General features: G+C 45.1%; 1 protein-coding gene across 1 annotated transcript; it reads right to left on the minus strand.

The window, feature by feature from the left end:
* Positions 1-10,269: 10,269 nt before the first annotated feature.
* Positions 10,270-41,429, minus strand: LOC137359141 (probable G-protein coupled receptor 139). Its single transcript, XM_068025216.1, has 5 exons — positions 41,325-41,429; positions 39,071-39,176; positions 38,642-38,824; positions 10,486-11,213; positions 10,270-10,449 (listed from the first exon to the last, which is right to left on the minus strand). The coding sequence occupies exons 1-5, from the start codon at positions 41,427-41,429 to the stop codon at positions 10,270-10,272; spliced, it is 1,302 nt and encodes a 433-aa protein (XP_067881317.1).
* Positions 41,430-72,089: the final 30,660 nt, after the last annotated feature.

Below are 72,089 nucleotides of genomic sequence, written 5' to 3' on the forward strand. Positions count from 1 at the left end.
CTGTTCCACATCTCTTGTCATCCAAGCTTTCTTCACCCTACCATCCCTTCCTTGCCTCATCAGGCCAAACCTATCCAGCAGTCGCAGCAAGTGCTCCCTGAACAACCTCCACATTTCTGTCCTGTATTTCCCTGAGATCATCTGTTCCCATTTTATGCTCCCAGTTCCTGCCTAATGGCATTGTAATTCCCTCTCCCCCAATTAAATATTTTCCCTTCCTATCACCTCCTGTCCCTCTCGATGACTATAGTAAAGCTCAGGGAGTTGTGATAACTATCACCGAAATGCTCTCCCACCGAGAGATCTGCCACCTGGCCTGGTTCGTTGACAAGAACCAAGTCTAACATAGCCTTCGCTCTCGTCGGCCGATCTGCATATTGAGTCAGGAAACCTTCCTGGACACACCTGACAAAAACTGGTCCATCCAAACTATTGTCACTAAGGAGGTTCCAATCAATATTAGTGACGTTGAAGTCACCCATGACAACAACCCTGTTACTTCTGCACCTTTCCAAAATCTGCCTCCCAATCTGTTCCTCCGTGTCTCTGTTGCTACTGGGGGGTCGAGAGAAAACTCCCAACAAAGTGACTGCTCCTTTCCTGTTTCTGACTTGCACCCGTAATGACTCAGTCGACAAAACCTCCTCGAATACCTTCCTTTCTGCAGCTGTGATACTATCCCTGATTAGCAATGCCACTCCCCCACCTCTTTTACCTCCCTCCCTATTCCTTTTGAAACATATAAACCCCGGAACATCCAACATCCATTCCTGCCACTGTGATATCCACGTCTCCGTAATGGCCACAACATCGTGGCTCCAAATACTGATCCATGCTCTAAGTTCTTCACCCTTATTCCTGACACTTCTTGCGTTAAAATAGACAGACTTTAACCAGTCATACTGGCTGCAACTTTGTCGTGTCAATTGTCTAACCTTCCTCACAGACTCTCTGCACTCGGTATCTGCCTGTTCAACAGCTACCCCATCCAATCATCCGTAGCTCCGGTTCCCAACCCCTGCCAAACTAGTTTAAACCCTCCCGAAGAGCTCTAGCAAACCTCCCGCCCAGGAGTGTGTTGTGCCACAGCGATCTGAGCTGGGGCCTCAACCTTTTACAGTTTATATAAGTGACTTAAATGAAGGGACCGAGGGTAGGGTTGCTAAATTTGTTGACGGCACAAAACAGGTAGGAAAGTAACTTGTGGCGCGGACATAAGAAGGCTGCAAAGGGATATAGAAGGGTTAAAAAGTAGGAAAAGTCCTGCGAAATGGAGTATATTGTGGGGAAGTGGGAAATTGCCCACTTTGCTAGGAAGAATAATAAAGAAGCATATTATCTAAATGGCGAGCGTTTGCAGAGCTCTGAGACGCAGAGGGATCTGGGCGTCCGAGTGCATGAATCCCAAAATGTTAGTATGCAGGTCCAGCATGCAATTAGGAATGCCACTAGAATGTTATTGTTCATAACGAGGGGAATTAAATACAAACGTAGGGAGGTTATACTGCACCTACAGGCCAGTGGTGAGATCAGATCTGGAGGAGTGTCTACAGTACCGGTCTCCTTATTGATGGAAGGGTGTAAATGCTTTGGAGGCAGTACAGAGAAGGTTTACTAGACTATTAACTGGAATGGGTGGGCTGTCTTATGAGGGTAGATTGGACAGGCTAGGCTTGCATCCGTTGGAATTTAGAGGAGTAAGAAGCTGCTTGATTGAAACATATAAGATCCTGAGGGGTCTTTACAGTGTGGATGTTTTCCCTTGCGGGAGAATCTGGAACTAGGGTCACTGTTTAAAAATATGGTTTCTCCTAGTTAAGTCAGATGAAGAGAATTTCATTCTCTCAGAGGTAGTGAATCTGGAATTCTCTTTCTCAAAAGGCAGTGGATAGCAGGCTCTTTGAACATTTTGAAGGCCGAGGTAGATAGATTTGTGATAAGCAAGGAGGTGGAAGGTTACCGGGGGGTGAGTGGAAATGTGGAGTGATCAGTTCAGCCATGAACATATGGAGTGGCAGTGCAGGCTCGATAGGTCAAGTGGTCTCCGCCTGCTCCGTATTCGTATGTCCGTATCTTCGCATGACACTATCCTGAGAAACTCCTGCAGTGATGTCCTTGGCCTCCAAGAACATCAACCATCTTCCTTTGCACTGAGTATGACTCCAACCAGCGGAGCTTCTCCTCTTGATTCCCATTGACTTCAGTTTTACTGGGCCTCCTTGATGCCATATTCAGTCAAATGCTGCCTTGATGCCAACGACAGTCTCTCCCACCTCATCTCTTGAGCTCAGCTGTTATGTCCATGTTTGAACCAAGGCAGTTCAGGAGTTGAGTGGCCCTGGCAGAACCCAAACTGAGCGTCATTGAGCAGGTTGTTGCTAAGCAAGTGCCACTTGATAGCACTGTCGATAACGCCTTCCATCACTTTACCGATGATTGAGAGTAGACTGATGGGGCGGACTTGGGCGGGTTTGACTTGTCCTGCATTTTGTGTACAGAGCATACCTGGGCAATTGTACGCAGTGCCGGGTGTATACGAATGTTGTAGCTACCCTGGATCAGCTTGGCTCGGGCTGTGGCAAGTTCTGGAGCACAGGTCTTCAGTAATATTGTCGGAATGTTTTCAGGGCCCATAGTCTTTGTCGTGTCCAGTGCCCTCAGTCGTTTCTTGATATCACATGGAGTGAATCGAATTGGCTGAAGTCTGGCATCTGTGATCCTGGGGGCTTCAAGAGGAGGCCGAGATGAATCAACAACTTGGCACGGCTGGCTGAAGATTGTTGCAAATACTTCAGCTGTATCTTTTGCACTCATGTGCTGGGCTTCCCATCATTGAGGACGGTGATATTTTTGGAGCCACCTCTTCTGGTCAGTTGTTTAATTGTCCACCACCATTCTTGGCTGGATGTAACAGGATTACAGTGCTTAGATCTGATCCGTTGGTTAAGGGATTGCTTAGCTCTGTCTATCGCATGCTGTGCATGCAGTTTGATATGCGTGTAGTCCTCAGTTGTACCTTCACCAGTTTGGCACTTCATTTTCAGGTATGGCTGGTGCTGCTCCTAGCATGCCCTCCTGCACTGTTCATTGAACCAGAGTTTTTTTTTTGTCCCCCGGATTGATGGGAGTGGTAGAGTAGGGTATATGCCGGTCCATGAGGTTATAGATTGTGATTGAGTAGAATTCTGCCATGCCATGGCGCCTCATGGATGCCCAGATTTGTATTGCTATATCTGTTCAAAATCTATCCAATTTACTACGGTGGTGGTGCCACATACCACGATGGTGGGTATCCTCAATGTGAGGGCGGCACTTGGTCTCCACAACGACTGTGCGGTGGTCACTCCTACCAAAACTGTCATCGACAAATGCATCTGCGGCAGGTAGATTGCAGAGAACAAGATCAAGTTTGTTTTTTCCATGTTTTTGTTCCCTCACCACCTGTCGCACACACTGTCTTGCAGCTATGCCCTTTCGGACTCGGCCAGTAGTATTGCTACCGAGCCACTCTTAGCGATGGACATTGAACTCCCCCACCCAGGGTACATTATGTGCCCCAGATACCCTTCGTGCTTCCTCCAAGTGGTATTTCACACAGAGGAGTATTGACTCATCAGTTGAAGGAAGACAATAGTTAGTATTCAGCAGGACGTTTCCTTGCCCATATTTGACCTGATTCCATGAGACTTCATGGGGTCCAGATTCGATGTTGAGCACTCCCACGACAATCCCTCCCAACTGTATACCACTGCACCACCAGATCTGCTGGTCTGTACTTCCAGTGGGACAGGACAAACCCAGGGATGGTGATGGCAGTGTCTGGGACATTGTCTATAAGGTAGGATTCCAAGGATATGACTATATCAGGCTGTTGCTTGACTCGTCTGTAGGATAGCTCTTCCAACTTTGGCACAAGCCCCTGATGTTCGTAAGGTGGACATTGCAGTGTCGGCAGGGCTGGGTTTGTCATCGTCGTTTCCAGTGTCTCGGTTGATGCTGGATAGTGTGTCTGGTTTCATTATTTTTGGATTGAATTCGTCGTGGTTAGATACAACGGAGTGGCTTGCCTGGCTATTTCAGAGGGTATGTAAGAATCAGCTACGTTGTTGTGAGTCTGGAATCACCTGTGGAGAAGACCAGGTAAGGACAGCAGACTTCCTTCCTTAAAGCATATTAGGGAACCATACGGGTTGTTGCAACAATGGGCAATGGTTTCACGGCCAGCATTAGACTAGATTTGAATTCCAGATTTATTAATTTAAATCATGTTTCATCTTCGGCTATGCTTGGATTCGAACCCACGTCCCCAGAGAAATACACTGGATCTCTAGGCTGTTAATTCCAATGACAATACAATTAAACCACCTCCTCCTCAATTGTTATAATCATTTCCAATTTCATGTTGCCTCTGCACAGAAAGGACAGCAGCATAACTCAGCATATTGATAGCAAAATAAGTAAATTATTGGCTATCAATTTCTTATGATTGGCGCATTTCTGAAAAAAAAATATGCGAGAACTTCCTCAAACAGGACCCAGCCAACTGCGTCCATGTGAGCCAAACGTTTTCAGAGGAGCACGTGTACTTCCTCGTAGTCCGACTCATATCCATTTTCTCGTGAAACAACCAAAGTACTGTATTTTTTATTTCCTTATTTCGAACTCCTTACAGCAACAATATTAAGCCTCCAATATGTAAACCACTGGCTATAAGATCAAAGCCCGACACCCCTCTTCACTGGTTTGCATGCACAAAGATCCGAAGCTCGATCAGGCAGTTGGACCCAAAGTCTCACACAAATCACAACTTGAGGTCTGTTCTGTTCCACTCGTTGCCCCATCTGGCTGCCAATTTATATGGATGTTTATAGATTGGATCATAACCCAAACACTGGTAGGACAACAAACACACTGAATCAAGTGAGTTTTATTAAGTAGTAATTCAATACTTAACAAAGGTGGAGCTGAACAATAATTTTGGGTTATTGCTTCCCGAGTTGTTGTAGTGCAGGCAATGTCTACATTGACCTTTTGTTTTTGCTTCTTCTGTGTCTCTTCAAATTGTGATCACAATGTCTTCCAACGTCCTGCTTTTATCCATCTTTTCAAGTCCCTGTCATACCATATTTGGTCATGTTTAAACATTACCTTGTCTCTTCCTTGGTTAGTTTAAGCAATCATTGGATTGGTCAGGTATGACCTCACCTCCCATATGTTGCTTCATTTCTGATCAATGTAACAATTGTTATCTCAAAACTCACTTTTGATTATTCAGTGCATTCCATTCTCCTTCACGTGCAGAATACCAGGAATAATTCCATTTGATATGATTTGAGGCAGGTTAGTGGTGGCACTTTGCAATTTAGCCACAACATAAAAGGAGACAATAAAAAAGATCATAAGGAAAAAAAACTATCAAAACCCACAGTGTGATTCTACACTGCAGGTGTCTGAGACCACTTTAATCAGTGCCAGAGGGATGGTTGAAAAATAACTTTTCGGGATGAGGGACCATAATATGATAGAATGGAACATTATTTTTGAAAGTGAGGCAGTTCAATCTGAAGCCAGGGTGTTACATTTGAATGAAGGAAACTCTAATTGTATGAGAGGTAAATTAGCTGAGGTTGATTGGGAAAATACATTGCAAGGTATGACAGTACGTAGGCAATCGGATCGACATTAAAGGAATATTACATAGTTTACAGAAACTATAAATTCCTTGTTTCAATGCACATAAAACACAAACATAAAGGCATTCAACCATGGATAACAATGGAAGTTAAAGATTGCATAAGATTAAATGAAAAAGCCTGTAAGGTTGCCAGAAAAAGTGTTAAACCTCGAGGATTGGGAGGATTTTAGAATGCAGCAATGGAGGTCAAACAAACTGACAAAGAAAGTGAGAATCGAAAATGAATGTAAGCTTGCAAACAAAAAAACTGAACAATATGAACTGTAAAAGCGTCTCTCGGTATGTAAATAGGAACTGCTTGGCTAAGACCAAGGTGGGTTAATTACAGGCAGAGTCAGGAGAATTTGCAGTGGGATTAGAGAAATGACAGGGAAGCTGAGTGATTACTTTGTGTCGGTCTTCACTGAGGAAGATGCAAGAAATCGCCAAGAATTAACGATCCATGGGATTACGGAGAATGAAGAATTGAAGGAAATTAGTATTAGCAAGCAGCTTGTAATGGATAAATTAATGGGGCTGCATGTGAATACGTCCCCAGGACCTGATATTCAATATCTAAGAGTGTTGAAAGAGGTAGCAATGAAGATAATGGATGAATTGGTAATCATCTTCCAAATTTCTGTAGATTCTGGAACGGTTACAGCAGCTGGAAGATCTCAAATGCCACCCCACTATTTAAGAAGTGAGGGAGAGAGTAAACAGTGAATTACAGAACTGTTCATCTTATATCAGTCGGAGAGAAAATGCTACAGTCTATTCTAAAGGATGTGAGAAATGAACGCTTGGATAATAATGATCCGATTGGCAAAGTCAGCATGGATGTATGAATGGGAAATCACGTTTGCTGTACCTATTCGAGTTTGAGGACGATGTTACGAACAGCATTGACAAAGGGGAGTCGGTAGATGTAGTGCACTTTGATTTTCAGAAGGATTTTCATAAATACCCTACAGGAGACTGGTTAGCAAAATTAAAGTACATGGGACAGGAGGTAATATACTAGCATGGATGACGTATTGGTTAGCAGGCAGAAAGCAGAGAGTAGGAATAAACGGGCCATTCTCACGTTGGCAGGCTGTGACTAGTTGGGTACGACTGGGATCAGTGCTTGGGCCCCAACCGTTCAGAATATATATCAATGATTCGGATGTGAGGACCAAATGTAGTATTTCCAAGGTCGCGGATGACACAAAACAAGGTGGGAATGTGTGTTGTAAGGAAGATGCAAAGCAGCTTCAAGGGGATTTAGACAGACTTAGGAAGTGGACAGGAACGTGGCAGATGGAATGTAATGTGGAAAAATGTAAGCTTATCCATTTTGTAGGAGAATTTGATGTACATAGTAATTCTTAAATGGGAAGAGATTAGAAAGTGTTGATGTAAAAAGAAACCTGGGTGTCCTTGTCAATAAGTCACTGAAAGCTAACATGCAGGTGCAGAAAGCAATTATGAAGGCGAATGGTATCTTAGCCTTTATCACAAGAGGATTTAAGTACAGTTGTAGTGATGTCTTGCTTCAATTGTATAGGACCTTGGTTGGACTCACTTGGAGTACTGTGTGCAGTTGTGGTCCCATTACACTCTAAAAGATATTGTTGCTATCGAGGGAGTGCAACGAAGAGTCACCAGACTTGTCTCTGGGATGGGAAGGACCGTCAAATGAAGAGTGATTGGGGAAACTTGGCCTGTATTCTCTCGAGTTTCGAAGAATGAAAGGTGATCTCATTGACACCTGCAACATACTTAGAGATAGAAAGGTTGGATGCAGCTCAGATGTTTCCCTTTTAGGGAGTCTAGAACCTGGGGACACTATTTCAACACAAGGGGAAAGCCACTTCAGACAGAGATGGGGAGCATTTTTTATCTCAGAGGGTTGTGAATCTTTGCAATTCTGTACCCCAGAGGGTTATGGAAGCTCAGTCATTGAGTATGTCGAAAGCAGATTTTGACAGATTTATAAATACAAACGACATAAAGAGATAAGGGGGATAATGTGGGAAAATGTATTGAAGTGGATGATCACTTTGTGATCACATTGAATGCCGGAGCAGGCTCGTTGGGCTGAATGACCTACTTTTGTTCCTATTTGCCGATGTTCTCCTCAAAGCCACACACCATCCTGCCTTGGAACAATATCGCCATTGCTTCACTGTCGCTGGGTTGAAATCCTGGAAATCCTTTCGTCACAGCACTGTTGGTGTACCTGCGCCCCAAGGACTACAATGGTTCAAGACGAAGGCTCACCAAGAGATTCTCATGGGCAATTGGGGATGGGCAGTAAATGCTGGCCGAGCCAGTGACGCCCATATCCCGCAAACAAATACAAATATGATATGCCATGTGGCCAATTTTAGTGACATGCATTGTGGCTATTTCTAATGATATTTGTTATTGCCGTTTAAATTGATGTGCGCTGCGGCAGACGAAAGTGGCATATGTGCCGCCATTCAAAGTGACATGCATTGTGGCCAGCTAAAGTGATATTCAGTGTGAATATTTCAAGTGAGAAGCGGTTGAGACCATTTTAGGTGCTATGTGTTACTGCCATTTAAAACAATCTGCACTGCGACCATTTTAAGTGACATGCACTGTGACTATTTTAAGTGATAAAATGTGATAACTTTAAGTGAGGTGCAGTGCGACCATTTTACATGATATGCAGTCTGCCCATTTTAAGTTATATGCAGTGCAGCAATTTTAAATGACAGGCACTGCGGCCGTTTAAAGTGCTATGAAGTGCAACCATTTTAAGTGACATGCACTATGCCCATTTTTAATGATATCTAGTATGGACATTTAAAGTGACATGTAGTGCAACTATTTTAAGTGCTGTGTGGTGCGACCATTTAAAATGATATTTGTTAGTGCCATTTTAAATGATGTGCACTGTGGCCCATTTAACTGATGTGTGTATGACCATTTTAAGTGACATGCAGTGCTAACATGTTAAGTGAAATATACTGTGGCCATATTTAGTGATATGCATTTTGGCCATTTAAAGGGACATGTATTGCGGTTACTCTGAGTGGTAAGTAGTGTGGCAGTTTTAAGAAATATGCACCGTGGCCATTTAGAATGATCAGCAGTGCGAGCATTTTCAGTGTTTTATTTTTATTTGTTCATGGGATCTGAGCGTCGATGACTAGGCCAGCATTTATTGCCCATCCCTAATTGCCCTTCAAATGAGTGGCCATTTCAGAGGGCACTTTAAGAGTCAACGACATTGCTGTGGTACTGGAGTTAGATGTAGGCCAGACGAGGTAAGGACGAGAGAGTTCCTTCCCTGAGGGACATTACCGAAACAGATATTTTTACAACAATCGACAATGATTTCATTGTCACACTGGACTAGCTTTTTAAAAATTCCAGGTTTATTAATCGAATTCAAATTTCACCATCTGCCGTGGTGGGATTCGAACCCACGGCCCCAGAGCATTAGCCTGGCCATCTCGGCTACCGGTCCAGTGACATTACCACGTTGTCCGTTATTGCTATGTTAAATGATGTGCACTGTGGCCTTTATACGTGATATGTCTCCGACATGCAGTGCGAACATTTTAATTGAAATGCACTGTGGTTATTTTAAGATGGGAGCAAATCACGGTGTTCATTGTAAGTGTTACCTTCCCACGGCAGAGAATGTAGGAGATGTAAATGAGTAAAGGCTGATAAAGGGTAACAAAAGGTTATCAAATGTTATTAAGGATTATAAACTGTTCCAAAGCATTATCAAGTGTTATGCACGAACAGAAAGGATTGCAATGTTTTATATTCCGTTAGCAAGTTTTATAAATACTTAAAAGTATTAGAGATGGGTTACGACGATGTGCAAAAGTTTAGAAATGATTATAAATGGCTATATAGGCGCACAAAGGACTCCAGGTATGATAAAGGGATTAGAAATTATGATGGAAAATTCTGCCTTGCAACTTCCCCGTCACCCTGGGAACAGGAACTGTCACACTGGGAACAAGCCCCGCACCCATGCCGTATCACCATGGGAACAGACTCGGTCGACACTCCTGGTCATCCTGGGAATCGGCTCCACTTCACTCCCGGGCACCAAGGAAACAGGCCCACCCCCACTCCCCCGGCACCCTGGTAACAGGCCCCGCCCCTACTCCCCCGTACCCTGGGGACAGGGTCCGCCCCCTGCCCGTCCCCATAGCAGCAGGTCCCGCTCCCATTTTCCCTGCACTCTGCTAGCAGGGTCTGTCCCTACTCCACTCGCACTCTGGGAAGAGGCTCTGATACCCCGTAACGCTGAGAGTCGGCTCTGCCCTCACTCTCTGGCACCATGGAAACAGGCCCTGCCCCCACTCCGGTGTCAAAAGCGCCATAATCGCTATCGACACAGAGCTCGGCCGCACTCATCTGTCACCCTGGGCATTGGGTCTGCTCCCTCTCCCCCATCACGATGTTGAACAGACCTCACTACCACTCTGTCGTCACAATAGCGTCAGGATCCGACCCCCGCTCTGTGACCAACGCGTCAGGCTCCTCCCGACTCTGTCAGCACAGCAGCGGGCACTTTCTCCCGGAGGAGGAAATAGTCGGTGATTCAATTCCTCTCATCAGTGAACGAATTTAATAATTGTGGTAAAGGGATATTTCAGCACATTCTTCAACTGCTCTCTGAACTGAGTTTGGGTCACGGCATAAATCGCAGTATTTGTGCAGCAACTCAGAAGTTGCAGCATGAAAGCCAATTCCTGCAGAAAAAGAGGCATCGATACAGACACAGACCGCAAAAACTGCATAGGTAGAAATAGAGATACAGACACAGACACCGTCAAATACTGCATCCGGCTCCATATCGAATACACCATTAACACAGCCCATAACAGGATGAAATTCCCCGAGATAACTAACAGTAAAATGATGGATTTCCTTCGGCTCTCCATCTCTGGGTCTCTGCAACTCTCCACACTGCTGTGAGCCCGGAGTCTCCTGCGTCCTCTGTTGCTCACTAAGATTTGTCTGACGGTGAGAGAATTGAGCAGCAGTATCATGACAAATGGGAGCCCCGGGGTTAGAATGTGGTGGAAGAACTCGATTGCTACCCACACCCGAGATATCTGAGCGCCGAATGTTACCCGACAGAACCAGGGATCGTTCCACAGCAAATACCAACCTGCTAGCATAAAATACCAGGTGATGTTCTTTAAACAGCTCAGCACAGTCACTGTTCCCAGAAACACAGCCGCCGTTTTCTCACTGCAATATTTACTTTTCCATTTCTGGCAACAAATGGCCACAAATCGATCAAAGGTGAAAGTGATGGTGAACCAGACAGAACAGTCAGTGGCTGCATAAAGCAGGACGGCATGGATATTACACACGGGAATGGACTGCAGGAACTGAAACTGTTCCTTATAAATAATGGGAATGTGTCTCAATATCAGGTCGAGGATAATGACCAGTACATACGCCGCTGACATGGCCACCAGGTACCGAGTGACACATTTGGAGAGACCGCACTTTCCCCGAGACAGGATCCCAATCGTCAGCAAGTTGACTGTGAGGAAGGGAAGTAAATAGGGAAATTATACATCAGGCTGGGAGAAAAGCTACCAGTTTGATTGAGGAATGTTTGCGATTTACAAATGTGTTCCTTTATCCAGTAATCTGTTGGAATGATTGGACCTGAAAGAACAAATGGGAAGATCTGCAATCAGGTGGAAGGCAGGACAGATTAAATGACAATTGGATGATATTGAATATTTTAAACCCGATATTGATCATAATCCTCCCCTCCCTCCGTTTACTGCCTGCTTTAAAAACTGTTCCATCGCTAATCTCTCTCAGTTCTGATGAAGGGTCATCACCCTGAAACATTAACTTTGTTTCTTTCGCCAGACCTGCTGAATTTGTCTCGCATTTTATGTTTTTATTTCAGATTTTCAGCATCTGCAGCACTTGGCTCCTGTATAGAAAATTGATAAACAACACGGAATTCAGTGATTTAAAAGCAATGATTGGAAATGAATCCGCTGAAAAATCAATAAAACAAATAATCGCAATCATCACAAGTTGACTGTAAACAATGGAAATTATGAAGAAATTATACATCAGGTTGGGATTAAAAACAACAGTTTGATGGTGTTCGGGTCATACTTGTTGCCACATTCAGTATGTATCTAATTATTGTATCAGTGACTTCTGCTGGAGAGAGTGGGGGTTGGATTTAGTGGAGCCAGCTGGTTCCTGATAGCAGACCAAAAGATCGAGGGGATTCCCGTCCTGGCATTCGGTGTCCCCACCAGCAGAAATTCAATGACATTAGGGGAATTAACTGCTTGGTTCCGTGCTCCACATCACTTTAATTATGGGGATCACGCTGCCAAAGCTGTTGAACAATTTGAGGCCAGCAGCTCAGTAGTATCGGCAAGGCCACTGGCAGCAGCATAACTGCCAGTACTGCACCAGGCCTTGGTGAAAGACAATCTCTGGACGCCTAGACCCCAGATAAATGTGGTAAACACACTAGGGACAGTCAGCTAGTTGGGGCCACTGTCCGTAATGCACCAGACCTGGAGATCCTGCACCTCAGGTAACTATGATGAGGACACTTCTTGCCAGACGAAGTAAGTGGGAGCCACTGCAAGTACTGCGCCAGGCCTAAGGCCAGAATGATTGCTGGAGTCCCAGAGTCCATGTAAGTGTGTGGGGGGATGGTCGCGAGGACCTGTTAGGTAGTGAGGGCCACTGCTGGTACAACACTAGACCTGAGCCTACGCCCACTGCTGCACAGCCTTGACACCAGGCAAGGTTTTGGTGTCATTGGGGCTGGTCAGGGAGCTGGGGCCACTTCTGGACCTATTGCACTCCTGGGACCTGGATCATCACTGGAATCCCATAACCAGAACGTGTAGGGGCTTCAGGTGGACGTGGGGGTGGGGGGCGGGGGCAACTCAGAGAATGGCGCCCACTGCTTGTACCACACCAGGCCTGGAAACAGATGAATTGCTGGAGCCCCACACCCGAGGTATGTGTGGTGGGTTTCAGAACCAGTCAAGGACGGGGCCCATTTCCAGGATTACATATGACCTGGGACCAGGACGTTCACAGGAGGTCAGATCCCAGACAGGTGTGTTGGGATAGACAGGATCAGTCCGGGAATGGCTTCACGGACGGTACTACAGCCAGCTTGGGACTAGGAGCATCAGTGGACACCCATAACTAAGGTAAGTGTGGCACTGCCGACTGGACCTGTAAGGACATGTGGGGGGGGGGGAGGGGCACTCTCAGTATAAGACCAGTCCTGGGAGCAGTAACATCGCTGGAGACTTGGACACCAGGTAAGTGAAGTTTTGCAGCTGGGGCTAGTCAGGGAGCAGGGACCACTGCTGGTACTACATCAGTCCTGGAATCGGGAGCAGCTTTGAGGTCCCAGACTCCAGGTAAGTATGGTGAGGTTGCCGGTGCCAGTCCTGTAGCTCCTGGAAGGTGGGAAAGAGTGCTTATTGAATGCATAGGCTTTTATCGGAGAAGCAGTCTTTGCTTCGGGGATCCATCCATGGGCCACAGATTACCAATAGAAGAGGTTTTCCCCAATTATGCAGGGAGGCAGCCTTGTTTTACTGGGCGGCCTGCACAAGTGGTGAGCTCCCGCCAACCGCTCGTGTAATTCCATTTAAAGGCCTCAATTGACATCTGGATGGGAAGCTTGCCTTAGCCATCGTTCTATGGGCCCCGCCACCGCTTATCCTGTCTCACAGGGACCATTAAATTCAGCCTTGGGTTTAAATTAAAGAACCATAGTAAGATTGGGAAATTGAATAAAAACACAGGGATTTGAGCTCGAATCAGAAGTTGATTGAGAAGTTAATTAAGTACGAGGATTAAATTAAACATCAGTAATAATAGGTTTATAATAAATCACCCCCCGCCCCCCCTCCCGGTAAATATTGATGAGGACAGTAACATATTTCATGAGGTCTTTTATCAACACTGTAGTGAATGTCTTTTTGTCAGACTGGAGGAAGATATACTGTGTTGATCCCCAGGGTTCGATACGAGGTCCACTGATGTTTCTGATATACATTAATGACTTAGACTTCGGGCTTCAGCCCACATTGTCGAAATTTGCAGCAGTCATGAAGCGTGAAAGTACAGTGAAGAGTGAGGAAGATAGTGATGGAATTCAGGAGGACAGAGACAGGGCGGTGGAATGGGCAGAAACAACAATAACAACATGTGCTGATATTGCACCTTTAATGCATTGAAACGCTTCAAGATGCTTCACCGGCACATTATAAAGCAAAATAAAACACGGAGTGACATTAGAGGACCGTCGGTAACATGGTCAAAGGCTTGATCAAAGAGTTTTAATGAGTGTTTTAAAGTCAGAAAGCGATGTGGAGAGGTGTGTAGAGGGCATTATGGAGCTTAGGGCCCAGGCAACTGAAAGTACGATCATCAATGGTGAAGAGATTAAAATCCAGGGTGCTCAAGAGGCCAGTATTAGATGAAAACACATATCTTAATGTGTCGTGGGGCGGAAGGAGATTACAGTGATAGAGGACTGGATATGTGTGGGAAGTGGGACTCCCAGTGCTGGTCCAGAAAGGCGATGGTAACACCAGCTCGGCCTTTTCGTGCCACACCCCCGACCCAGAGAGTTCCATTTTTTTTCTTTGTCTACGTCCCTCACATCAGTATGCAAGTCACTTTAAAGATGGGATTCCCGCCTCCAATTCTGATTGCTAGCCAATCAGCTCAGCAGTATCGGCACTGTCACTGGAAGTTTTGGCCACTGTCAGTACTGCAGAGGTCTTGGACCCAGGCCCAGCGCTGGAACCAGGACGCAAGGAGAGTGAGATATGGTCATCAGGACCAGTATGCAAGTCCTCACCTCATGGGGATCCATAAAATCCAGCCCATAGAGTAGTGAGGCCATGGAAGATTTTGAAAACAAGGATGAGGATTTTAAATTTCAGACGTGTCTTAATCGATAGCCAATGTAGGTCAGCGAGCACAGCAGTGATAGGTAAATCGGAGTGAGTGTGTTAATGGGAGTGAACACAACAGCAGCTGAATTTTAGATGAGCTGAAGTTTATAGAGATTGGAATGTGGCAGATCAGCAGGAAGGCATTGGAATGATCAAGTCTAGAGCTAACTAAGGCATGAATGAGGGATTTGGGCAGAGGAGCCGAGGCAGGGGCGACGTCAGGCCATGTTACAGCGACCTTATTTGGCCAGTATTCAGGAGAAGTTTGTTGTGGCCAGTATGTAGCAAGCCCAACAAGAAAGGGCGCAGTTTTGGACTTAATATTAAGAAATGAAGTTAGGAAAGTGGAAGGTGTGGCAGTCAGAGAGCACTTTGGTGACAGTGATCATAATTCAGTCAGTTTGACTATAATTATGGAAAAGGGCAAGGACAAAAAAGGAGTGCTAGTTCTCAAATGGGCCCAGGTCAATTTTACTAAACTGAGGAGTGACTTAGCGAAAGTGGAATGGAAACAGCTACTTGAAGGCAAATCAGTGTCACAGCAGTGGGAGGCATTAAAAGGGAAGATTCAAGGGGTTCAGGTAAACATTCCAAAAAGAAAAAGTGTGGAACGGCCAATTCTAGAACCTCCTGGATGTCAAGGAGCCTACAGGGTAAGATAATGCAGAAAAGGAAAGTGTATGTCGACAACGAGAACTCAGTACACCAGAAAGCTGAGAGGAGTATAGAAGGTGGATGGATGTGATCCAAAAGGAAATTAGAAAAGCAAAGAGAGGGCGTGAAAGAATATTGGCAAGCAAAATCAAGATGATCCCTAGGATGTTTCATTAATACATAAGGAGTCAGAAGATAAATAAGGAGAGTGCAGGGCCCATGTGAGAGCAAAAAAGTAACATATGTGTAGGGAGGGAAGATGTGGTATGGTTCTTAATGAATACCTTGCATCTATCTTCACAAAAGAGGGGGATGATGCAGATATTTTAGATAAGGAAGAGGAGTGTGAAGTATTGCATGTGATAAGCATAGAGAGGATGATGTATTAATGAGATTTGCATACTTGAAAGGTGATAAGTCACCAGAACCGGATCAAATGTACCCGAAGTTGTTAAAAAAATCGAGGGAGGAAATAGCGTAAGTTCTGTCCATCATTTTCCAGTCCTCACTGGATGCAAGTGTCGTGCCAGAGGCTTGGAGAAGTGCTAATGTTGTACTTCTGTTGAAAAAAAGAGCGATGGATAGACCAAATAATTACAAGCCAGTTAGTCTAAGCTCAGTAGTGGACAAATTGCTGGAAACATTTCTGAGAGTTTGGATAATCTGCCATTTAGAAGGGAATAGATTCATCAAGGATAATCAGCAGAGATTTGTGAAGGGAAGATCTTGTTTGACTAAACTGATTGAATTATTTTAAGAAGAAACAAGGAATATTTCTGAGCATAGTGCATTTGATGTGGTCTACATGGAATTTAGCACTGTGTTTGACAAGCTCCCACATAGCAGAAAGGTTACAGCACACAAAATCACACAGTTGTTACAGTGCTGAAGGAAGCCTTTCGGATCGTCAAGTCCACACCGGCTGCCTGAAAGAGCAACTCCTCAGTTCCATTCACCTTTTTTCTCCTCGTAACCCTGCACATTGTTACAGTTCATATAACTGTCTAATTCCCTTTTCAATGCTTCAATTGAACCTGCCTCCTTCACGTTCCCAGGCAGCGCATTCCAAACCTTAACCACTCGCTGCGTCGGGAAGAGCTTTTCCTCATGTCACTTTGAAATCTCTTACAAAGTACTTTCAATCTGTGCCCTCTCGTTCTCGATCTTTTCACGAGTGAGAACAGTTTCTCTCTATCGACTCCTTCCAGAACCCTCGTGATTCTGAATACCTCTATCAAATCACCGCTCACCCTTTGTTTCTCCAAGGAAAACAGTCCTAACTTCTCTATTCTGTCTTCTGAACTCAAATTCCTCATCCTTGGAACTATTGTCGTGAATCGTCTCTGTCCTCCCTTCAATGCCCTCACATCTTTCCTCAAGTCAGGATCCCAGAATTGGCGCAATACTCCAGCTGAGGCTAAAATAGTGTATATTACAAGTTGAAGGTAACTTCCTTGCTCTTGCACTCTATGCTCCTATTAATAAAGCCGAGTATACTGCATGCTTTATTAACCGGTCTCTCAACCTGTCCTGTCACCGTCAATGACTTATGCACATATATACCTAGGTCCCTCTGCTCCTGCACCCCCATTAGAATTGTACTTGTATTATATATTGTCTGTGCACGTACTTCCAATCAACATGAATTGCGCATTTCTCTGCATTGAACTTCATCTGCCACCTGTCTACCCATTTCACCAAGTTGTCTATATCCTTTTGAAGTTCTAAATTTTCCTCCTCACAAGGTCAAGGCCATTAATATATGTTAGGAAATGCAAGGATCTCAACACTGATCCCTGGGGAACTCCACTGCAAACCGTGCTCCAAGCCAAATAACTTCCATTTCACACTACTCTTTGTTTCCTGTCACTCTGCCAATTTCATATCCATGTTGCTACTATGCCTTTTATTCCATGAGCTAAAGGTTTGCTCACAAGTCTGGTATGTGACACTGTATCAAATGCCCTTTGAAAATCGCTGTACACCACATCAACAGCATTGCCCTCATCAACCCTCTCTGTTACCACTTCAAACAAACTGCAGCAAGATTGTGAAACACAATTTCCCTCAAGAAATCCATGCTGGTTTTCCTTAATTAACTCTCATTTATCTATGTGACTATTGATTTTGTCACGAATGATTTTGTCTAGAGGTTTCATCACCAGCGAAGTTAAACAGACTGGTCTGCAGTTGCTATGCTTATCTGTGCACCCTTTATTGAACAAGGATGTGACGTTTCCAATTTTCCAGTTCTCCAACATCATCCCCGAGTCTCAGAAAGAATGAAAAATATAGCCAGTGCCTCTACAATTTCCACCCTCACTTCCCTTAGTATCCTTGGATGCATCACATCTGGTAGTGCTGCTTTATTTACTTTAAGTGCAGACAACCTGTCTAATAGTTCTTGTTTATCAAATTTAAGCCCCTCTAGTGTCTGACCTCCCACCTTTTTCAACAATTCCAGGGTTTATATGCCTATAGTAAACTTTGTGATGCCCTTTAATGCCAGCTGGCCGTTGCTTTTCATGCTCTTTCTTTGCTTCTATTACTTGCTTTTTCACTTTCACTGTGGACCTTCTATTTTCAGACTGGTTCTCAATAGTATTTCCTGCCTGTCATCTGTCATAAGCACATGTTTTCTCCTTTATCTTACTTTCTAACTCTTTTGTCATGCAGAGATCTCTGGATTTGTTTATCCTACCTTTCCCTTCGAAGGAGCATACCTTAACTGTGACCAAACTGTCTCATTTTAAACGTATCCCATTGTTCAGGTACCAGTTTGTCTGTCAGCTTTTGATTCCACTTGATTCACCCCAGCTCCATTCATACCCCCTTGATGTTGGCCTCACCCCAATTAATTATTCTGAACCCTGAATGCTCTTTGTCCTGTTCACAATTTCGGCCTAAACCTTATGATCCAATGATCACTATACCCTAAAAATTCTCCTATTGATAATTGTTCCACTGGGTCCACCTAATTCCCAAGAACCAGGTCTGGCAGTTCTTCCTTCCTCGTTGGACTAGCAACATACCATTGCAGAAAAAAATATCCTGAACACACTCCAGAAACTCTTGCCTCTCACTGTCCTTTACAGTACTATTATTCCAGTCTATATTTGGAGAATGAATGCCCCCCATTAAAACTACCCTACAATTTTTGCACCACCCTCTAATTTCCTTGCAAGTTTGGTCCTCCAGGTTCTTACCAACAGTTAGTGGCTTATAGGCAACACCGAGCAATGGAACTGCACCTTTTATTTCATTATCTCTAGCCAAATTGATTCCGCCATCGGACCCTCTGGGACATCCTTTTTCTGCAGCACTGCAAGTTATCCTTAATCAATGCTGCCACCGCCCCCCTTTTTTTTCTCCAGCACTGCAATGGTCTCCTTCATCCAAAAGTAAAGCCCATGGGATCCAGGGAAATGCAGCAAGGTGGGTGCAAAATGGGCTCAGTAGCAGGAAAGAACGGGTAATTGTTGATGGGTGTTTTGGCGACTGGAAGGCTGTTTCCTTTTGTGTTCCGCAGGGCTCAGTACTAGTTCCCTTTTTGTGGTATATGGAAGCAATTTGGCTATAAATATAGGAGCATGTTCAAGACGTTTGTACACAACATAAGGGGGAAAAGGCCGCCTGAATGAGAGCGAGGAGGATAGCTGTAAACTGCAGAAAGAGATTGATGGTCTGGTCAAATTGGCAGAAAAGTGGTAAATGGAATTCAACCTGCGTAAGTGAGAAGTGATGCATTTGGGGAGGTCAAGCAAGGCAAAGGAATGCGCGATAATTGGGAGAATACTGAGAAGTGTAGAGGAAGTAAATGACCTTGGACTAAATGCCCACAGATCCCTGAATGTAGCAGGGCAGGTAGATAAGGTGGGCAAGAAGTGTTGTGAGAGCCCATATTTTTTTGTTAAAATTTGGAATCTATATTTTAAAATGGAAGAGTCTGAACGTTGGGTGTTTTCCTTTAAAGGAAATTCAACTGAACGTTAACCAGTAAACAAGCTTTTGCTGGAACACATGTGATTTCAGGTTAACAACACAGGGAGTTCTAACCTGAAGGGACAGATGATTACAAGGAAATGACGGACCACGACATATAGCTGTCACAGGATTGTTGCTGATCTGTTTTTGCTATCACTTTGAATTGTTCAAAGATGTCGCTTTTCTTTTTACTAAAATCGGCAGTTGGAATTTGCTTTGGACCTGATAGAAGATCGGAAGAGAAAGAAAACTCCTGTTGCATCTCTTTGAAGAATCCCTGCTATTGAAAAGCAAAAGCGGGTATGAAGTTGTACTGTTGCCTCCTGTATTTTGAAGAAACATTGACCTTTTGCAGAAACTAACCAACTTCAAAAGAACTTTGCATCAAATGTTTGAGTACTGAATCCTGCGTTGTTGCACATTTACTGTAAGACCTATGTGAAGCCTTCTGCAGTTGAATTGCTTTGAACATCTCCCCAAACAAACTTTTCAGCGACCTCGCCTGGAATGTTTCCGAGTGCCAGCCAACAATTTGACTTTGGAACACCTCGTCAAAACAAAGAACTTCCTTCCAGATTATTGCAGTCTACTTTTTTTTAAATTCCTTCTATTCCTTTGTAACAGCTGTAAACGAAAATCCCTTTTTGTGGTAAACTCTTTGTTGGATGCATATGCGTGTGCGTGAGGGCAATGGTAAAATACAGGGCTTTAATATTTCATTTCGCATATATGGTTATTGGTTAAGACTTGCTTAAGAACAAAGTTCAATTTTGTTGTTTATTAAAGATGGTATGTTTTACTCTGGTAACAATTAGAGGATCTGTTTGGTTGTTTCGGTAGGTGGGAAAAATTATTGATAGGCTGTGCCCTGTGGAGAAGTGGGAATGATTTAACAGTGCACTCCCCCCGCATTGGTCGTAACATAAGGCATACGGAATCGTTTATTTTATTAGCTGAGGTGTAGAATATAAGAGCATGGAGGTTCTGCTGGGACTGTGCAATTCATTAGTTAGCAACAACCTGAGTACCGTGTGCCATTCTGGTCACCTCATTACAGAAAGGATGTAATTACACTCGAGAACGTTTGGAGGAGATTTACGAGGAGGTTGGTGGAACTGGAAAAATGCAGCTATGGAGAAAGATTGGATAGGCTGGGGTTGTTTTCCTTGGAACACGGAAGGCCCAGGTGAGAATTTAGAGGCCTGGAGAGAGTGGATGTGAAGGTCCTATTTACATGAAGAGAGATCAGTGACTAAGGAGCATAGCTTTAAAGTGATTGCTGGAAAGAGTACAGTGTTATTGAGGAAACAGAATAACCCAGATGGTGGGGGGTGGGTGGAGGGGGGGATGGGGGTGGGGGGCGGTGTTGGAACTCATTGACTGAAAGGCAGAAACCTAAATCTGATCTAAAACGGAGTCTCGATATGCACATCTGCAGCTTAACGTTCAGCGCTGGGGACCAAATTCTGGAAGGTGGGATTAGAATGGGTGGATCGTTTTTTGACCGACACAGACACGATGGGCCACGTGAACTCTTTCTGTGCTGTTTCAGTTCAATGACTTTCTATGAATTTTCTCTGATTTTCTTGGTGGACATCGACTATTTTAGTGAAGGTTGCCAACAATCTGGTTTAGTCTCACAAAGTTGCCAGGAAGAGGGATGCAGTCGTTAGCTAGGGAATGAAGTTGGGAATGGGATCTGAAAACAATGGCATCAATCTTCTCGATATTTAATTGGAACAGTCGATGTGTGAGGTAATACATTTTAGAAGGATGTATGTGGAAAGACAACACAAGGTATATGTGACAATTGTAAAGGGAGCGTAAGAAGAGAGCGACCTGGGCGTTTGCGTGCAAATCGTTGAATGTCACAGGGAAGGTGACAAAAGCAGTTAATAAAGCATATGAGATCCTAGGATTTATAAATAGGGGCATATCAAACAAAAGTTGGAAAGTTATGCTAAATCTATATGAAACACTACGGCACACCCCAGTACATAATACATGGAACCGCAGAATTCTTATCATATCGTACCAGGGATGTGGGAATTCAGTTCCGTGGAGATATTTGAAAATCTGTGATTGTTCTCTGAAGAGCAGTGAAGGGTAAGTGGAGATGTAATATAGAAGTTCAAAGTCATGAAGAGTTTTGATAGGGTATTTAATGTGAATCTGTTTCTAATATCAGCAAGTTCAGTATTAAGAAGACACAGATTGAGGTAATTGACACAGACCCAGAGGTCTAATGAGGAGAAATGTCTTACAGAGCAAGTTGTTAAAATGTGGAATTCACTGCCTGAAAACATGGTGGAAACATAGAAAGTTAGAAGATAGGAGCAGCAGTAGGCTATTCGGCACTTCGGGCCTGCTGTGCCATTCAAAAAAGATCACGGCTGATCATTTATTCAGTACCATGTTTCCGCTTTCTCTCAACATACCTTGATCCCTTTGCCATTAAGTAATATATCGATCTGCTTCTTCAATACATTTAATGACTTGGCGTCCACTGCTTTCTGCGGTAGATAATTGGACAGATTCACCACCCTCTGAGTGAAGAAATTTCTCCTCATCTCTGTTCTAACTGGCATACCCCGTATCGTGAGCCTGTGACCCCTGGTTCTGGCTCCCCAGCAATTGGGAACATCCTCCCTGCATCTAAAATAAAAGCAAAATACTGCGGAAGCTGGAAATCTGAAATAAAAATTAGAAATTCTCCCTGCATCTAACCTGTGTAGTTCTGTTAGAATGTTATATGTTTCTATGGGATCCCTTTCATTCTTTTAAACTCGAGTGTAGTCGAACCAACCTCTCCTGATACATCGATCTTACCATCCCAGGAATCAGTCCAGTAAATCTTCTTTGCACCCCATCCATGGCAAGAACATCCTTCCTCAGATAAGGCAATCAAAACTTCTCACAATACTCCAGATGAGGTCTCACCAAGGCCTGTGATATGGTGGGATGGGGGAGAGTGTGTTAAGGGCAAAATCTACTTGGCTGGAGTTAAGAAGCATAAAAGGTGCAGTTACATTGTTCAGTGTTGTCTTTAGGCAATCAGCTAGTGGGAAGGACGTTGAGGAATAAATTTGAAAGGAAATTACTGAAAGTTGCATGAATTATATAGTAGTTATAATTGGGGACACTCATTATCCAATTATGGACTGGGATAGTAGTAATGTAAAGGGCAGAGGAGGGCAAGAGTTTCTCGAGCGTGTTCAGGAAAATCTTCGACAAAAGTATGTTGCTAGTCCAACGTGAAAGGAGGCAGTGCTAGACCTGGTTCTCGAGAATCAGCTGTTCCAAGTGGATCAAGTGTCAGTAGGAGAACATTTAGGAGACAGAGATCATTGCATCATAAGGTTGACTCTGAGAAAGGAAAAATGAGAATCCAGGGGGAGAATAATGAATTAGGGGAAAGCCAACATCAATGGCGTAAAAATGGTGCTGGGACAAAGACATTGGAGTTAAACTTTGACAGGACAAACAGTAGCTGAAGAATGGGTTACCTTCAAAGAGCAGATAGTTCGGGCACAGTCAAGGTATATTCCCTCGAAGGGGGAGCGTAGGGCAAACAGATCTAGAGCTCAATGAATGAAAAAAGAGACAGAGTTGAAAATGAAGAAGTAAAAGTGTGTTTATGACAGATGTCAGATAGATCATAAAATGGATAACCAGGCTGAATATGGAAGGTTCAGAGGGGAAGTGAAAAAGCAAATAAGAGAAACAAAGAGAGAGTACGCAAAGAGACCGGCAGCTAACTTTAAAGAAAATCCTAAAGTATTTCTGCAGTCTCCCCCAGTACGCAGTCTTCCACGAGCCATGTTGCAGCTACTGGAGAAACACCGTGTAAGAGCAGTAGGCAAGTCTTGCGAACCCACAAGACAGTCTCTAATGGAATAGACAATGGGGAATATTTCAGTTTTGTATGTATAATTGGATGTGATCTTGGATAAAGATGTTCACGGAAAGGTTTTTGTTGGTGTTTTTATTGGAGGATGGTGACCAATTGGACACTGTCACTGGGTGTCTCAGATGGATGTAGCAGTGGAGAATAGGAGATTGATGGTGAGAAAGGGAAGTTGTCCTGTGGAAACTGAACTCTTAGCAGGGACTCTCCGACAGCCTGTCTGGGTCGAAGGCATTCAGGAAACATACTCCCGGCCTCCTCCTTTTCCACCTCCTGAGGTAGCCTTGGATTCCTGGTGCCAATTCCTGTGTCCTCATGATGGTGATGATATGAATGGTGCAGCAGAACACCATGAACTTGGACACCTGCTCCAGTGTGTACTGGAGGGCTCCCCCCGAGAGGTTCAGACATCGGAGGCAATGCTTCATCATACCGATGATCTGTTCCACGATGTTCCTGGTGACTCCATTTCTCACGTTATCGACATGTTAATTGCATGAGGTTGCTTGGCTGCAGGAGGTGGGTTGGGGGTGTAGAAACATGAGTTGTGTCTGGAGGGGAGTTTTCTTTATCTACGAGGAGCCACATTCTGATTCTGCATGGAGTTAAGGCCCCAACTAGAGGACTGTGTCCAATTTTGGTAACCAGACTTTAGGAAGAATGTGAAAGTCCTTGAGAGGGTGCAGAGGAGATTTGCCAGAATCGTTCCAGGGATGGGGATTTTAGTTACAGGGTTAGTTTGAGGAAGCTGGAGTTGTTTTCCCTGGAGCAAGGAGATTGAGAGGAGGTTTGATAGAGGTGTACAAGATTATGATACGTTTAATTAAGATAGACAAGGAAAATCTGTTGCCATTAACTGCAGAAACACAAACTAGGGGGCACAGATGAAAGATTGTGGGCAAGTGATACGGGGGAATATGAGGAAGAACATTTTTACACAGTGGATGGTACTGACCTGGAACTCACGGTCCATGAGTTGGTAGAAGCCGAGACAATCAATAATTTCCAAACGAAACTGGATGGGCACCTGAAAGAAATGAACTTATCGGGGATTGCGCGGGGGAGTGAGACTCACTGGAGTGTTCCACGAAGAACTGGCATGGAGGGGTCGACTGGCCTCTCCCTGCATATAAACGACTTTATTACAACATCTGCGACATTATGTTGGACACTGCGCCTGCTCCTACCTGGAAATCACCCCTAAAAATCTGAAAAGGACAAAGGGTGGGAAGGTGATATCCGCCAAAGCAGTCCTGGGAGAGAAAGAACAGCAGGAGACACAAGGGACCCTCCTCCAGCCAAAAAGGAAGGTGCTGTGAGCAAGGGTGAGACCCAGAGACTTGTGTGCTTCCATTGTAACAAGGCATGACATTCAAAATCTGGCTGCTGGCACTTACTTAAAGGGGCAACCGGTAGCCTTAATCAGGGAACAGCTGCTCAGTGCAGGTGAGGGCCTGATGGAAAACACGGAACAGGCTGTGGGTTTGAATCCCATGAGGGTGAAACCCAGGAAGCTTTCGACAGCCAGTGCAGCAAAAGTTGATAGGATTCCTGAAGGTTATCAGGGTTTGGTATTTGAAGGGAAAGTAACCTCAAACCCTTCGAGTGGGGCAAGCAAGCTCATAGTGATTCATAGGGACACAAGGGCCACCAGACCCCTTTTAACTGAGAGTGCAGTGAACACAAAAATGGTGGTAATAAAGGGCAGTCAGTGTATGCCTGTACCTGTACACCGAGTACAGCTGGACTGCGACCTAATTACGGAAGCGGGGACAATAGGGATTGTCCCTAGTTTGCCTGTGGACGGGGTTGGCCTGCTCCTCGGTAATCAGCTGTGGAGGATGAAGGTGGCAGCCACCCCACCCCTGCCGCCAAGTAGAGAAAGAAATACCGCAGGAGGTGAGAGAGGCAGAGCAGTGGCAGGAAACGGTCTCCTGCAGAACCCCAGAAAGTGCAATGGGTCAGGCCAAGATCAAATTAGTTCCTTCAAAGCAGACTGCAGTGGCACTGCAGGCAAATGACCAGGTCTGTCAGTCTGAGACTTGCTTTGGAAAGTTAGGAGACCCAGGGAATGAATTAAATGGATTTTCCCTAGCTGAGGCTCAGTGAGCCGACCTGGTATTGCAAAAGTTAGCACAGGCTGCTCAGTTTGAAAGAGAAACAGAGAGAGTCCCTGACTGCTACATTTTGAAGAATGAGGTACCGATAAGTACATAAAAACATAAGAAATAGGAGCAGGAGCAGGTCATTCAGCCCCATCATTCAATAAGATCATGCTGATCTGTCTCAGGCCCCAACTACTCTTTCAGACCTGAGTCGCATAACTCTCGTCTCCCCGAGATTTCAAAAATCTACCTTCCTCCTCCTTAAATACATTTAGTGACCTAGCCTCCACCACTCTCTCAGCTAGACAATTCCAGTGATTCACCACCCTCTGAGAAAATATATTCCTTACCATCTCAGTATTAAATGTGTGACCGCTTAGTCTGTAACTCTGTCGCCTAGTTCGTGATTCCCCCACCAGTGGAAACATATTCTCAACATCTTCTGTCAAGCCCCCTTAGATTCTGATATGTTTCTATAAGATCACCTCTCATTCTTCTAAACTCCAATTAATAAACGTCTAACCTGTTTAGCCAGTCTTGATAGCACAACCCCTTAATCCCAGGAATCATCCGAGTGGACCTTTTCTGAACTGCCTAGTATATCCTTCCGTAACTACGGGGACCAAAGCTATACGCAGTACTCAGGTGTGGCCTCACCAACACCCTGCACAGTTGCAACAAGACTTCCATACTTTTACACTCCAATGCCCTCGCAATTAAGGCCAGAATTCCATTTGCTTCCTAATTACTTGCTGCACCTGCATACTAAACTTTTGCGTTTCCTGTGCAAGGACATCCAAATCCCTCTGTACTTGTAGCATTTTGTCGTCCTTCTCCATCTAAATGATAATCTTCATTTTTATTCTCCCTACCAAAGTGGATTACCTCACACTTTCATACATTCTTTCAACTAAGGCAAAGGAAGACATGATTAATGGGAAAATACTGAGAAGTGCAGTGGAAGTGAGGGACCTTGGGATGAATGTTCACAGGTCCCTGAAGGACAATAGGGCAGGTTGAAAAGGTGGTTGAGAAGACATATGGAATCCTTTCCATTATGAGCCGTGGTATAGAATATAGGAGCAGGGAGGTTATGCTGGAACTGTATAACTCACTGGTTAGGCCACAACTTGAGTACTGTGTGCAGTTCTGGTCACTTCATTGCAGATTGGATGTAACTGAATTAGAGATCATACAGAGGAGATTGAAGGCGATATTGCTAGGATTGTGAAAATGCAGCTTTGAGGAATTATTGGATAGGCTGGGCTGTTCTCCTTGGAACAGAGAAGGATGAGGGGAGATTGGATTGAAATGTAGAAAATTTTGAAGGTCCTGGATGGAGTGGAGGTGAAGGGTCTATTCACCTTAGCAGAGAGGTCAGTGATGAGGGGGCATACATTTAAACCAGATGGTCGAATGATTCGAGGGAAGATAAGGGAAAAAATCACCCAGAGTGTTGCGGTGGTTTGGGATTCACTGTCTGAAAGGGTAGTAGTGGCCAAAACCCTCATCTCATTTTAAAGGTGCCTTGCTGCACCTCAAGTGCTGTAACCTGCAGGACTACGGACCAAATGCTGGAAGGTGGGGTTCTGTTTTGGGTGTAGGGGAGCGGGGGGGGGGGGGGGTGGGTCATTTTGGCAGGCAAGAACACTATGGGCCATTTGGCCTATTTCTATTTAGTGAAGCTGCGCATTTGTAGTTGGAAGCTCATATCGAGATCCAATATAACACCAAGGTGTGAACAGTCTGGTTTAGTCACACAGTTGCCACAATGAGGGATGGAGTCGGCAGCTAGGGAATGAAGTTCGGAGTAGGGACTGAAATCAATGGCTTCAATCATCACACTTTTGAATTGTCACAGCAGATGTGTGAGTTAATGCATTTTCGAAGGATGTATGCGGAGAGACAACACAAGCTACATGTTGCAATTGTAAAGGGACTGCAGAAACAGAGAGACCTGGGAGTGCAAATCATTGAAGGTCACAGGACAGGTTAACAAAGTAGTTAACAAAACATATTAGATGCTGTTCTATATAAATAGAGACATAGAAAATAAAGGCTCGGAAGTTATGTTAAATCTCTGTAAAACATTCCTACACATGCCAGTAAATGATACCTGGAACAACAGAATGTTAATCATATTGTACAACTGATCTAGGAATTCAGTTATGTGGAGGGATTGGAGAAGTTGGGATTATTTTCATTACAGTAGTGAAGGGTAAGAGGATATTTAATATAGAATTCAAAATCATGAGGATTTTGAGAAATGAGGAGAATATTCTTACACAGCGAGTTGTTGGGATCTGGAATTAGCTACTTGAAGTCATGGCGGAAACATATTTAATACGATCTTTCAAAAGGGAATTTAACAAATGCTGACAACGCAACCACGAGGCGGCGCAATACTTGAACATGCGCAAATGCAGGCTCTTCAAATGGAACGTCAGTGTCTGCGACGTTCAGACAGCTGCCTGGATTAATGAGACAGCTGCCTGGATTAATGCTGGCATGGCTTAATGTATCACGCGAAATGCTATCGCGAGATCGTTCCAGCAAACTAACCTTACATTAAGTTGGTTGGAAGCCCAGTAATATGCCTGGATACTCACTGTAATCCTCAGACCCATGGAATATTTCAGTAATGGTATTAAATACAAAATGAATTACATGTTTGATTGTGAATTGACACCCCGATCATTGGAATCAGGCAGATTACAAAATGTGCTGGCAGTTCGTTATTGCGCTTCGTTTAGATGACTGACCAGGGCTATTTCACCCGAACACAGCTACTAGCTCCTGCCACACTGGTTGCTCTCCCCCATCGGCAGCTTGCTTTCTTCCCCCCAAACCTCATCGCTTGCTCCAGACCTTGCTGCTTCCCCCCTCCACCCCGACCGACTTTTCTCCGCTCCTCTGCGCAACGCTCTCTGACTTCTTACTCCCCACATCCCCCCACCAACCCCCATTCAGCCGCTAGTTAGCGGCGGCGGCGCTTTCCCCCCTGTCAGCCACGTGCTGCCCAAAGAAGCAAGTGGTGACGGGGCGATGTAGGAACGAGTGTATTGAGTACTCTGTACAAGCAACACTCTCTAAAACTGGTCTCTATGCAACTTACTCTATTTAGGATTTAGGGACATAATTCCAGAGCTTAGGGATGAGAATAATAAGTTCTGGAAATATTCAGCAGGTCTGGCAGCATCTGTGAAGAGACAAACAGACTTAACTTTTCAAGTCTGTGGCACTTCTTCAGAATTGGTAAACTTTAGAAATGTAACAGTCTTTGAGCAAATGAAAGAGGAGAAGGGTGGAGAAGAACAAGAAGGAAGGGTTGTGATGGAACAGAGAAGGGAGAAATTAAATGACAGACTGTTACATTTTTAACGTTTACCAGTTCTGATGAAGGGTCACTTACCAGGGATATTAGCAACTTTTTTCTCTGCACAGATGCTGCCAGATCTGCTGTGTATTTCCAGAACTTTCCATTCACCCTTCGGAGTCCCAACATCCACAGTCATTTGCATTTATTTTAGTATTTGATTCACTGCCACTTCTCTTCCAGGAATGCCTACCTTGAAGAAATTCTGCTCTTCTCTTCCAGAGCTTAGGGCTTCGGCAGCTGAAGGCACGGCCATCAATGGTAGGGATGCTTATGAGACCAGAATTAGATGCATGCCGACATCTCCGTGGGTTGTAGCGCTGGAGGAAATTCCAGAGATAGGGAGGGGTGAAGCAATTAGGGATTTGAAAAGAAGGCTGAGAGTTTTAAAAATGAGGTGTTGTTGACCATGAGCCAATATAGGTCAGAGGGTACAGGGGGTGACGGGGAACAGGACTTGGTGTGAGTTAGGACATGGGCAGCAGTGTTTTGGATCACCTCAAGTTTATGGCGGGTAGAATGTGGGAGAACAGCCAGGAGTGTGTTGGAATAGTCAAGTATAGAGGTAACACAGGCAAGGGGGAGTGTTTCATCAGCAGAAGAGCAGAGAGATTGAGAGATTTGGCTGATGACACGGAGGTGTAGATAAATGTGAATATTTTGCCGGAAGCTCATCGCAGGGTCAACTATTGCACCAGGTTGTGAATAGTTGTCTTTAGTCTCAGACAGTTGACAAGGAGAGGGATGGAGTCGTGAGCTAGGAAACGTTTGTTGTTGGGTCTGAAAACACTGGCTTTAGTCTTCATAATATTTAATTGGCATGGCAGATGCGTGAGGTGATACATTGTAGGAAGATTTTATTTATATTCGTCATTCATGGGATGTATGTGTCTCTGGCTGGGCCAGCATTTATTACCCATCCCCAATTGCACGAGAGAAGGTGATGGGTGAGATGCTTACCGATGAATGAGGAGTGATAATACAAGCTAAATGGCACAACCTTAAAGGTGGTGAGAAGAACAGAAAGACCTGGGTATTTGTGTGCAATCTGTGAAGATAGCTGGACAGGTTAACAAACAGTAAACCAAGAAAATAGATCCCTAGACTTTATTAATAGACACATAGGTTAGAATCGTCAGCATGTTTTGGTAAATATATAGAAAAGACAAGTTCAGCTCCACCTGGAGCATTGTGTCCAATACTGGGAACCACACTTTAGGAAGGACATGACGCCTTTGGAGAGGGGACAGAAGAGTTTTTCTGGAAATTTTCCAGGGATGATGGATTACAGTTGGAAAGCTGGGATTGTTCTCTTGTGAGCAGGGAAACTTAAAAGGAGACCTGACTGATATATCTAACATTATAGAGGTTTCAGATCAATTAAATAAAGTGAAACGGTTTCCAATGTGAGAGAGGCCGTTAATCAGAGGACAAAGATTTATGGCGATGGTAAAAAGAAGCAGAGGCGACACGAGGATTTTTTATGCAATGGTTGTTTCGGATTTTCAATGTATCGTCTGATTAGCTAAAGGATACAGATTCAATAGCGGATTCCAAAAGGGAATTAGATAAATACCTTAACGAGAAAAAAAGGAAGGATCTGGGAAAGAACCACGGTGTGGTACAAAATGGAAGCTCTTCAAAAGGGTCAGCACTGACTTGATAGACCAAATGGCTTCCTTCAGTGCAATGCTATTCTTTGATTCTATGATTGTTCCTGCCTCAACTTTCCCAATATTCCTATCCTTCCAAAATGTGTTTGATGATGTACCACAAAACAGCCGTGTTACCAAATTAGAAGCACATTGGATTAAAGGACCAATGTCAGCCGTGGCTCAGTTTGTAGCTCTCTTCCCTTTCAGTAACAAGCTTCTAGAATCAAGTATCACTGCAGGACTTTGTGAGAATAAGAAATACTGAAATGTTGTTTCTACAGCTTGTGGAAAGTTGCCAAGAAGTAATTTTTACGCAACATAATGAAATCACTGAAAAAGAGAACTGATAAGGGTATGTAAGTATAGACCTTGAGACAGTACATCACTGAAAAAGAGAACTGATAAGGGTATGTAAGTAAATACCTTGAGACAGTACATCACTGAAAAAGAGAACTGATAAGTGTATGTAAGTAAAGACCTTGAGACAGTACAGCAGTTAAAAATTGTGCTTAGGCAGATAAAAGAGAAACAGCAAGAGTTAGAACAAAGGATGTAGTGAATAAGAAACTGCCCCACTAAGATAAAGGCTGACAGCTGCAAGTTAAAACACACAATGGAGAGCCAAATAAGGTAAAACAAAAACAAGAGTTTGGGGCTAGAAAGTTAGAGTAGGGGGAGAAGTAAACAGAGGAGGAGACTGTAGCAACCATAGGATAGGTTAGTGTCATAATACGTTATAACCAATAATGTAAAATAAAGGCGTGGACAAATGGATTTGTATTGTAGAAACATGAACTGAATATGTTGATCAGTGTGCCTGCTTGTAGGACACCCGATCTTGCAAGAACGTTAAATAAACTTACTTCTTCAGAGTTTGACTTGGTGTAAATTATTATTAAGTGGGCTACGTTTCTCACAATTGGGGGCTCGTCCGGGATCTCTTCATCATTGCCGGGACCGTGGCCGACGACAGACGAGAAGACGCATCCCATTAATTTAAAAACGGTCTCGTTTCTCTCGTTGGTAGCGGACCCGAGTAATCGACTGAACACGATCCTAGGGAAGTCACTCTGAACGAGTATTTAGTGCGGCAGGTACACACGTGAAGTCAGGCAACTCCGTGCACGGACCAAGGTAAGAAAAACGACTTTTAAGTATTATCTTGGTGACTTATGGTTAACTGTAGGATAAGACCTTCTAAGTACTAAAAGTCCTTGAGGAGTGAATTTTACAGTCCTGCAGTATAAGACCCTTCAGCTAGGAGGTGAGTACTGTATGGTATAAGACCCTTCAGTTAGGAGGTGAGTACCGTAAGGTATAAGACCCTTCAGCTAGGAGATGAATACCGTAGGGTACAAGACCCTTCAGTTAGGAGGTGAATACTGTGGGGCAGTATAAGACCCTTCAGCTAGGAGGTGAGTACTGTATGGTATAAGACCCTTCAGCTAGGAGGTGACTACCGTAAGGTATAAGACCCTTCAGCTAGGAGGTGAATACCATAGGGTACAAGAAGCTTCAGTTAGGAGGTGAATACTGTCGGGTATAAGACCCTTCAGTTAGGAGGTGATTACCGTAGGGTACAAGACCCTTCAGTTAGGAGGTGAATACTGCCGGGTACAACACCCTTCAGTTTACCATGGGAAATAAATCGTCTAAAAAGGAAGACGATGGGAGACAAGCAAAGTCTGCTGGCAACATCCCTCCAGAAAGTCCATTGGGACGGATGTTGGAGTATTGGGATTTCGAGTCAAAAACCAAGGAGAAAAAGACCCAAATATGATCTAAGGACAGCAAGAAGGACCACCCCTAAACCCGACGATAACGACGACGATAGAGACAGAGAGTCTCCTTAGACAATGATGCCCTTGAGAGAGGTACCAATAGGAAATAATGAAATTGGATTTGTTAGTGCACCATTAACGTCAGGAGAGGTCAGAGTGTTTAAAAAGGAAATGAAAGCCCTCGTAGAAGACCCCTGAAAATTTGGGAAAGAGAAAACCCTCCCGGGGTAGGGGTAAACGAACCAGCCGAACAAAAATACCCTAATCAAGACCCGCAGTGGCAGAACAATAACGTCGGCCTTAGGGGCCAGATGAAAGACCTTAGAAATCTGATAGTAAAAGGCATTAGGGAATCGGTCCCGAAATCACAAAATTTGAATAAGGCCTTCGAAGTAAGACAGGAAAAGGATGAGACTCCCTCAAATTTCTTACAGAGATTACGGGACACAATGAGGAAATATTCAGGTTTAGATCCAGAAGACCTGGTTGCCCAAGGACCCCTTCGAGTCCATTTTGTAACAAAATCATGGCCAGACATCCAAAAGAAAATTCAAAAGATAGATGGATGGAGTGAAAAACAATTGGACGAACTGCTCAGAGAAGCGCAGAAAGTTTTCGTTAATAGAGATGAAGCCAGAGAAAAACAGTGAAGCTTAAATGAGATGGTAATTGTGCAAGTGTTCCACCCTTTTATGTTGTAAAGAAGTAGTTGAAGCCCCTGCAAAACTTATGCCTTTACAGAGTTACCGCAGGCCCCTCTTATGGCACAAGCAGGCGACGTATTGAGTGCGAACCCTCTGGGTGTTGAAGGTTGTTTCTAGACAAATAGAGACCATTAAAGGCACCTAGGTGGGATCAAGGGATTGATTTTTTTAAATGTTTTGAAGAATCAAAGGGGGGACTGTGAGAACAGAATTTAGATTTTAGAATTTTTAAGAACAGAATTACATGGGAACATTTAAGATGAAACAACTAATCAGTCATGTATTGCTAACAAGCTAGCTGACTTCATAACTTCAGGGCTTCAGAGGCAACTTGGCCTTGCAGCTGGTACAGCGAGAGAGAGAGAGAGAGACATTGTATTTCAACAGCACTCTTCTTATCACCCAGACATGACAATCCTAGGGAAAAGTTAGAATGAAAAACATACCCACCAGGCTAATACACACCCCCTTGTTAGAGGGTGGCTCAGCCTACCTTTCTGATTCAGCAGTTGCTGAGTTTTTTTATATTTGCTTTTATATTATACTGTTTAAATGTTATTTGAGTAAATAGATCCACATAGTCCTAGTGAATATATATAATCATATATAAGTTGATCAGTAGAGAGAAGGTTATCATAGAATGATAAAAGGGGGGAATGTGGAAGTGAGCAGAAATGCATGGCACTATGCTTAATGGGAAATATAGCCACGTTAGGAATAGTAGCTTTGCTGAGCATTGATTTTAAGTGGCAGAAACCACAATGAAATAGCTAAAAGGGATGGCCAGAGTGTGTGCAAGCTGTGGCAGCCACAGCACATCAGACCAAGGAAGTCATTTTACCTCGAAGCTATTACAAGAAATAGTTAGGGGATTGGGAATCCAATGGGACTTCCATACCCCTTGGCACCCTCCCTCTTCAGGGCGGGTGGAAAGAATGAATCAGACCTTAAAGAAACACCTGTCCAAACTGATACTTGAAACAAGGTTACCCTGGACAAAATGTTTCTCTATAGCGATACTCAGAATTCGGACAGCCCCTAGAAAAGATGTGGGACTGTCCCCCTATGAAATGCTATTCGGATTACCCTATATGGGAACCAGGGGCGAGATGCCAAACTTTGAAACTAAAGATTCGTTTCTAAAGAACTATATACTGGCGTTGTCTTCCTCATTGTCATTCCTCAGGAAGCAAGGCCTGTTCGCACAGACCCCACCTCTCGAATTTGCAGTGCACAAGATCCAACCAGGAGATTGGGTTCTGGTGAAATCGTGGAAAGAGACTAAACTACAACCGAACTGGGAAGGACCATACCAGACTCTCCTGACCACTGAAACAGCCATAAGAACGGCAGAAAGAGGTTGGACCCACGACACAAGAATCAAGGGGCCGGTACAACCCCCCAGCCGAGGAAGGAACTTGGACAACCGAATTAACAGAAGAACCATTGAAAATAAAGCGAAAAAGACTTTGAGTAACGAACTATTTTTTTATATAGCGGCGCGAGCGCGGAAATACTGTCTGTAATATTATGTGCCTTTTCTCTCTCTCTTTCTTTTCAAAAGTAGCCAGGACAGAAGAACGACAAATCAAAACTACCCACTTCCAATTAGACAACAAGGTGTTTGGAGTAACAGTTGGAGAAGGGAAAAAGAAAGGTGAATTAAAATGTTGTTTTCAGGTAACAATAGATAAGACTGGTAAACCATCTAACAAACTAAAAGGGACCTCTCATAACGATCCTAACATAGTAAAAATAATAGAGGTAGAAGACTTGAGAAAGACAATTGAGATAGAAACCGGTTACGGGGACACAAATGCCTGGGTAGAATGGATAAAATATACTGTAAAAAGTGTGAACAAAAACAATTGCTATGCTTGTGCATCTGGTAGACCGATAGCTCAAGTAGTACCTTTCCCGCTGGGGTGGGAGCGTGACCGAAAGGGCATGGAATGCATGTTAGCCCTATATCAGGATAAGACGGCTTGGGGTATTCAAACTTGCATATCCTTGTCATTAATGTTCCCTCCCCTAGAGAAAATAGATTCAAGGACTCCCCCTTCATTTTTAGCCACCAGTGTGAATCACACATCATGCGTAAGTCGACACGGTGCGGAGCTAACCAGAAATATGGGAGAGTTGAAGTCATGCATAGAGACTGAGGACGAAACTGGAAGAGTCAGGGGAGGGAACTACTCATCATTGAATGTCCCCAGAGCGGATTTAAGGTGGTATTGCGGAGGAAAAATCCTGAGACAGACTTTACCCTCCCAGTGGAAGGGGACGTACGCAATTGTTCAATTGGCAATACCATTCACCTTGGCATTTGAGAAACAAAAGATAATAACGAGGGAAAGGGGTAAAAGGGAAGCGATAGCGAACACTTTTGACGACCAGGTATACATGGATTTCATAGTGGTCCCAAGAGGGGTACCTGATGAATTCAAGGCCCGAAACCAAATAACCGCCGGTTTCGAGTCTTTGTTTTGGTGGGTCACTATGAACAAAAATGTAGATTGGATAAATTATATTTATTACAACCAACAAAGATTTATAAATTATACTAGAGATGCGGTAAAAGGTATAGCTGAACAATTAGATGCCACTAGTAGAATGGCTTGGGAAAATCGACTGGCTCTAGATATGATCTTAGCAGAAAAAGGAGGTGTGTGTATAATGTTAGGAGGGAAATGTTGCACATTTATCCCAAATAACACAGCACCCGATGGTTCAATCACCCGAGCACTGCAAGGGTTAACAACTTTAGCAGAGGAGATGGCCGAAAATTCAGGAGCAGACACTTCCCCGACGGGGTGGCTTGAATCCTGGTTTGGAAAATGGAAAGGCATGATAATCTCGGTTTTTACCTTCCTGATCACGGTTGTCGGAATACTAATAGCCATCGGGTGTTGTATTATTCCTTGTGTAAGAGGGCTGACACAGCGATTGATTGAGACAGCTTTGACGAAGCAGATGCCAATACAAAGAGGCCAGGAAGAGAGTATGTACCTGTTAGGTAATGACAAAGTGGATAGTATCAATGGAAATACAGACATTGAAAAGGCGGCTGAAATAATGCTCAGAGAATTTGAGAGGACATATGAGAACCCTCCGCAGTATGTAGAAAACAACAAGGATTAAGTAAAAGAAAATGGGGAATTGTGAGAATAAGAAATACTGAAATGTTGTTTCTACAGCTTGTGGAAAGTTACCAAGAAGTCATTTTTACACAACATAATGAAATCACTGAAAAAGAGAACTGATAAGGGTATGTAAGTAAAGACCTTGAGACAGTACATCACTGAAAAAGAGAACTGATAAGGGTATGTAAGTAAATACCTTGAGACAGTACATCACTGAAAAAGAGAACTGATAAGGGTATGTAAATAAAGACCTTGAGACAGTACAGCAGTTAAAAATTGTGCTTAGGCAGATAAAAGAGAAACAGCAAGAGTTAGAACAAAGGATGTAGTGAATAAGAAATTGCCCCACTAAGATAAAGGCTGACAGCTGCAAGTTAAAACACACAATGGAGAGCCAAATAAGGTAAAACAAAAACAAGAGTTTGGGGCTAGAAAGTTAGAGTAGGGGGAGAAGTAAACAGAGGAGGAGACTGTAGCAACCATAGGATAGGTTAGTGTCATAATACGTTATAACCAATAATGTAAAATAAAGGCGTGGACAAATGGATTTGTATTGTATAAACATGAACTCAATATGTTGATCGGTGTGCCTGCTTGTAGGACACCCGATCTTGCAAGAACGTTAAATAAACTTACTTCTTCAGAGTTTGACTTGGTGTAAATTATTATTAAGTGGGCTACGTTTCTCACAACTTGATCTCAAGAATCAAGGTTGACAGTGCATTGCAATACTGAGGGTGTGCTGCACTGTCAGAGGTGCCATCATTCAAATAAAGCACTAAACCGAGGCCCCGTCTGTCCTCTCAGGTGGATAATAATAATTCCATTGCACTATTTAGAAGCAGAGGAGGTGAATTATTCCCGGTGTCCTGGTCAATATTAATACATCAATCAACAGCACAAAAACAGATCTGATCATTAACACATTGCTGCTTGTGGAAACTTACTGTGCTTCATAGATTACAAAAGTGACTACACTTTAAAATGTACTCGTTGGGTGTAAATCGCTGTGGGGCATGCAGTGGTCATGAAATGCGTTATTTTCAATAACAGCATTCTGCCAGGATAATCGACATTCACCAAGATGATATACTGGCATGCTCACACACCAACATTACATTAATGGAGTCAGCTAATTGATACGTCATCCGCTCCTGCCTGGAAACACCCAGATACATAGACGTTCAATGAAAATTTGACCGTAACTGCCACTGACAGCATCGTCTTCACCCTGATGTGAGGCTCCTGTTCATGTTGCAGGAGCTGACACTGCTCTGTGACCAATTACTTACTGAATCAGAGTCGACTCACACACCGCACCTGGGCTAGGTGTAGGTAGGAAATTTGCTCTTGGAAAACCCAGCGTGGGTAGGGCAGAGCCCTGTCCTTCTCCCTCTTTACAGATCTTACCGTCTCTGCAGCCTCTGTTCCATGTGTTGGTCATGTTACAGACCCAGAGACACTGTAACTATAGTCCCTATACCTCGTTCAGAGTTGGGGCACCAAATGCTCTGTCCCCCCTGAATGACTGCAGCAGCTCACAATACAACCTCCAGAAAACCATTCGCAACACCTCCACTAACTTTAAAAAGCAGAAGGAAGTCAAAATCGCCTCTCCTGTAATTTGGATGCCTGGTCCTTTTAAATAACACTGGAGGGGGTTCCTCATGCTGCTGATTGACACAGGCAGTGAGTGGACATGTACAGAACAGGTTTCAAAGATGTGTGTCAATGCTGCTGGAACGCCATACTCAAAACGGAACACCACTGTGGAGAAGCCACTGGTGGCTGGCAGCGCATCCACCACCACATTAAAAGTTCTAGGCTTTGTAGCCTCGTCAGCAATGGCTCTACGGAGCCCAGAACTGCAGTAACGGAGAGATACAGAGTGAATTGATAAATAATCTAAGGGAAACAATATGCAGCACCATGAGAAATAGACGGGTGCATGGGACTCATTGTGTGGGTGGGGTCATAGAGGGAACTGAACACAATAACAGGAATATTACGAATATGATTCTATTTTACCAGGAATCATTGTGGATCAGAGAGCTCAGGGGTGATGAAAGAACTGGATTTAGTGAGAATTAGGATTCAGGAATCAGAGATTTCGATGTGCTGTGGTTAATGCAGGTTTGTAACTATGAGTCTTCTCAGCATAGCTTTAGGATAGTTGAGACTGGATTTAACAAAGGTGTAGATTGTGGTTTAAAGAGCAGATGGACAAAGACAAAGGCTGATATTACAGATGTCGTTGTCGACAGGATAGGGTTTTGGAATTCAGCTCAGGGTCAAAAAGATCATTGAGGAAGTGAACTGTTGGTTTCAGCTCTTATATTGGCTGATTCATTGGAAAGAGAACAGAGTGTATGTTGGGAATGACAACAATGGCTTCAATATCCCCAATACTGAAATAACAAGGATAGTAATACATTGAATCGTGGTTTACACATGCAATAGCTGGGCATAGAGAGACTTACCAGGGGCACCAACAGCAGCAACGATGACACAGTAAATTAAAATAACAGTAATACAGTTAGCAATGGTTTATAGAACTAATACCTGGAGATAGAAATTTCCCATGAATGACCACAGCAGCGAGGATGGCAGGTTAAATGACAAGATCAGTAATGCAGTTAAATAGGGTTATGTAATTAATAACTGGACAAAGAGAGAGACTTACCAGGGACACCAATAATAGCTAGGATGGGATAGTAAATGTATTGAATCATCCGAAGTGCATCACCGAATCGCCATTCCAATGGTATCCAATCATAACCTGCAGAAAGACTGTTAAACACATCAGATAAACCCCTACGCAATGTTGTAACATTCCATTCTGCTGTTCTCAGATTCTGACCCATTGCTGCAACATTGAAATCTATTGTTCTCAGATTCTGATCTATCCTCTGCCTCTCTCTGGAGCCGTTGATGCCTGTTCGTGCCGAGGTTTATGCTCCTGCTGACACTATCGGATAACATATTGAAAGGAGTCCCTATTAATAGAAGATGGAAACCCTCTCGTGATACAATTAGGGTCCATGGAGACTGACATTAATTACAGGCACTGAAAGAACAGATTCAGTTAACCCCTTTAAATCCAACACTTTACCACAATAAAGTCGATCTTTTAGCTGGTCGAGATGAGATATGTGAGAGCTACTGATGGAAAGAGTGGTGGAAATAGCAGAGGCACTGGGCAGAATATTCCAGTACTCCTATGATATTGGGGTGGTGACAGATGACTGAAGATTTACCAATGTTACACCCTGCTTCAAAAAGGCAGAAATGTGTAAACACTGTTATTACAGTTCCTGCTGTCTAAAGTCGGTATAACATCGGGAAACGTTTAGAGTCTATAATCTGGGGGCAAATCATGTATACTTTGGTAAACCATGGGTTTGTAAATGACAAGCAGCCTGGATATGTTAATGCCAATTATGTCTGACAAATTCTTTCCAGTTCTTCAATGAGGTAATGGAGCGGGTTGCTGAAGGAGGCATGGTTGATGTCGTTTATGTGAACTTTCAAATGTTATGTGATCAAGTTCCATCTAATTGTCTTGTTAGGAAAACAGCACCCCATGTATGAAAGGGGCAGTGACAGTGCAGATATGACACTGGCTAAGAAACAGAAAGCAGAGAGAGGTTGTGAACAGTTGTTGCTCAGACTGGATGGGAGTATACAGCAGTGTTCCCCAGGGATCAGTATTAGGACCACCTCCCCTTTTGACACATATGAATGCTATAGACGTTTCAATAAATGGCATAATTTCAACGTGGAGCTGGGAAACCTAAACGTGAGGTGGATGGCAGTGGGTTTGAGGATGACATGATGACCAGATCAGGAGCCAATGTAGGTCAGCAAGCAAAGGCATGATGGATGAACGGGGCATGATGTAAATTAGGATAATGGCAGCAGAGATTTAGACGGGCTGACATTTATTAGAATTAGAATTAGAATTAGAATATTACAGCGCAGTACAGGCCCTTCGGCCCTCGATGTTGCGCCGATCATCTGACCTACACTATTCCATTTTCATCCATATGTCTATCCAATGACCACTTAAATGCCCTTAAAGTTGGCGAGTCTACTACTGTTGCAGGCAGGGCGTTCCACGCCCCTACTACTCTCTGCGTAAAGAAACTACCTCTGACATCTGTCCTATATCTTTCACCCCTCAACTTAAAGCTATGTCCCCTCGTGTTTGCCATCCTCATCCGAGGAAAAAGACTCTCACTATCCATCCTATCTAACCCTCTGATTATCTTGTATGTCTCTATTAAGTCACCTCTCCTCCTCCTTCTCTCTAACGAAAACAACCCCAAGTCTCTCAGCCTTTCCTCGTAAGACCTTCCTTCCATACCAGGCAACATCCTAGTAAATCTCCTCTGCACCCTTTCCAAAGCTTCCACATCCTTCCTATAATGCGGTGACCAGAACTGCACGCAATACTCCAGGTGCGGCCTCACCAGAGTTTTGTACAGCTGCATCATGACCCCGTGGCTCTGAAACTCGATCCCCCTACTAATAAAGGCTAACACACCATATGCCTTCTTAACAGCCCTATTAACCTGGGTAGCAACTTTCAGGGATTTATGGACCTGGATACCAAGATCTCTCTGCTCATCTACACTACCAAGAATCTTCCCATTAGCCCAGTACTCTGCATTGCTGTTACTCCTTCCAAAGTGAATCACCTCACACTTCTCCGAATTAAACTCCATTTGCCATCTCTCAGCCCAGCTCTGCAGCCTATCTATGTCCCTCTGTACCCTACAACACCCTTCGACACTATCCACAACTCCACCGACCTTCGTGTCATCCGCAAATTTACTAACCCACCCTTCTACACCCTCATCCAGGTCGTTTATAAAAATGACAAACAGCAGTGGCCCCAAAACAGAACCTTGCGGTACACCACTAGTAACTAAACTCCAGGAGGGAATGGGCCTCCTGGTCCGTACTTATTACAGTGCGTTGTTCTCTCCAGATCCGTCCAGCGAGGATGCGCGCAGAATTTTGTGGGAGGACCTGCTGCAGGTCAGCCCGGTGGGTGCCGAAGGATTGGACGCTCCGCTCACGTTGGCCGAGCTGACCGGCGCCCTCCACCAGCTCTCAAGGGGCAAATCCTTAGGGCTGGATGGGTTGACCGTGGAGTTCCTCAGGGCGTTCTGGGACGTCCTGGGGGACGATTAAGCGCGGGTCCTGGGGGAAAGCCTGGCGACCGGCGAGATGCCCCTCTCGTGGTGCAGGGCGGTCATCCTTCTGCTGCTGAAGAGGGGCGATCTCCACCTGCTGAAAAACTGGCATCCGGTCTCCCTCCTCAGCACGGATTATAAGATCTTTGCCCGGGCTATGTCTACCCGCCTGGGCTCCGTGCTGGGCCACATGTCCACCGCGACCAGTCGGACAGAGTCCCGGGCCGGTCCATCCAGGACAACATCCACCCAGTCCGGGACCTGATCCATCTTTCCCAGAGGACTGGTCAGTCTGTCGCCTTTCTCTCCCTCGATCAGGAGAAGGCGTTCGACAGGGTGGATCATGAATACCTTTTCGGGACTCTGCGCCCTTTCAGACTCGGGCCTCATTTCGTGGCCCGGGTCCAACTTTTATACGCCGCCGCAGAGTGTCGAGTCAAAGTTAACGGGTCCTTGACGGCACCCCTTTGCTTTGGGAAAGGAGGGCGTCAGGGATGGCCCATGTACTGCCACTTGTAGACCATCTTCTTGGAGCCCTTCCTGTGCCTGCTTCACAGGAGGTTGACGGGATTGGCTCTGCGCGAGCCGGCCATGCGGGTCGTCCTCTCGGCTTACGCCGACGATGTGCTTCTCACGGTCACAGATCCCATTGACTTGCGGACGATGCACGACTGCCCACAAACCTGTTCTGCCGCGTCCTCAGCGAGGATCAATTGGGAGAAATGATCCGGACTCCTGGTGGGTCACTGGCTGGTGGACTCCCTGCCGGAGGAGATGACACCTTTTGCGTGGAGCATCACGCAACTCCTCTATCTGGGAGTCCACCTTCGCCCCGCTGAGGAAGCCTGGCCGGCAAACTGGCAGGAGTTGGAGGCGAAAGTCACCGCTCGGCTGGGGCGCTGGACAGGACTGCTCCGAGTGCTTTCCTACAGGGGCCGAGCGCTGATCATAAATCAACTGGTGGCCTCCATGCTGTGGTACCGGTTGGTCACTTTGGCCCCGCCCCCTGTATTTGCCACCAAGATTCAGAAGAAACTCGTCGATTTCTTCTGGGGCAAGAGGAAACACTTGGTCTCTGCCACGGTCCTGAGTCTCCCGATTGAGGAGGGCGGCCAGTCGCCGGTGTGCATCCGCACCCAGGCTGTGACTCTCCACCTTCGGACCCTGCAGCGATACCTCTTCGTCGAGCGTCCTCCCAGATGGTGTGCGCTGGCGACGTATTTTGGCCGCCATTGTCACTGCCTTCAAGACGACACGCAGCTCCCGGTGGAGTCCGTTAGCCGCGCCTCTCTGAGGGAGTTGCCTGTCTTTTTCCGGGATCTATTCCGAGTCTGGAACATGGTCGCCTCCAGTCAGGGTGCTCCCCCGCCGGCGGAGGAGAGCGCCTCGGCTGTCCGGGCGGCCGTCTCCGGGGACGGTCCGGCGGGCAGAGGATTAGCCAAAACCCCCGGGATGCGCCTCACTGCGGGTGGTGAGGGTGCTCGGGTGTGCGTAGCGCTCCCGGCCAAGCTGACCCCCGCTCGGCCGAAACTGCTCATTGGACCCAGGCCCCGAAACCCTCCTCGGGTGCGGGTCCCGCACAGCCCTCGCCACCTCTTGGAAATGCCCTCCGTGCCATTCCAATCGGCGCAGAGGGGTTTCATGTATGGGCTGCTCCTGCACACTCTCCACTTCCTCGCCCTCGTCAGCCGGCCGGACACGCCCTGGCGGTCCGCATTGCATTCTGGCAGCAAGGGGAAATCCCGATGGAGGTCTCTCTATGCGGGAGTCTTCCCCCTTTCCATCGGGGACCTGGGATGGAGGGTGCTGCACAGAGCAGTCCCGTGAAATTGTATTTTAAGTAGGTTCACGGACTCCCAGGCCGCCTGTACTTTCTGCGGCCTGGACGAGTCCGTGTTCCACGTTTATACGGAGTGTGCGAGGTTGCAGCCCCTATTTGAGTATCTAAAGGGGCTGCTCCTCAAATTCTGGCCACACTTCAGTCCCACGCTCCTGATCTCTGGGCACCCGGTGCGGACGGGCTTGGGCTTTGAGCAGGATCTCCTCGTCGGTCTGCTCCTGGGCCTGGCCAAGGTGGCAATTCACAGGTCCAGGTTGCAGGCCGTCTGGGGTTCCGTCCTCCCCGATTGCCTGCCCCTTTTCTGCGGTGACGTTTGCGCCCGTGTGTCCCTGGAGAAGGAGCATGCGGTGTCCGCCGGTACGCTTGAAGCCTTCCACGACCGGTGGGCACGGCAGGGACTGGAGTGCATTGTCGACGCTGAGAATGGCATTTTAATTTGAGTTTTTTGTTCATTTATCTGCTTTTAATAAAGTTATTTTAAAACTGTAAATATGTATATAAAGGGGGCCTGAGGAATAAAGGCCCCCTCGACGAAAAAAAAAACAAACAAAAACGGGGTTAGATACAGAGTAAAGCTCCCTCTTCAGATGTTGATGCAGTCAAGTTAATGAGACCTGATGTGAATCGAAGTTAAATTTCAGAAAAGTTGAATTTGTATGAATATTTCTATTTTATTCCCCTGGAGACAAAATAGGGTGCTTGCTGCTTGGAGCATGAGAAACACTCAATCTGTGGGGATCTGAAGCACGACTTGAAGTGGAAGTACTGCTCTATGGTTTTTGCTGTCTGAATATGTATGTTCAACCAGTGATATATCAAGTTCTTGGACTTCAGGAATGAATAAGTTACCATTGGATTTTGAAAAAAGGGCGTTGTCTATTGCTTGGTTGGAGGTGTTGAGTGCTGATTTCAGCAACGAACCTCAGTTTGCAGTGTTGGTGGCAGATGGATATTGCAGAGGTGGTGCGAGGAGCTATACTGAGCAGAGGGAGAGCATGAACAACAATCACCTTTTCAGTGAAGAAAGCTACTTTTGTTTTGAAACAAGCCTTTGCTTGCCAGTCTGTGCTGAACACCAGAAGGTATCTTTGCTTTAGACTTTGGGTGAGGAAGAATTGGCCAGAACAACAAGGGGTGGGACTCCTAATCCTGTCGGGATCTGTGTTGCTGCACTAACCGCACAGGAAAACTCACTCCCCACCCCAACCGCCTGGGTGAGCTGAAGCTGCCTGGCATAACAAGCAGAAGGTGATAGCTCGTGTCTGGGCAACTTTCAGCTGACCCAGGTGAAGACGCCTCCCCCAGCTGGAAGACCAGACGACCGCAAGATCAGGAGTGCTGGCAAAGATTGTTTTAAGTGTGCTGTGTGCACCACCCCCGGAACAAGTCATCGCTTACAGCCTGTGTTGCCCTCTTCTCTTTATGCTCAGCCTCTCCCCTAGCATGTTTTTTGCTTATTTTGTATGTCTTCTGTAACTTGTATTTCGTTTGATATGCAAGCCGACAATTCGGGGTAAGCTTAGCTCTTGGATCCTTGGCAAGTCCGCCATCACCCGTGGCGGGTTGCTCGACAAACTAGGCAGCTGCAGGCTCTGTGGTTGCCCATGTGGTGCCGTTACTTTTTAAATTAATAACATTCAGCCAACATGTCCATTGAAGCCAGCGTCAAGGCAGGAGCCGAGGTTGTCGCCACCTGGGCCATTGTTGCATCCTCAAATATATACGGGAATGCAGTGATTTACCTGAAAACTGAGTAGGCGGTGTCCCTGGCCCTAAGTAATGTGCTCATTATGTGGGGAAACCTTCTGCCGGTGGACCCTCTGGGCGCCATTGTGCAGCGGGTCATGCTATCAAGCATCCCGCGCTTCATTACAAGTGAGTTTCTCCACCCCCATCTGCACCATTATGGGGGGTGGTAAGGTCGGGGATCACCTCAGTGCTGCTCGGTCTTTGGGAGAACCTCCTCTGGCATGTGTACTCGTTCCAACACCAGTTATTTTTACAGCTGGGACGAATGGCTTACTCCTGCTCACAATTAATTTGTTCTTGTGTGTTCCATTTCACCAGACTGTCTCTACCCTCCTGAAGTCTGCTACTAGTCCCTTCCCTGTTTATTACATCAAATTAATAAACCTTACATTCTCCTTTTCAATCCACCCCTACAATCTCTCTCTCTCCAACCTTGTCCCCTTCTACAGCCCTCTCTCTGCCTGCATATCTAACCCTCTCTCCCTCTGTCTCTCTCCTAGTGTCAGAGATAGCAGGAGGGAGAGACAGAGAGAGAGGAAGACAGGGAGAGAATTTTGAAGGAACTGCACTCTGTTCCTAAGCTGTGCTGAACCTGCTCTCGGAGTGTTTGATGGGCTACATTAATTGGACGTGTACAGTCCTGTATCAGGCTGTGAAGTAGCAGAGCATGTTCAGTAGGGGTCAAAGGGAATGATTGATTCCTGTCTGCGAATGGGAATCAAGGCAGCGTTTGACCGAGTGTGGCATCGAGGAGCCCGAGTAAAATTTAAGTCATTGGGAATCAACTAGTTTGACTCTTACCGAGGACAAAGGAAGATGGTTGTGGTTATTGGCGGTCAATCATCTCAGTCCCAGGACATCACTGCAGGAGATCCTCAGGGTAGTGCCCTCGGCCCAACCATCTTCAGCTGCTCGCTCAATGACCTGCCCTCCACCGTAAGGTCAGAAGTGGGGATGATCGCTGATGATTTCACAGTGTTCAGTTCCATTCGCACCTCCTCAGATAATGATATCCCAGCAGAAAATTCTGGAAATACTAAGCAGGTCAGGCATCATCTGTGGAGGGAGAAAGAGAGAGTTAGTGATTCAGCTCGATGGTTCCAGATTTCCAGCATCCACAGTATTTTGCCTCAGATAATGAAGCAGTCCATAGCCACATGGGCCAAGACCCGGACAACATTCAGACTTGGGCCGACCAGTGGCAAGTAACATTCACGCCACAGAAGTGTCAGGCAATGTGCATCTGCAACAAGAGAGAATCCAACCACCTCCCCTTGGCATTCAAAGCATTATCCCATCGCTGAATCCCCCAGCATGAGGTAACAACCTCTCAGTGACGATCCAAGAAAGCCCATTCACAATCTTGTATGTCACAATCAGATCACTCTTGCCACTCGTCCGAGACTCACCTAACTAGTGAGAAGATTTTCTCTCTCTCTACCCGATCAGTTTCCAATATTATCTTGAAAACTTTGATCAAATCATGCTTTATGCTTCTTCATTCCAGGGCTACAGAGTAAATCTCCATCTAAACTGTCCCATCAAATGCTGCCAAGCCAAGTACAGCCTGGAGTTATTTAAAGAGTCAATCTCTCTCTTCTCCGTTCTATCATACACTCCCAGGGCAGGTACAGTGTGGGGTTAGATACAGAGAAAAGCTGCCTCTCTATATGCCACTCTTTCTCCTCCTCCATCCAGATGCAGAGGGTAACGGTGAGAAAGACAGGGTAGATGTAGAGAGAGAAAAGCTGAGAGTGTGAAGGACAGCAATGGGGAGAGAATACCAGAGAGAAAGAGGAAGAGATTGGGATGGAGAGTGTCGGTCAGTGTTCCTGCAAAGCTGTGTACAGCAGCCTGGAAGGTACCACGCAGGTCCTGTTCCGAGAGAAATAACACACGTCTGCAAAGATTCTTAAAATTTAAAGGGAACGCGCATGAAAAAATAACTGGCCCTGCACAACAACTAAAATTTCTGGGAACATTGGAGCCAGCTGTGGCTGCGTGGGTAATAATCCTGCCTCTGAGTTATACGTTTGTGTGTTCAGGTCAGAACAGAAAATCTCGGCTGATGCCACCTAACAGGAATTTCTTTTTTAAAATTCATACACGGGATGTGGGCATCGCTGGCCAGGCCAGCATTTATTGCCCATCCCTGATTGCCCTTGAGAAGGTGGTGGTGAGCTGCCTTCCTGAACCGCTGCTGTCCATTTGGGGTAGGAACACACACAGTGCTGTTAGGAAGGGAGATCCAGGATTTTGCCCCAGTGACAGTGAAGGAACAGCGATATAGTTCCAAGTCAGGGTGGTGAGTGACTTGGAGGGCAACTTGCATGTGGTGGTGTTCCCATGTATTTATTGCCCTTGTACTTCTAGTTGGTAGAGGTCGCGGGTTTGGAAGGTGCTGTCGAAGGAGCCTTGGTGCATTGCTGCAGTGCATCTTGTAGATGGGACACACTGCTGCCACTGTGCGTCGCTGGTGGAGGGGGTGAATGTTTGTAGATGGGGTGCCAATCAAGCGGGCCGCTTTGTCCTGGATGGTGTCGAGCTTCTTGAGTGTTGTTGGAGCTGCACCCATCCAGGCAAGTGGAGAGTATTCCGTCACACTCCTGACTTGTGCCTTGTAGATAGTGTACAGATTTGGGGAGTCAGGAGGTGAGTTACTCGCCTCAGGATTCCTAGCCTCTGACCTGCTCTTGCAGCCACGGTATTTATATGGCTACTCCAGTTTAGTTTTCGGTCAATGGTAGTCCCTAGGATGTTGTTAGTGGGGGATTCAGCGATGGTAATGCCGTTGAATGTCAAGGGGAGATGGTTAGATTCTCTTTTGTTGGAGATGGTCATTGCCTGGCATTTGTGTGGCGCGAATGTTACTTGCCACTTATCAACCCAAGCCTAGATATTGTCCAGGTCTTGCTGCATTTCTACACAGACTACTTCAGTATCTGAGGTGTCGTGAATGGTGCTGAGCATTTTGCAATCATCAGCGAACATCCCCACTTCTGACCTTATGATTGAAGGAAGGTCATTGATGAAGCAGCTGAAGGTGGTTGGGCCTGGGACACTTCCCTGAGGGACTGCTGCAGTGATGTCCAGGAGCTCAGATAATTGACCTCCAACAACCACAACCATCTTCCTTTGTGCTCGGTATGACTCCAGCCAGCGGAGGGGTTTCCCCCTGATTCCTATTGATCTCAGTTTTGCTAGGGCTCCTTAATGCCATACTCGGTCAAATGCTGCCTTGATGTCAAGGGCAGTCACTCTCACCTCACCTCTTGAGTTCAGCTCTTTTGTCCATGTTTGAACCAAGGCTGTAATGAGGTCAGGAGCTGAGTGGCCCTGGCGGAACCCAAACTGAGCATCACTGAGCAGATTGTTGCTAAGCAAGTGCCGCTTGATGGCACTGTTGATGACACCTTCCATCACTTTCCTGATGATTGAGAGTAGGCTAATGGGGCGGTGGTTGGCCGGGTTGGATTTGTCCTGCTTTTTGTCTGTAGGACATACCTGGGCAATTTTCCACATTGCAGGGTCGATGCCAGTGTCGTAGCTGTACTGGAAAAGCTTTGCTAGGGGCTCGGCAAGTTCTGGAGCACAGGTCTTCAGTGCTATTGCCGGAATATTGTCAGTATCCAGTGCCTTCAGTCGTTTCTTGATATCACGTGGAGTGAATCGAATTGGCTGAAGTTTGGCATCTGTGATGCTGCGGCCTTCAGGAGGAGGCCGAGATGGATCATCAACTCGGCACTTCCGGCTGAAGATTGTTGCAAATGCTTCAGCCTTATCTTTCGCACTGATGTGCTGGGCTCCCCCATCATTGTGGATGGGGATATTTGTGGAGCCACCTCCTCCAGTTAGTTGTTTAATTGTCCACCACCATTTACAGCTGGATGTGGCAGGACTGCAGAGCTTAGATCTGATCCGTTGGTTATGGAATCGATTAGCTCTGTCTATCGCATGCTGCTTACGCAGTTTGGCATGCAAGTAGTCCTGGGTTGTCGCTTCACCAGGTTGACACCTCATTTTGAGGTATGCCTGGTGCTGCTCCTGGCATGCCCTCCTGCACTCTTCATTGAACCAGGGTTCAAATCAGAACAGACCAGCGAGACTCAGAAAAGGAAACCTGTGTTAAATTTGTGAGCCTCGCGTTTTGGAATGTTTTAGTGTTTGAGTAAATTGTTAATAGTTACCGATGATACCAAACGTGGAGGAGATGCAAAGAGTGAGGATGATACCAATCGACTGCAACAGGACATTGATATGCGAGCAGAATGGGCAGACAAGTGGCAGATGGAATTTAATACAGGCAAATGTGAGGTGATGTATTTCAGCAAAAGTGATTGGGAGAGGCGATATAGATTTAATGTCACAGTTCTGGAGCGTGTGCAGGGACAGAGAGACCTGAGGTTATATGTACATACATCTTTGAAGGTGGCAGGACTTATTGAGAGAGTAGTAAGTAAAGCCGATGGGATCCTGGGCTTTATAAATAGAGGTGTTGAGTACAAAAGCACAGAAGTTATGATGAACATTTGCAAAGTTCTGGTTGGGCCACAACCAAAATATTGCATCCAGTTCTGCTCACCACACATGGTGAAGGATGTGAGGGTCCTTCAAGGGGATCAGAGGAGATGGTGGTTCCAGGGAGGGGAGGGTTAAGCAAAGTTGACGGGAAACAGCTACGTTAAGGTAAATCAGTGTCAGAACAGTGAGAGTTAATGAGGGTTGAGAACAAATAATTTCACACAAAGGCCAACTGTGTGAGACTGCCAAATCTAGATCCCCTTGGATATCAAGGATCAAACCGGGTGTGATAAGGCACAAAAGGGAAGCTTATGTCAGATACCGAGAGCTCAATACCACTGAAAGCCAAGAGGAGTGAAGAAAGTGCAGGGGTGAAATAACAAGCTAATCAGGAAAGCAAAGAGATAGTCGTAAAATAATATTACCAAGTAAAAGTAAGGAAAATACAAAGATGCTTTATAAATAAACGAAGAACAAGAGGATAACTAAGGATAGATTATTAGGGATCAAAAAGGGAATGTGTGTATGGAGGTGGGAGATGTGGGCATGGTTCTTAATAAATACTTTGTGTCTGTCTTCATAAAAGAGTGGAAATGATGCAGACATTGCAGTTAAAGAGGAGGAGTGTGAAATATTGGATGGCATGCACAGAGTGAGAGGGAAATATGAAGGTGTTTTGCATCTTTGAAAGTGGATAAATGGTCAGGCGTGGATACATTGGAACCAGTTCAGAGAAGGTTCACTCGGTTGATTCCTGGGATCAAGGGGTTGTCTTATGATGAATGGTTGGACAGGTTCAGCCTGCACTCGTTGGTGTTTCGAAGAATGAGAGGTGATCTCATTGAAACATACAAGATTCCGAGGGGACTTTACCGGACGGATGCTGGGAGGATGTTCCCTTTGTGGGGGAGTCTAGAACGAGGTGACACAGCTTAAAAATAAAGGGTCTCCCATGAAAGACTGAGCTAAGGAGGATTTTGTTTCACTGTGCGGGTGGTAAGACTTTGGAATTCAGTACCCCAGAGAGCAGTGGAGTTTGGGTCATTGAACATATTCAAGGCTGAGTTAGATAGATTTATGATCGGCAAGGGAGTCAAGGGTTATGGGGGGCAGACAGGAAAATGGAGTGAAGGCCATTATCAGCGCCACTATCACCATCTGATGGCATGGCAGAACAGGCTCAATGCGCTGAATGGCCTACTCCTATTCCTATGTTCCCAAGCTGCTGATATAGTTTCTCCCAAACTACCCAAACTAGTTTTGCTAGCGTCACTCGGGAGGGTTTAAACTAGTGTGATAGTGGGTGGGAACCAGAGCAGTAGGACAGCTAGTGAAATAAATGAGGAGGACTTAGTAAGTAAGTCCAGTAGGACGAAGAGGAAGAGCAGGCAGGGAGATGTTGCTTAGTGCAGCGGGGCTGGCGGTCTGAAGTTCATTTGTTTCAATGCGAGAAGTATAACAGGTAAGGCAGATGAACCTAGAACTTGGATTAGTACCTGGAAATATGATGTTGTTGCTATGACAGAGACTTGGTTGAGGGAAGGGCAGGATTGGCAGCTGAATGCTCCAGGCTTTAGAAGCTTCAGGCGGAATAGAGGGGGATGTAAAAGGGTTGGGGGAGTTGCATTGATGGTTAAGGAGAATATCACAGCTGTACTGTGGGAGGACACCTCAGAGGGGTGATGCAGCGAGGCAATATGGGTGGAACTCAGGAATAGGAAGGGTGCAGTCAACATGTTGGGGGTTTACTACAGGCCTACCAACAGCCAGCGGGAGGTAGAGGAGCAGAAATGTCGACAGATTTTGGAAAGATGTAAAGGTGACAGGGTAGTGGTGGTGGGTGATTTTAACTTCCCTTATATTGACTGGGACTCACTTAGAGCTCGGGGCTTGTATGGGGCAGAATTTGTGAGAAGCATCCAGGAGGGCTTCTTGAAACAGTATGTAAATAGACCAACTAGGGATGGGGCAATTCTGGACCTGGTATTGAGGAATCAGCCCGGTCAGGTGGTCGAAGTTTCAGTGGGGGAGCATTTCGGGAGCAGTGACCATAATTCCATAACTTTTAAGGTACTTGTGGATAAGGATAAGAGTAGTCCTCGGGTGAAGGTGCTAAATTGGGGGAAGGCTAATTATAACAATATGAGGCAGAAACTTGAGAATTTAGATTGGGGGCGGCTGTTTGAGGGTAAATCAATATCTGGCATGTGGGAGTCTTTCACAAGTCAGCTGATTAGAATCCATGACCAGCATGTTGCTGTGAGGAAGAAAGACAAGTTTGGCAAGTTTCGGGAAGCTTGGATACCACGGGATATTGTGAGCCTAGTCAAAAAGAAAAAGGAAGCATTTGTGAGGGCTGGAAGGCTAGGAACAGATGAAGCACTTGAGGAATATAAAGACAAGAGGAAGGAACTTAAGCAAGGAGTTAGGAGGGCTAAAAGGCGTCATGAAAAGTCATTGGCAAACAGAATTAAGGAAAATCCCAAGGCTTTTTATACATATATAAAGAGCAAGAGTGTAACCAAGGAAAAAGTTGGTCCACTCAAGGACAGAGATGGGAATCTATGTGTGGAGCCAGAGGAAATGGGAGAGGTGCTAAATGAGTACTTTGCATCAGTATTCACCAAAGAGAAGGACTTGGTGGATGATGAGCCGAGGGAAGGGAGTGAGGATATTCTCAGTTATCTCATTATCAAAAAGGATATTGTGTTGGGTGTTCCGCAAAGCATTAAGGTAGATAAGCCCTCAGGGCCTGATGGGATCTACCCTAGAATACTGAGGGAGGCAAGGGAAGAAATTGCTGGGGCCTTTACAGAAATCTTTGCATCCTCATTTACTACAGGTGAGGTCCCAGAGGACTGGAGAATAGCCAATGTTGTTCCTTTGTTTAAGAAGGGTGGCAAGGATAATCCAGGAAACTATAGGCCGGTGAGCCTAACGTCAGTGGTAGGAAAACTAATCGAGAGGATTATTCGGGACAGAATTTACACCCATTTGGAAACAAACGAACATATTAGCGAGAGACAGCATGGTTTTGTGAAGGGGAGGTCGGATCTTGCTAATTTGATTGAGTTTTTTGAGGAAGTAACGAAGATGATTGATGAAGGAAGGGCAGTGAATGTTATGTATAAGAACTTTCGTGAAGCCTTTGACAAGGTCCCGCAGGGCAGACTGGTACAAAAGGTGAAGTCACACGGGATCAGATGTGAGCTGGCAAGATGGATACAAAACTGGCTTGGTCATAGAAGACAGAGGGTATCAGTGGATGGGTATTTTTCTGAATGGAGGGATGTGACTAGTGGTGTTCCGCAGGGATCAGTGCTGGGACCTTTGCTGTTTGTAGTATATATAAATGATTTGGAGGAAAATGTAGCTGGTCTGATTAGTAAGTTTGTGGACGACACAAGTTTGATGGCGTTGCGGATAATGATGAGGATTGTCAGAGGATACAGCAGGATATAGATCAGATGGAGACTTGGGTGGAGAAATGGCAGATGGAGTTTAATCCGGCCAATATGAGGTGATGCATTTTGGAATGTCTAATGCAGGTGGGAGGTATACAGTAAATGGCAGAACCCTTAGGAGTATTGACAGGCAGAGAGATCTGGGCGTACAGGTCCACAGGTCACTGAAAGTGGCAACGCAGGTGGATAAGGTAGTCAAGAAGGCATACGGCATGCTTGCCTTCATCGGTCGGGGCATACAGTATAAAAATTGGCAAGTCATGTTGCAGCTGTACAGAACCTCAGTTAGGCCACACTTAGAATATTGCTTGCAATTCTGGTCGCCACACTACCCGAAGGACGTGGAGGCTTTGGAGAGGGAGGAGAGGAGTTTTACCTGGATGTTTCCTGGTCAGGACGGCATTAGCTATGAGGAGAGGTTGGAAAAACTCGGATTGTTTTCACTGGAACGACGGAGGGGGAGGGGCGACGTGATAGAGGTTTACAACGCTCTGAGCGGCATGAAGAGAGTGGATAGTCAGAAGCTTTTTCCCAGGGTGGAAGAGTCAGTTACTTGGGGACATAGGTTTAAGGTGCGAGGGGCAAAGTTTAGGGGCGATGTGCGAGGCACGTTTTTTACACAGATGGTGGTGAGTGCCTGGAACTTGCTGCCAGGGGAGGTGGTGGAAGCAGATACGATAGCGATGTTTAAGAGACATCTTGACAAATACATGAAGAGGAACGGAATGGAGGCATATGGGCCCCGGAAGTGCAGAAGGTGTTAGTTTCGTCATGCATCAAGATCGGCGCAGGCTTGGAGGACCGAATGCCCTGTTCCTGTGCTGTACTGTTCTTTGTTCTTTGTTCTTTGTACCCCATCAGTTCCCCTTAATATCTCAACAACTTTGAACAAATCAGCTTGATCCGCCTAAATTCCAGGGAATACATCCCTTCTTTATGCAATATCACCTCGTAATTTAACCCTTCTCGTCCAGTTATCATTCTGGTAAATCGACACTGCACTCAAATTGAAACGGACCCCCCAAGTCCCTTTGGACCTCCAGTGTTTCTAGTTTTTCACCATTTATAAAGTACTCTGTTCCAGTCTTTTTTGCTGACATTGAAATCTATCTACCACAGTTTTGCCCATTCATTTCAGATATTAATATCTCTTTGTAATTTGATGCTTCCAGCTACACTGCTGACAATGCTGCTTATTTTGTGTCATTGGCAAACGTGGGTATGTGGCATTCTACCCCACCATCTTAAACCGTTAATAAATACAACAAAATTGAGACACATACGGGCTTTGCACGAGTAGACAGCAGTGAATCATTCCATTCTCGAGATTTTTTCAATTCCATATTTATGTTTGATTTGGAAAACGCAGAATTCAAATTCACAATAGCCCAGCGTGGGATTTGAACTCCTGCTTTTTCAATCATCAGCTCAGGCCTTCAAATTAAAGCCCATAAAAAGAGATTCGTTTTCTAACTGCTGTGGTCTGACTGCCTCAGGTTTTGTATATTGTTCCCCTCTCCTCTTCTTCCATGTGTCTGAAGTCTTTGAAGTTTTTCAGACATTCGTAAAGTACTTCGTGTCGTGTTCTGTAATACCTTCAATTCTGTGTATCTGCAAGGGTCACAATTCAAATTCTCACCTCATTGCAGCAACCAAAACCTGCATGTCCATTCAAACACCCCTATTTCCCGTCTCTGCAAAGATAGCTCGCACTTCCACCTTGCAGGAATGTTTGAATGGAAACAGCTTTGGACGCATTTCCCACACGTTTGCTGACACTTTTCAGGATGAGGGTAAATTCAACTGACAAGATTCCAAGTCCGAAATTAAATATTTAAGATATAAAAAGTGACACAAATGAAATCCCAGATTTCTCTGACCCTGCACCCATTTTAACATTGTACCATTTCGTGGAAATCGCTTCTCCTCAGCCTTCCTTCCAAATTGGATCATTTTACATTTCTCAGCATTGATGTTAACCTGCCATGTGTCTGACCATTTCACCAGACTGCCTCGATACGCCTGAAGTCTACTACTATTCCCTTTTCTGTTCATTACATTGCAGATGGCACGATGTTGAAGTTATGCTCTGTAAACCCAAGTCCAAGTCTTTAATATATATCAAAAGATCAATGGTCCTAATCCAAAGCCCTGGGTTTTACCCCTGTACCACAATGAACACTGTACACAGTGAGTACAAAAGCAGGGAGGGTATGCTGAACATTTATAAAGCTCTAGTTCGGCCCCAACTGGAGCATTGTGTCCAGTTATGGTCACCACATTTTAGGTTGGAGGTGAGGATCCTTGAATGGGTGTAGAGGAGATTTACCAGAATGGTTCCAAAAATGATGGATTTTTGCTACAAGGTTAGGTTGGAAAAGCCTGGTTTGGTCTCCTTAGGACAAAGGAGATTGAGGGGAGATTGAATAGAGGTGTATAAGATTATGTCAGGCAAAGATACTGCCCTCAAGTCTGAACCAACCATTCACCACTACTTTCGGTGTTCTGTCCCTTAGCCAATGTCGCATCCACTCTGTCCCTATCCCGTTCATTCCATGAACATTCATTTTGCTAACTAGTCAATTACGAAGCACCATTATGACGTCCCCATGAGGAAATTGGTCCAGAGCACAGAAAAACACACACCGAAAAAAAAATCACAGACAGGCAATGAGCATCTGGAACGAGAGAGAATCCAACCCCCTCCACTTGGCATTCAAAGCATTTTCCAATCGCTGAATCCCCCAGCATCAACATCCTGGGGGGGACATTCACTAGAAACTGAGCTGAGGAAATCACATCAATACTGTGGCTACAGGTGACTCACCCCCTGACTCCCCAAAGCCTTTCCAGCAGCTGCAAGACACGAGTCAGGCGTGTGATGGTATCTCTTTTTCAGGAATAAAAGAATGATAAGAGTTAGAACAGGGCCAATCAAGGATAGTAGTGGGAAGTTGTGTGCGGAATCAGAGGAGATAGGGAAAGCGTTAAATGAATATTTTTCGTCAGTATTTACAGTAGAGAAAGAAAATGTTGCCGAGGAGATTACTGAGATACAGCCTACTAGGCTAGATGGGATTGAGATTCACAAGGAGGAGGTGTTGGCAATTTTGGAAAGAGTGAAAATAGATAAGTCCCCTGGGCCAGATGGGATTTATCCCAGGATTCTCTGGGAAGCCAGGGAGGAGATTGCAGAGCCGTTGTTGTTGATCTTTATGTCGTCATTGTCGACAGGAGTAGTGCCGGAGGACTGGAGGATAGCAAATGTTGACCCCTTGTTCAAGAAGGGGAGTAGAGACAGCCCTGGTAATTATAGACCTGTGAGCCTTACTTCGGTTGTGGGTAAAATGTTGGAAAGGGTTATAAGAGATAGGATTTATAATCATCTTGAAAAGAATAAGTTCATTTGCGAGAGTCAGCACGGTTTTGTGAAAGGTAGGTCGTGCCTCACAAACCTTATTGAGTTTTTCGAGAAGGTGACCAAACAGGTGGATGAGGGTAAAGCCGTGGATGTGGTGTATATGGATTTCAGTAAGGCGTTTGCTAAGTTTCCCCACGGTAGGCTATTGCAGAAAATACAGACGTATGGTGTTGAAGGTGATTTAGAGCTTTGGATCAGAAATTGGCTAGCTGAAAGAAGACAGAGGGTGGTGGTTGATGGCAAATGTTCATCCTGGAGTTTAGTTACTAGTGGTGTCCCGCAAGGTTCTGTTTTGGGGCCACTGCTGTTTGTCATTTTTATAAATGACCTGGATGAGGGTGTAGAAGGGTGGGTTAGTAAATTTGCGGATGACACGAAGGTCGGTGAAGTTGTGGATAGTGTCAAAAGGTGTTGTAGGGTACAGAGGGACATAGATAGGCTGCAGAGCTGGGCTGAGAGATGGCAAATGGAGTTTAATGCGGAGAAGTGTGAGGTGATTCACTTTGGAAGGAGTAACAGCAATGCAGAGTACTGGGCTAATGGGAAGATTCTTGGTAGTGTAGATGAGCAGAGAGATCTTGGTGTCCAGGTACATAAATCCCTGAAAGTTGCTACCCAGGTTAATAGGGCTGTTAAGAAGGCATATGGTGTGTTAGCTTTTATTAGTAGGGGGATCGAGTTTCGGTCATGATGCAGCTGTACAAAACTCTAGTGAGGCCGCACCTTGAGTATTGCGTGCAGTTCTGGTCACCGCATTATAGGAAGGATGTGGAAGCTTTGGAAAGGGTGCAGAGGAGATTTACTAGGATGTTGCCTGGTATAGAAGGAAGGTCTTACGAGGAAAGGCTGAGGGACTTGGGGTTGTTTTCGTTAGAGAGAAGGAGGAGGAGAGGTGATTTAATAGAGACATACAAGATAATCAGAGGGTGAGATAGGGTGGATAGTGAGAGTCTTTTTCCTCGGATGATGATGGCAAACACGAGGGGACATAGCTTTAAGTTGAGGGGTGAAAGATATAGGACAGATGTCAGAGGTAGTTTATTTACGCAGAGAGTAGTAGGGGCGTGGAACGCCCTGCCTGCAACAGTAGTAGACTCGCCAACTTTAAGGGCATTTAAGTGGTCATTGGATAGACATATGGATGAAAATGGAATAGTGTAGGTCAGATGATCGGCGCAACATCGAGGGCCGAAGGGCCTGTACTGCGCTGTAATGTTCTAATTCTAATTCTAATTCTAATGCAGCACCTACAGCACTCCAGAAGCTCGACACCATCCAAGCCAAACCAGCCCACTTGATTGGCACCCATCTACCACTTTAAACTTTGATCAGATCACCCCTTAACCTTCTGAATTCCAGGGATAGAGAGTAAATCTCCGTCTACACTGTCCTATCAAATGCTGCCAAGCTTTTGTTAGCTATTGAGTAAATCTCTGTCTTCTCTGTTCTATCAAACACTCCCAGGGCAGGTACAGTGTGGGGTTAGATTCAGAGTAAAGCTGCCTCTATATATGCCTCTCTTTCTCCTCCTCCATGCAGATGGAGAGAGTAACAGTGATAGAGACAGAGATAGATATAGAGAGAGAATAACAGAGAGAGGGATGGATAGCAATGGGGTGGGTGGACTAGTGAGAAAGAGGAAGAGATTGGGATGGAGAGTGTCGGTCAGTATTCCTGCAAATCTGTGTGCAGCAGCCTGGAAGGTCTAGAAGGTATGACACAGCGAGAGATTTGGGATTGAGAGGGGACAGAGTGAGATAGAGAGAGAGAGAGAGAGAAGAGGTGAGAGATAAGCATGAAGAGAGTAGCAGAGAGGGGAACTTGTGATTGAGTGAGTAAGCGAGAGGGGAAGACGGAGATGGAGGCAGATTACCAGTAAGAGTAGCTCTCCACCTCTCTCTCTATGCTTATCTCTCCCTTTCTCACTGTAGTGCTCTCTCCGTCTATATTTCTCCCTCTCTCCTGCTGTTTCACACTCTATGCCTGTTTCTTGTCCGTCTGTGTCCACAGGATTACATCAAACTACGATTATATTTGATATTTGACCTTTCAATCTATCCCAACAACGTGATTGTCTCCAACATTATCTGTGTCTGTGAACAGCGGGACCTTGGAGTGAATATTCAAAGAGGTGACTAAAAACATTAGAGCACATGGGATTGGGCGTAATGTACTGGCATAGATTGAGAACTGGTTAATGGACAGGAAACAGAGAGTAGGAATAAATGGGTCATTTTCAGGTTGGCGGGTGCGACGAGTGGGGCACTGCAAAGAGAGAGGGGAGAGAGAGAAGGGAAAGAGACAAAGAGAGGGAGAGAGTGGCAGAGACAGAGGCAGAGAGACGGAGAGATAGAGGGAGACAGAGATCGAGGAAGAGACAGAAATAGAGAGAGAGATAGACAGATAGAGAGATGCATAGGACAAACAGTGACAAAGGGGACAGAATGAGAGACAGAGAGAGGGGGAGGGAGATAGATATAGAGGGAGAGACAAAGAGAGAGAGGGAGAGAGAGATAGAAAGAGTCAGAGAGGCAGAGAAGAAGTTACGAAGAGACGAATTCAGTCATGGACAGAAGCAGGGAGATATTAGGAGATACGGAGCAAAAGAAGGAGAGAGAGAAATAGACAGAGAGAGAGAGAGAGAGAGAGAGAGAGAGAGAGAGAGAGAGAGAGAGAGAGAGAGAGAGAGAGAGAGAGAGAGAGAGAGAGAGAGAGAGAGTGAAAGCAAAAGAGAGCGAGATGGAGAGACAGAGAGAGAGGGAGAGATAGTGTGAGAGAGACACAGGGTCATGGACAGCGGCAAAGAAAGAGAGAGCGTGAGACAGACAGAGAGAGAGAGTGAGACAGAGAGAGAGGGAAACAGAGGGAGAGACAGAGAGAGAGAGAGAGAGAGAGAGAGAGAGATGGAGAGGGAAGGACAGTGACACAGGGAGACAGAGAGAGGGGAGAGAGAAAGAGATAGAGGGAGAGGCAGAGAGAAACAGAGAGGGAGGGAGAGAGGGAAAGACAGAGAGGGAAGGAAAGAGAGACAAGGAGAGGGAGTGTGAGAAAGAAGGAAAGACCAGGGAGAATTAAAGAAGGAAAGGATAGGAAGACTGCTAACGTTGAACCATTGATTAAAAAAGGAAAAAGGGATAGACTGAGTAATTACTGACCACTCAGGCTAACATCAGTGGAGGTCAAATGATTGGGAAGAATTCTGATAAACAGTAGCAAAAAAAAAAATTAAAAAGGGGCGGCACAGTGGCGCAGTGGTTAGCACCGCAGCCTCACAGCTCCAGCGACCCGTGTTTAATTCTGGGTACTGCCTGTGTGGAGTTTGCAAGTTCTTCCTGTGTCTGCGTGTGTTTCCTCCCGGTGCTCTGGTTTCCTCCCACATGCCAAAGACCTGCAGGTTGATAGTTTAATTGGCCATTATAAATTGCCCCTAGTATAGGTTGGCAGTAGGGAAATATAGGGACAGGTGGGGATGTGGTAGGAATATGGAATTAGTGCAAGATTAGTATAAATGGCTGGTTGATGGTCGGCACAGACTCGGTGGGCCGAAGGGCCTGTTTCAGTGCTGTATTTCTAAACTAAACTATGCTAATGGTCATTTAGAATGGTGAAGCTTAATCAAGCACAGTCAGCATGGATTTGTTAAGTGAAGATCGTGTCAGACTAGCTTGATTGAATTTTTTCGTGGGAGTAACTGGGAGGGTCGAAGAGGGGAGCAGCTCATCACCACCTTCTCAGGGAAATTAGGCAATAAATGCTGTTCTTGTCAGTGATGCCCAGATCCTGTGACAGCGTCTGTACGCGTACAGTACACAATGGGTACAAGGGAATGATTCACTCCTGTTTGGTACTGTGTGTCTCAGTGTCTCCATGTCTATGTCTCTGTCACGTTTAAAGCACTAACAGTACTTTAGTGAGGAATCAGTCTCTGAAATAAATGTCCCAGTGTTGTGGTAACATAAAATGGCCACCGTGAACAGACCTGAAATGGCTAACTGATGTTTGTGGATATCCACAGATGTTCTGAGAGAGGAGGGAGAAAGAGAGAGAGACAGAGAGACAAAGAGGGAGACACAGACCGAGAATGGTTTTAGACTATGTTTAGATTTTTAGACGATGCTTGCAAGTTCTAGACTCCGCAGCCAGAGGGAATAGTTTCTCTCTTTCTACCCGATCAGTTTCCTTATTATTCTGAAAACTATCATTAAATCAGCCCTTAACCTTCTAAATTCCAGGGATACAGAGTAAAGCTCCATCTAAACTGTCCTATTGAAAACTCCCAAGCCAAGCACAGTGTGGGATTAGACACAGAGTAAATTTTCCTCTGCACTGTCCCATCACACACTCCCAGGACAGGGGCAGCATGGGGTTACATACAGAGTCAAGATAGGGCCTTTTGTATGATAAACAGAGAAATGGTTGTGTGCTGTACAAACTGAGACCGGGTGAAACAGAGCAGAAGCAGAGACAATTCCCAGGGCAGGAACATCATGGGGTGGATACAGAGTGAATCTCGCTCTACACTGTCGGAAAGAGAGATAGAGTTAGAAAACAGAGAGACACAGACCGACTGGGTGACTGAGCATGAAAGAAGGATATTTAACATAGGACATAGGAAGTGGAGGAGGCTATTTAACCCCTCAACCCTGCTCCTGAATTCAATGAGATCAAGGCTGATCTGTGATCAAACTAACACCAACTATCCCACTATTGCCCTTTATCTCTTAATACCTTTGCTTAACAAGAATCTATTAATCACGGATTTAAAAATGAACAATTAAGCCAGCTTGAATTCCTGTTTGCAGAAGTGAGTTCCAAAATTCAACCAAGCCTGGTGTGTTGGCCTTTATGACAAGAGGTTTGGAGTACAAGAGTAAGGAATCCTTGCTGCAATTGTACCGGGCCTTCGTGAGACCACACCTGGAGTACATTGTACAGTCCACACCTAAGCAAAGATAGGATTGCCTCAGAAATGGTACAATAGATGTTCGCCAGATAATAGCAGAGCCCACACCTGCTGCAAGGCAGAGAGTGGGAGAGGGAGAGACAGAGAGAAGGAGGAAGAGATTGGGATGGAAAGTGAAATGTCAATGTTCCTGCAATGCTGTATGCTGAATTGTTGAAGGTATAACACAGGGAGAGATTGGGATTGAGAGGATTCAGAGGGAGATAGAGATAGAGAGACATATTTCCTCCCCTGTCCCCTGATGTTTCACACTCCATACCTCTCTCTCTTGCACGTCTGTGTATGCAGGGGTGAAGCTTGCATCAAATTCAGATTATATTTTACGTTTGCCCTTTCACTCTAACCTAACAATCTCTCTCTCTCCAACATTATCTCTGTCAGCCTGTGAACAGAGGGACCTTGGAGTGACTGTCCACAGATTCTTTAGGGTAACAGGACAGGTGGTTAAGGAGGCTTACAGGATACTTTCCGTTATTGGCCGATGTATAGAATATAAGAGCAGGGAGGTTACGCTCGAACTGTATAAAACACTAGTTAGACCACAGCTAGAGTACTGTGTATAGTGCTGGTCACAACATTACAGGAAGGATGTGAGCACACGAGAGAGGGTACAGAGGAGAATTGCAGAGGATGTTGTCAGGAATGGAGAATTTTAACTATGAGGAAAGATTGGACAGGCTGGAATTGTTTTCTTTGGAACAGAGGAGGCTGAGGGGAGATTTAATGGAGGTGTATAAAATGATGATGGACCTAGGTAGAGTGGATCGGAGGGACCCATTTCCCTTAGCAGAGGGGTCAATATAACCAGGGAAACCCATAGATTTGAAGTAATTGGTAGCAGGATTAGAGGGGAGTTGAGAGTAATTGTTTTACCCAGCGGGTGCCGGGGGTCTGGAACTCACAGCCTGAAAGGGTGGTGGAGGCAGAAACCCTCACTGCATTTAAAAAGTGCTCCGATATGAACGTAAGGTGCTGCAACCTAAAATGCTGGGAAGAGTCGGGCCTATTCGACACCAGAGAGATAAGCCGTGTTGATTTTAAACACATCTATCAAACCTCCTCTGACGTTTCTCTTCTCGATGTAGAACAACCCCAGCTTTTCCAATCTATCCACGTAACTCAAGTCCCTCATCCCTGGAACCTTGCTCAGGAATATTTTCTGCACCTTCTCAAATGCCCCCTCATCCTTCCTAAAGTGTGTTATCCAGAATTGGAAAATATTCCAGTTGAGGTGAAACCAGTGTTTTACAAAGGTTCATCATATCTTCCTTGCTTTTGGATTCTATGTCTCCAATTTATAAATCCCAGGACCCCAGTCGATGAGGGGAGCAGCTCATCACCACCTTCTCCGGGAAATTAGACAATAAATGCTGGTCGTGTCAGTGATACCCAGATCCCGGGAATGAATTTAATCCAGTATCAGTGCCTGTACACATACAGTACACAATGGGTACAAGGAAATGATTCACTCCTGTCTAGTACTGTGTGTCTCAGTGTCTCCATGTCTGTGTCTCTGTCACGTTTAAAGCACTAACAGTACATTAGTGAGGAGTCAGTCTCTGAACTAAATGGAATTCACTTACCAGAGAGCAGTGGAGGTTGGGTCATTGAATAGATTCAAGGCTGAGTTCTATAGATTTATAATCGGCAAGGGAGTCAAGGGTTATGGTGGGCAGACAGGAAAGTGGAGTTAAGGCCATTATCAGATCAGTCATGATTGTTTTGTATGTCAGATCTGGCTTGAGGGGCTGAATAGCCTACTCCTACTCTTATTTCTTATGATCCTGGGTCTAAAATGGAGGGCTTTCTCTCCACTCTTTAAGCCACTTTTAAAGCAGAGACAGGGCCATGTGTAATATAAACAAAGACAGGGTCTAGTGCAGACCTAACTAGTGTATTGGTAACTGAGACTAGTGTAAAAGGTATCGAGGATACAGAATTCTAAATATGCATTCAGTGGAACATTTTTTAGGCCAGTACATAGCAAGGACAACAAGAGATGGGTCAGTTTTATACTTAGATTTAGGGAATGAAGCAGGGCCGGTGGAAGGTGATTAGGAAAAAGTGGACTGGAAAAAGCTACTTGAAGGTAAATCAGTGTCAGAGCAGTGAGAGGGAATCATTTCATCTTTGAGGAATTATTATTCCAGATTTATGTTTTATTTTCAGAGAAATTCAAATTCACAAGAGCCCAATGTGCGATTTGAATTACTGCTTTTTCAGTCATTTGCTCAGGCTTTCAGATTACAAACTGTAAAAGACATTTACCTTCCTGCTGTTGTTGCCTGACTGTCTCAGCTTTTGTATACTGTCCCCAATCTTGTTATTTCATGTGTCTAAATACTTTGATGTTATTCAGACATTGGTAAACCACTTCACTCTATCAGGACATCGGCTTAAAGACCTTCAGGGACACAATCCACAATCTAATTCACACCCTATTCAAGCAAACAAAATCTTCGACTCCATTCAAACACCCCAATATCATGTCTTTGCAGAGATAACTGACAGTTCCACAATGCAAGAATATCTGAATGAGAAACCACATTTACCTGACACAATCCAAGCTCCAAATTGAATCATTAAGATATTGAAAATACCACAGAAATGTGACTTGTTCCTTGTAACAGTGATACTGAAACATTTCAGAGTACTATTCAACCAAGAAGGATTCCGAGAAAAGTCAGGATCGTTATTGAAAGAGAAAGAGAGAGAGAGAGAGAGAGAGAGAGAGAGAGAGAGAGAGTTCATATTGCCTCTCCCAGTCTTCCTTCCAAAATCCATCACTTCACATTTCTCAGCATTGAGGTTAACCTGCCATGTGTCCGTCCAATTCAACAGACTACCAAAAGCTTCCTGAAGTCTGCTACTATTCTCTTCCCTCTTTAATGCATTTCCAAAGTTTTGTGTCATCTGCAAACTTTGAAGTTCTGCTCTGTAAACCCAAGTCAGATCATTAATATACATCAAAAAGAGCAGTGGTCCCAATATGAACCTCTGGGGGACACCACTCTATACCTCCCTACAGTCTGAAACAACCGTTCACCGCTACTCTCTGTCTTCTGTCTCTTACCCAAAGTCGTAACCCCTCTGTCACTGTCCCTTTAATCACAGGAGCAACGCTTTTGCTAAAAAGTCATAAACGAGGGGAATGATGCAGACATTGTGGTTAAAAAGGAGTGTGAAATATAGGATGGTATAAACAGAGTAGAATGATACCTGAACTCCAAGGGTTAAGCTAAGAGGGATATTCACAAACCAGAGGGCACAGTTTTTAAATAAGATCTAGGACAGTCCGCTGTGAACTCACTGAACCACAGAATGCTCCAGCACAGAAAGAGACCAATCACCCATCGTGCCCGATGAAGTTCTCCCTGGTGTCCCGGCCAATATTTATCACAAAACCCAAATCACTAAAACAACATTCAAGATTTGCCCACCAATATCATGAGGGTGTGATGGCTCCCACAGTGGAAGAACATGCTGGATGTTTCGAATGGGGCATTCTCCATCTGGATCATCAAAAGCGACTGCCTCGGCCCCAACTTCATCCACATTCCTCCCTCTCTACCAATATTACAATATACAAACCAATCTTTCTCAGTGTGTGTACATAAGAGTGAAGGATAACATCAAATTTATATATCTTGCATTCTCCCTTTCAATTCCCCACAACAATAACTTTTTCTCTCCAATCTTGACCCTCTCTACACCCCTCTCTCTGCCTGCATATCTAACCCTCCCTCCCTCTGTCTCTCTCCTCGTCTCAGAGATAGCAGGCGTGACATAAAGAGATGGGGGTGGGGGGCAGAGGCAGACATAGAGAACAACGCAAAGATCTCCAATCTATCCACGTAAATCAAGTCCCTCATCATTGGAGCCATTCTCGTGAATCTTTTCTACACCATCGCTAATGCCCCACATCCTTTCTCAAGTGTACTGTCCAGAATTGGACACAATGCTCCAGTTGAGACCAGACCCCTGTTTTACAAATGCCCATCATATCTTCCTTGCTTTTTATCTCAATGTCTCCATTTATAAATCCCAGGACCCATTAAGCCTTTCAACACTTTTTCAACATGCCCTGCACCTTCAGTCATCACGACACAAATACGAACAACCACCCACCCCCATTCCGCAGATCTGTCTGTTCCCGCATCCCCCTTAAAATAGTATTCTTTAGTTCATATCGTCTCTCCTTCTTCGTACCTGTGGTGGTGGAAGATGTGGGCATGGTTCACAATGAACACATTGCATCTGTCTTCACAAAAGAGGGGGCGACACTGGCATTATAGGCAAGGAGGAGGAGTTTGAAATATTGGATGGGATAGACATTGTGTGAGAGGAAATATGAATTGGTTTAGCATCTTTGAAAGCTGATAATTCACCTGGATCAGACTGTTAAGAGGGGCAAGGGAGGAAATAGCAGTGGCTCTGACCATCATTTTTCAATTCTGTCTGGTTACAGGCATGGTGCCAAAGGGCCGGAGGACTGCTAATGTTGTCTTCTTCTTTGGCGTCCTTATCTCGAGAGACAATGGATACGCGCCTGGAGGTGGTCAGTGGTTTGTGAAGGTGCGCCTGGAGTGGCTAGAAAGGCCAATTCTAGAGTGACAGGCTCTTCCACAGGTGCTGCAGAGAAATTTGTTTGTCGGGGCTGTTGCACAGTTGGCACACCCTTTGCGCCTCTGTCTTTTTTCCTGCCAACTACTAAGTCTCTTCGACTCACCACATTTTAGCCCTGTCTTTATGGCTGCACGCCAGCTCTGGCGAATGCTGGCAACTGACTCCCACGACTTGTGATCAATGTCACAGGATTTCATGTCGCGTTTGCAGACGTCTTTAAAGCGGAGACATGGACGGCCGGTGGGTCTGATGCCAGTGGCGAGCTCGCTGTACAATGTGTCTTTGGGGATCCTGCCATCTTCTATGCGGCTCACATGGTCAAGCCATCTCAAGTGCCGCTGACTCAGTAGTGTGCACAAGTTGGGGACGTTGGCCGTCTCGAGGACTTCTGTGTTTGAGATACGGTCCTGCCACCTGATGCCAAGTATTCTCCGGAGGCAGCGAAGATGGAATGAACTGAGACGTCGCTCTTGGCTGACATACGTTGTCCAGGCCTCGCTGCCATAGAGCAAGGTACTGAGGACAGAGGCTTGATCCACTCGGACTTCTGTGTTGTCCTGTTGATTAAAAAGGGAGACAGGGATAAACTGAGTGATTACAGGCCAGAAAGGGATAAACTGAGTAATTACAGGCCACTCAGCCTAACCTCAGTGGAAGGCAAATGATTGGGATAAATTCTAATAAACAGTAGTAATGGTCATTTAGAAAGGTGCAGATTAATCAAGCACAGTCAGCATGGATTTGTTAAGAAAAGATCCTGTCAGACTAGCTTGACTGCATTTTCTGTGAAGGTAACTACGAAGGTCGATGAAGGTAGCAGCTCATCGCCGGCTTCTAAGGTAAATTCGGCAGTAAATTGTGGTCTTCGCAGTGATTCCCAGATCCCATAAATGAATTTAATATAGCTTCAGCTCCTGTGCATGTACAGTACACAATGAGTGCAAGGGGATGATTCACTCCTATCTAGTACTGTGTGTCTCAGTGTCTCCGTGTCTGTCTCTCTGTCACATTTTAAGTACTAGCCTTACATTCGTGAGTAGTCAGTCTCTGAAATAAATGTCCCAGTGCTGTGGTAACATAAAATTGCCACCGTGAGCCAACCTAAAATGGCTAACAGGTGTTTGTGGATAGCCAAAGATGTTCTGAGAGAGGCGAGAGGAGAGAGAGAGACAGAAAGAGAGACAAAGAGGGAGACACTAATCCAGACACATAGAGTGATAGCAGGATTTATGTGGTTGGACAGTGGAAGAGGAGGACGCCATTTGGCCATTCAATCCTGCTCTGTCATTCAATGCGATTTTGGCTGACTTGTGATCTAGCTCGGTATACCCGTCTTTGCCCTATATCACTTCATTCCTTTTGTTCTTAAAATTCCATCAATCTCTGATTAAAAATTAACAAGTGACTCAACAAGAATTGCTGTTGTGGAAGACAGTTCCAAAATGATACCACACCTGGTGTATTGCAGTGTTTCGTCATTTCACTCCTGAAATATTTTTAGACTACCTTTGGATTTTAAGACTGTGTCCCCAAGTTCCAGACACCGCAGCCAGTTGGAATAATTTCTCTCTTTCGACCCCATTGGTTTAACTTATTATTCTGAAAACTTTGATCAAATCACCCCTTAACCTTCTAAATTCCAGGGATACACAGTACAGCTCCATCTGCACTGTCCCAATAAACAGTCCCAAGCCAAGCACAGTGTGGGGTTAGACACAGAGAAAATTTCCCTTTGCACTGTCCCATCACACACTCACAGCGTGGGGGCAGCATTGGGTTATATACAGAGTAAAGACAAGGCCTTTTGCATCATAAACAGAGAAATGGTCTTGTGCAGTACAAGCTGGCACCAGGTGAAACGCAGCATACGCGGAGACCACTACAAGGGCAGGAACATTAAGGGGTGGATTATTTTATTTTTATTAGAGATACAGCACTGAAACAGGCCCTTCGGCCCACCGAGTCTGTGCCGACCATCAACCACCCATCCATACTAATCCTGCACTAATCCCATATTCCTACCAAACATCCCCACCTGTCCCTATATTTCCCCACCACCTACCTATACTAGTGACAATTTATAATGGTCAATTTACCTACCAACCTGCAAGTCTTTTGGCTTGTGGGAGGAAACCGGAGCACCCGGAGAAAACCTACGCAGACACAGGGAGAACTTGCATAGGGATAAGGAATGCATCTCGCTCTCCGCTCTCTGAAAAAGGCAGGGAGAGAGAGAAAGAGAGATAAATAGAGAGACACAGACAGACAGCGTGACTGAGAGTGAAAGAAGGATATTTTAGGTCAGACAAAGGAAGAAGAGGAGGCAATTTAACTCCTCCACCCTATTCCAGCATTCAATGAGATCAAGGCTGATCCGTGAACTAACTAACACCATATTTCTTGGGAACAGAGGAGGCTGAAGGGAGATTGATTTGAGGTGTATAAAATTATGAGGGACCTGGATAGAGTGGATAGGAAGGACCTATTTTTCTCAGCACAGAGGTTCACAACTGGGGACATAGGTTTCAAAATGGCAACAACCGTTTGTGGAGGAGAGTTCCAAATTGATACCACACCTGGTGTGTTGAAGTGTTTCTTAATTTTACTCGTGAAAAGGTTTTTAGACTATGTTTAGATTTTTAGACTATGCCCCCAAATTCTAGACTCGGCAGCCAATGGGAATAGTTTCCCTCTGTCGACCTGATCAGATTCTCCTTATCTGCCCTGCCACCGTCAGTGATTGGTGCACAAATACCCCCCAGATCTGTCTGTTCCTGCACCCCCTTTCGATTTGAATCCTTTAGTTTATATCACATCTCCGGCTCCTTCCTGCCTGTGGAGGTGGGAGATATGGGCATGGGTTCATAATGAATACATCGCATCTGTCTTCACAAAAGAGGGGACGACAAAGACATTGTGGTCAAGGAGGAGGAGTTTGAAATATTGGATGTGACAGACATATTGAGAGGAAATATTAAGGGGCTTAAGATCTTTGAAAGCTGATAATTCACCAGACTGTTAAGAGTTGTAAGGGACGAAATAGAGGAAGCTCTGACCATTATTTTCCAATAATCCCTGATTATAATCCAAACTATTGTCTTATATAAATTCAACATAACTTATTTGCTCTTGTACTCAATGCCCCGATTTATAAATACTGTATGCTTTATGAACTACTCTCTCAACCTGTCCTGCCATTTTCAATGAATTATGCACATGTACACCCAGCACCCTCTTCTCCCACACCCTTTTTAGAATTGTAACCTGCATCCTATATTGTCTCTTTATGTGCTTCCTATCAAAATTAATCACTTCACATTTCTCCACATTGAATCTCATCTGCCACTTGCCCGCCCATTCCATCAACTTGTCTATGTCCTTTTGAAGTTCTGCACTATCCTCCTCACAGTTCACAATGCTTCCAAGTTTTGCATCATCTGAAAGTTTTGAAATTGTGCCCTGTACTCCAAGGTCTAGGTCATTAAAATATATCAGGAAAAGCAAGCGTGTCAACACTGATCCCTGGGGAACTCCAATACAAACCTTCCTCCAGCCTGCAAAACATGCATTAAATCATTATTCTCTGTATCCTGTCAGTCCGCCAATTTACTCGGCATGCTGCTACCGTCTCACTTATTCACTGAGCTATAATTTTGCTCACAAGTCTATTGTGCAGATCTGTATCAAATGCCCTCTGGTAGACCATGTACCCCAAAAGGACAGAGGAAGAGGAGGAGACAATTTAACCCCTGAACCCTGTTCCAGCATTCGATAAGATCAGGGCTGATCTGTGATGTAACTTATACCAGAGATCTCACCTTTGCCCCTTATCTCTTAATACCTTTGATTAACAAGAATCTATCAGTCACAAATTTTAAAATTAATAATTAAGCCAGCATGAATTCCTATTTGTAGGAGAGAGTTCCAAAATTGCAAAGACATCCAAAGGAATGATTGGAGAGGCTGGGGTTGTTTTCTTTGGAACGGAGGATGCAGAGGGGAGATTGAGTTGAGGTACATAAAATGATGAAGCTCCTCGATAGAATGCATAGGAAGAACCTATTTTTCTCAGCACACAGGTACATAAATCCCTGAAAGTTGCTACCCAGGTTAATAGGGCTGTTAAGAAGGCATATGGTGTGTTAGCTTTTATTAGTCGGGGGATCGAGTTTCGGAGCCACGAGGTCATGATGCAGCTGTACAAAACTCTGGTGAGGCTGCACCTTGAGTATTGCGTGCAGTTCTGGTCACCGCATTATCGGAAGGATGAGGAAGCTTTGGAAAAGGTGCAGAGGAGATTTACTAGGATGTTGCCTGGTATGGAGGGAAGGTCTTACGAGGAAAGGCTGAGGGACTTGGGATTGTTTTCGTTAGAGAGAAGGAGGAGGAGAAGTGACTTAATAGAGACATACAAGATAATCAGAGGGTTAGATAGGGTGGATAGTGAGAGTCTTTTTCCTCGGATGGTGATGGCAAACACTAGGGGACATAGCTTTAAGTTGAGGGCTGAAAGATATCGGAAAGATGTCAGAGGTAGTTTATTTATGCAGAGAGTAGTAGGGGCGTGGAACGCCCTGCCTGCAACAGTAGTAGACTCGCCAACTTTAAGGGCATTTAAGTGGTCATTGGATAGACATATGGATGAAAATGGAATAGTGTAGGTCAGATGGTTTCACAGGTCGGCGCAACATCGAGGGCCGAAGGGCCTGTACTGCGCTGTAATGTTCTAATTCTAATTCTAAAAAAAAAGAGGTCCATAATTGGGGACAGAGGTTTCAAAATGGCCACAATCAATACCATGAGGGTTTGATGCTCCCACAGTGGAATAGCTTGCTGGATGTTTATATCTTCGATGTACCCACTGAATATCTCCCGATGTTTCTGTCTCAATACCTATCTCTTATATGTTTGTGCACACAGCAGTGAAGGATTACATCAAATTAATATATCTTACATTATCCTTTTCATCCACTCCAACAATCTCTCTTTCTCCAACCTTGTCCCTCTCGACAGCCCTCTCTCTGTCTGCATATGTTACTCTCTCTCCCTCTGTCTCTCTCCTGTTGTCAGAGATAGCAGGAGGGAGTTACAGAGAGTGGAAGACAGAGAGAAAATGTTGAAGGAACGGTACTCTTTTCCTCAGCTGTGCTGAACCTGCTCACGGAGTGTTTGATGGGCTATATTAATCGGCCGTGCACAGTCCTGTATCAGGCTGTGAAGAAGCAGAGCATGGTCATTACAAAACAGGTCAAAGGGATTGAGTTACTCCTGTCTGCTATTGGAAAGAGAGACTGACCTTAGGTTCAAGGCAGTGCTTGACCGAGTGTGACATCGAGGAGCCCGAGTAAAATTGAAGTCACAGGCAATCGTTGCTTGTGGTCATACCGAGCACAAAGGGAGATGGTTTTGGTTGTTGACAGTCAATCATCTCAGTCCCAGGACATCACTGCAGGGGTTCATCAGGGTAGTGTCCTGGACCCAACCATCGTCAGCTGCTTCCTCAATGACCTGACCTCCATCGTAAGGTCAGAATTGGGGATGTTCACTGATGATTGCACAGTGTTCAGTTCCATTCGCACCTCCTCCAATCATGAAATCCCAGCAGAAAATGCTGGAAATACTGAGCAGGTCAGGCAGCATCTCTGGAGAGAGAAACAGAGATTCAGATCGATGGTTTCCGGGTTTCCAGCATCCACAGCATTTTGCCTCAGACAATGAAGCAATCCAGCGCTACCTGCATCAAGATCCGGACAACATTCAGACTTGGGCCGACCAGTGGCAAGTAACATTCACATCACAGAAGTGCCAGGCAATGACCATCTGCAACAAGAGAGAATCCAACCACCTCCCGTTGGCATTCAAAGCATGATTCCATCGCTGAATCCCCAGCATCAACATCCTGGGGAAACACTGACATCAAACTTAACTGAACAAATCACATCAATAGTTTTTTCACCCAGCAGCTGGTGGGTGTCTGGAACTCACTGCCTGAAACGAAAGTAGAGGCAGAAACGCTGATTACATTCAAAACAATCTCTGAGATATGCACTTGGAAGAATATCTTCTTCATCTTTAAAATGGGTAAGGAATAACTCTCCTCGTCTGCACTGTCCCATCGAACACTCTCAGATAAGGTACAGCGCGGGTTAGATACAGTGTAAAGCTCCATTTAAACTGTCCCTGGAATGTCGGATTAACCCGGGTCACACACTGTGCCCGGATCAGGCTCAAGAATCACCTGTCTCAGTCACTGTGATGCTCCTGTATCACTTGCCTTAATGTAAGCGGATTCTGGGTTTGGGAGCAGGGCAAGCGCACGGGATTAGGACGACTGCTCATGTGGAGG

The sequence above is a fragment of the Heterodontus francisci genome, unplaced genomic scaffold, assembly GCF_036365525.1.
Source record: "Heterodontus francisci isolate sHetFra1 unplaced genomic scaffold, sHetFra1.hap1 HAP1_SCAFFOLD_54, whole genome shotgun sequence".
NCBI classification, from domain to species: Eukaryota; Metazoa; Chordata; class Chondrichthyes; order Heterodontiformes; family Heterodontidae; genus Heterodontus; species Heterodontus francisci.

Coding starts and splice junctions, on each gene's coding strand:
- LOC137359141 (XM_068025216.1), bottom strand. CDS start 41,429: ATGGATCAGGTCCCGGACTGGGTGGATGTTGTCCTGGATGGACCGGCC. Junction 38,825..39,070: donor AAAAGATCGACTTTATTGTG/GTAAAGTGTTGG, acceptor TCAATGTTGCAG/CAATGGGTCAGAATCTGAGA. Junction 10,450..10,485: donor GCCGGATGCAGTATTTGACG/GTGTCTGTGTCT, acceptor CTACCTATGCAG/TTTTTGCGGTCTGTGTCTGT.